The sequence below is a fragment of the Tachypleus tridentatus genome, chromosome 5 (assembly GCF_004210375.1).
Source record: "Tachypleus tridentatus isolate NWPU-2018 chromosome 5, ASM421037v1, whole genome shotgun sequence".
Lineage (NCBI taxonomy): Eukaryota > Metazoa > Arthropoda > Merostomata > Xiphosura > Limulidae > Tachypleus > Tachypleus tridentatus.
Genome location: NC_134829.1, coordinates 22,243,323 through 22,303,877, shown reverse-complemented (window position 1 = coordinate 22,303,877; position 60,555 = coordinate 22,243,323). Strand labels below are relative to the sequence as shown.

At 33.8% G+C, this 60,555-nt stretch overlaps 1 protein-coding gene across 1 annotated transcript; it reads left to right on the top strand.

Annotated features, from left to right (window-relative positions):
- The first annotated feature begins 27,246 nt into the window (after positions 1–27,246).
- tll (nuclear receptor subfamily 2 group E member tailless) lies at positions 27,247–51,059 on the top strand. The gene is made up of 9 exons (XM_076500719.1): positions 27,247–27,540; positions 36,046–36,127; positions 40,783–40,801; positions 41,053–41,194; positions 45,446–45,678; positions 47,532–47,672; positions 48,458–48,554; positions 49,221–49,370; positions 50,259–51,059. Exons 1-9 carry the CDS (start codon positions 27,501–27,503, stop codon positions 50,525–50,527), a joined length of 1,173 nt encoding a protein of 390 aa, XP_076356834.1. The 5' UTR covers positions 27,247–27,500; the 3' UTR covers positions 50,528–51,059.
- The last annotated feature ends 9,496 nt before the right edge of the window (positions 51,060–60,555 follow it).

Sequence of the window (60,555 nt, the reverse complement as noted above, 5' to 3'; positions counted from 1 at the left end):
TGGGGACGTTAGAATGATACTATTAATCCCACTATTCGTTGGTAAAAGAGTAACCCAAGAGTTGGCGGTGGGTGATGATGACTAGCTGCCTTCCCTCTTGTCTTACACTAGTAAATTAGGGACAGCTAGCGCAGATAGCCCCTCGAGTAGTTTTGCGCGAAATTCAAAAACAAACAAAAACAGAACAAAAATAATAATGGTAAAAATGTAAATGAAACACAAAAATGAAATAGGAGCAAATAGAATCACTCATATTACTTGAGTATATTAATAACATGTGCTGACGAATTCGCCTTATCTTACTTATTTATAACTTACATAGGATGCTCGAAATAATGTATTTTGTTTGAATTCTAAGTTGAGGTGTGTTTAGGGTAAAGAAAACTTACCCACTCTGTAATTCTGTTTAAGTTCTGTCTCTAAATTTTTTCAGGTCAAAAATGTGTGTCGAGTTTCTGAAAAAAAAAAAAAAAAAGTTGTAGGTGAACATATGGTTTGGCCCTTGGTGACCAAAAGGTCAGAATTAATGTATGTAACTCGAGGAAATATAGAGAGGAGTGTGAGTTATTCCTATTGCAAAGCCACATCGGTCTATCTGCTGCGTCCACCGAGGGAAATCAAACCCCTGAATTTGAATTAAACCACGTCAGACAAACATGAATTTGGCTTAAAAATTAAGTTGACTCTCGAGCATCAGCGGAAAGACGAAAGCAAGAACCACGGCATTAAAAATGCAGGACTTCAATAAAGTTAACCACGGTGGTAACCAACCTTGGTATCGCACCCCTTTATAAACACAGTTACTGTTATGCTCCCAGCTGTCATTTTCCCATGTTAAATTTTGTTTATATATTACTTAACAGTAGTGAGTTTTGTACAGTGGCTTTTAAAACTTTTTTTTTTAATTTGTATTTAATAATAAGTTGTTTAAGTTCTTACAGTTACGCTCCCTTCTCTTGGGGGTCCCCAGCTGGTACAGCGGTAAGTCTACAGATTTATAACGCTAAAATCAGGGGTTCAATTCCCCTCGGTGGACTCAGCAGATAGCCCGATGTAATTTTGCTATAAGAAAACACACATTCTCTTGAAGTGGGAGGGAGGCACCCCATAATTTGCGCAGCACTACGGTAGCGTACAACGGCCAATCTCTGTCTAAACAACTCGTAAGAGAAACTACACATATTAGTTACCATCGTAAGTCTGCTATCAATAAATTTCTAACAATATTAAAAACCGCAATATTCTGAGTAAAATGGTACCAAGGACAAAATCTGGACGGATGAATGTAGGTTCATCCGACGATCACGTTTTCCACTTTTAGGGACAGCTTGCGCAGACAGCTCCTCGCGTGTAGTTTTGCGCGATATTATGTCGTCGGTTAAACAAAAAGAAGGTTCTGTGACGATATGGACAGTTTTTTATTGAAATAGTTTGACACCTATGATTTCACTAAAAGATGAAACTCAGATTACGAGTCGAGGGTCTTAACCACCCAGCCATGCCGGGTCTGTCTATTGTTTATCGGTGCGCATCAAAATAACGAACTCATTGTTCATTTGCAGCTCCTTGGTGGTACAGTGATAACTTCGAAGGTTTATAACATTAAAATTGGATTTCGATTCTCGTGGTGGGGTGAGAATGTTTAACCTACTATGTAGCTTTACGCTCAACAACAAACAAATAAGTTCACTTGCATGAAACAGTTTTAACCGTATATTGTTACGTATTATAATTTATTTCAGACGCGTCTCCGATTTATTTGTTTGTTTTGAATTTCGCGCAAAGCTACACGAGGGCTATCTGCGCTAGCCGTCCCTAAGTTAGCAGTATAAAACTAGAGGGAAGGCAGATAGTAATCTGCCACCCACCGCCAACTCTTGGACTACTCTTTTACCAACGAATAGTGGGATGGACCGTCACGTTATAACGCCCCCATGGCTGGAAGGGCGAACATGTTTGGTTTGATGGGGATTCAAACCCGCGACCCTCAGATTACGAGTTGAGTGCCTTATTCACCTGGCACCAACTCATACCTCGTGAATTTGCTAAAGCTTATTTCAAAAAGCATGATAAAAAGTTTATCTCTCGCTCCAGTTCTTGAAACAAATCTTCCAGTCACATGTTCACCATCAAAATTGCATGAACCGTTAGAAGAAGATTCGGTCAACAAGTGGTTAAAATAACTATCATTGTCCGATGGACAACACCTTGTTTTTCACCAATTTTACATCGTGATAACTCTGCATTCGGACCAGTATCATATTTTTTCCATTTTTTTCTCTCAAACTCCTGTCGAGTTACAACGGTACATACCTTATGCATTGTCAACATATGTATTTACATGATATAACAAAATATGCAAGCTTAAGGCTGCCTGGTTAATCACATGTGTACATGTTAACGCATAAAATTATTACTGATATATATACTCGCTAAAAGCGCCATCCAAATAAATATTGAAGGAGCCGTATAACCCAAGGCTATACAAAAAATATTTTAAACTGCACTAAAATTATGAATTTAAAGAATACCTTTTGTCCACGGAGACTAAGCATTTGTTTCAGAGACTTTTATGTTTTCTTATTTTAAAGTACTTGTCAAAAGAAATACAACCAAGAGGCAGTACCCTTCGCCACAAGGCTTTGTACAGTTTTGAACAAAGTAATAGAATTCACTGTTACTGGACCGATGTAATTGTGGCATCTTTAAAACCCGTATTACTTCGAATTTAAGACGCACCTTTTTCACATTTTATCAAATTGAAAATTAGTGTGCTTCGAAGTACTATTTTTCATCTTTCAAAAGTCTCGAAAACATAATTTTCCTCGAACAACAAATATTAAAAAAAAACCTACGTTAACAAACGGATTGCACTATATTTGAAAAAGAAAGTAGCTTAGAAAGACGAAAAAAACACGTAAATTTGACGTTGTCAGCCCCTCTAGCGGTGTAGTTGAATATCACAGTTCTCAGTCTTTGTCTGATTTTTCTGTTGTTCAGGCACTATTTTATTGTATTTTTTATTTTTACTGCGTTTATCCCGAATTTTTTTAAAAAAAGTTATTTTGTGCTCCGAACATATTGGGAATTGCGCTTCCGGTAAAAAGTATACAGTTAGTGAGGCAAATGTTCGTCTTTGGCATGGTATGAAAACCAAGTTATTTTCTTGCAAGCCATCCTGAAATTGATGCCGTCATTTTAACGTATTTCAGAGAGTTACAAAATAACTGACTGCTTGTAACGAGAGAAGTCTTAATGTTAAAAGCAAAAAAAATATATATAAAAATGCAGGAAATAATGGTATTTGTTTCAAGGCTGGTTTGAGGAATTTATCAAAATAGAAGGTTTATCATTACAGCGAAGGACAACAATTAGTCAAAAATTTCTGTCAGATTTTGAAGATGCAGAAAATGGAACACAAGTTGACATTTTCTGGGACAATAGTAAATCAAACAATGAAGGTGTCTCAACTCCACAATATAAGAGTGAGTCAGAAGAAACACCAGAGTAATATTCTGATTAAATAAAGAAAACAAGAAGAAACATTATTATAATGAACATTTTAACTTTCCTATATATTTTATTATGTTTCATTTTAAATACATTATTAACATTTTTGATTCGTTAATAAACTCTTTCAAAATATATGTACTCCTTTTTAATTATCATCCAATTTTTCAAGAAAATTTCTTATTAAAAGTAGGGTGCGTCTTAAATTCGAAGTAATATGGTATTAATTTTAAATGTTAATTGTTTAACCATTATGCACCATGCAATATTGGTCGGGACATTTCTTTAATGTCATTTCCCTTCTGTTCATAACTAAAAGTGTGGACCTTGAACCCGAAACTCTAATGTGAACCAAAGAGGTTACTACTACTAAAACACGTTTGACTTGTTTTAAGTTAAATCGAGAATCTTAGAATAGATGTTTTTTGTAAGCATGTGTGTGTGTGTGTGTGTTTTCTTACAGTAAAGCCACATTAGGCTATCTGCTGAGTCCACCTAGGGGAATTTTTGTAAGTAAGGAAGTCATTGAAAAACTGAGAATTTCTGTAGGGCTGTATATGGTAACATGTTTGAAAAATTTAGCATTGTTTCGAAGATTTACATAACCACTCTGCTGGTTTCTTCGCGCAAAGATACACGTTAAGCCATATACATCCTACTAACCAAGAGGAAATGAGCCCCAGGTTTTATTGTAACTCCTTTAACAGAAAGGTTAAGTACCCTGTATCATCAACTAAGAATTTCACACTAACCAAGAGGAAATGAGCTCCAGGTTTTATTGTAACTCCTTTAACAGAAAGGTTAAGTACCCTGTATCATCAACTAAGAATTTCACACTAACCAAGAGGAAATGAGCTCCAGGTTTTATTGTAACTCCTTTAACAGAAAGGTTAAGTACCCTGTATCATCAACTAAGAATTTCACACTAACCAAGAGGAAATGAGCTCCAGGTTTTATTGTAACTCCTTTAACAGAAAGGTTAAGTACCCTGTATCATCAACTAAGAATTTCACACCATCGTAGTTTTGAACTTGTAATTGTTTTCTAATGAAAAGCCTTTTGTTTTATTTTTTGTAAATTGTTAGACTTTGATAAGTGCGGCAATGGTAACTTTGATAATTATGTATAATTGGTAACTTTTATCAGTATAATATTTTAAGTTTGAAAGCATGTTTTTTTTCAAACTATGAAATAAATGAAATTGTTTAATAAATTGAAGACTTCCGGTTAAGATTTTTGTTTTGGATATTTGCATAGAACAATACAAAAACTATTTGTGAAAGTTGTACCTAATTCTTAGCGTATAGGCTAGATATAAGGCAGAAGATAATGGATCAATAGCCCTTATCACCAACTATTGAACCATTCAAATCGAACAGCAGGATTTGACTGTCGTTCTTACAACACACCAATGGACTCAAAGCAGGGAGCGCAATTTTGCGGCAAGGTGCACAAGGCATGGACTTTGGGTTTACAATTTGGCATGTTAACCACTAGGTGACACTACGTTCAACGATTAAGTAAAGAATACAAAAGAAGAAAACAATGTGTCATTTTCCTAAATGAAAAAACAAAGGAAAAGATTAAACTGTCATTAATGATATGCTATATCTCGTGCTTACAGAAAACAACAGAAAATATTAAACAGCTATTTCTGATATGCCACAATATGTTTACAGAAAATGACGAACAAGGTTATACCATTAATTCTGTTATGCCATATTTTTCTTCTTTAATTTTAGAAAACTGAGAATCGTGTCAAAATGTTTCTACCGTCACTTCTTCTAGTGTGATCACAGAAGACAAAGAATAGCATCAAGTTTTCAATGACTTTTCTTCTGCGAATACAGAAGACAACAAATCAAATGAAATCCATACAAATATCGTGTTTTTCTACTATACTTACCGAGAACAAAGATCTATAATCAAGTGGATGTATTTATTTTGAATCAGTTTCTCCGATACTAATTTTACAATGAATCACTGTCAGACACGACACTTTTAAAACTTATAAGTGTGCATTTTTATTTATGTTGTTTACCTTTGTGGAATAATTATAGTATTTCTCTTCTTTTTGGTTTAAAGATGGTGCTACTGTGTAACCTCAATAGAGAAAGAATCAAATACACGGCAAACCAGATTGGCATAATGGTTAGCATGACGGGCTACGTATCGAGAGGTCTAAAATTCAAGCTCTCGATATATTGTTCACTATGCCCTGGGCTGTAACTTGTGAACGTGATATCAAAGTGACAGTTAGTCCTTTTTTTTATTATTTAACATGGGCTCTCGGCTGCTGCTGGCTGATGGCCTTGTCCCTATAAAGCAATTCTAAATTAGGGACAGCTGTGCTTGAATATTTCGATCACTATCCTGGCAATTTAGTTGACGTTTTACATAAAGTATCACTTAGGTTGAAAGTACCATATCAACTACACTAAGGAAATGAACTCCAAGCCATTTGTAATTTAGGAGAGACAAGAATTGTGACAATAAGAACTGAAATATCATTTTGTACTAGAATTGTTAACCTGCGTTAATTGTTACAATAATGTAAAGAATATCTTTAAACTGTAAATAAATAGTTTTGTAGTTGGTTTATTTACTGTTAAGTGCAAAACTACAAAATAACCTAACTGTTCTCTGCCCAGTGGAGGTTATCAAAACTCGCCTTATAGTTCTATAAGATCTCTGAGTTTTCGTTGAGCACATTAGTGGCCCTAAAGGATTGTGATATACATAATAACTAAGGTACAAATGTATCTTATAAACAAAAATTGATTTAGTAGTTAATGGATTTTATCAGCACGTATGGGTGATTTAATGAAATTGGCTATCTAAGTGAATAGAAATGTACTCAAAGAATAAAATAAAGGGTTGAACCAGAAGTCTCTGGATAGATAGACAAGACTATTACATTCTGGTGAGCACCAAACAAAATTGATAACCTATCAGTATTAAATTCAAGTCTACACTAAACACTTGTAGATAGATTAGATTGTCACTTCGTGTGTCAATAAATATATCTAGACAGACCAGATTTTTGCGTTAAAGTGTTCATAAGTTCTTCTTGATAGCATAGATTATCAAATGTTAATGGATATCACAGGGTATAAATGTTACTGGTATTACACAAACATTGTAACTAGGCTTAGAATCAAAACAACTTCGTACTTTATTATGAGTGGTACTACACAAACATTGTAACTAGGCTTAGAATCAAAACAACTTCGTATTATGAGTAAAAAAGAGAAAACCTCTTGGTAAAAATAACGAACATTTTATACTCTAAAAGAAGGTAACATGAACCAGTTAAATAAATGTGTGTATTAATTTAAAAATTTGATTTCAAATAATAATGCACGTTAACACGGAGGTAAGAAAAATTAAATTGTTTTCAAAATTATTTACGTGATAGACAAAATTAGCCTATAAATGCAATAAGTTGAGCACTGTTAACTGAAAAAGCAACGTTTAGTTTGGGTCATGGGTTCGAATTCTCGTCACACGAAGCATATGTTCGCCATTTCAGCCGTTGGGACGTTAGATGTGATGATCAATCCCACTATTCGTTTGTAAAAAAGTAGCCTAAGAGTTGGCGGAAGGTGGTGATGACTAGCTGCCTTCCCTTTAGTCTTACACTATTAAATTAGGGACGGCTAGCGCAAATAGCCCTCGTGTAGCTTTTCGCGAAATTTAGAAACAAACAAATCAAACTTTTAGTTTAGTTGTTACATTGAAACATAATCAAACAACTTATACAACCAAGCAGGTACATTTTGGAAACAACTGCGAAAGAACGGAAGTATAATAATAATAGGTTACTTTGCAGTCTTTTTTTTTTTTTTGAGCAAGTGACAGGAACACGAGTTGATAAGTTGTAGTGCCATCTAGTGTAGGTTCATAGAAAAACTCTTTTCTAAGATTATCAATTTATGAGAAAGTTGAAAGTTCGCTGTTGAATTGTGAAATTGAAAAGAACACTAGAAAAGCTTAATATGCCAGTTTAACATATTTTATTTACATATAGAAAACAGTGTTCGTTGAAAAACTGTGAGGACAAAGGTCAAGTTGTGAATTTATAATAGCTATGGATTAGAGAATATATTTATATGTAGTTGCAAAATGTGTTCTTTCCACGAATACACCCTACACAACATTCACTAATTGCAGTTAACTCTCAGATCCTAAACAAAGAAGCCTCACATATTTTAAAAACTATATGTAATTACAATGAAATTATTAGCTTCTCACAAACTATACATGTGCAATTCTGAATGAACTAATGAAACCACACCGCAAACTAGACGAGATATCTTCTTTTGCAGTCTTGAATTTCTTTCTTTGATCGTTCATATTAACTACTAGTGAGTATGTAAACGGCTCATAGAATATGAAAAAACACACTGTAGTTTAAATTACACTATTTGCAATAATAAGTGTAACATTTACAGTTTGAATTTTTTTTCTACAAGATTCGTTTTGTTTAGAAGAAAAATTTCAGAAACTCGAAAAGGAGAATTTATCACCTCCCATCGACAAGTGTCCGGCATGGCCAGATGGGTTAAGGCGTTCGACTCGTAATATAAAGGTCGCGGGTTCGAATCCCTGTTGCACCATACATGTTCACCCTTTCAGCCTTGGAGGCGTTATAATGTGACGGTCTATCCCACTATTCGTTGGTAAAAGGGTAGCCCAAGAGTTGGGGGTGAGTGGTGATGACCAGCTGCCTTCCCTCTAGTCTTACACTGTTAAATTAGGGACGGCTAGCACAGATAGCCCTCGTGTAGCTTTGCACGAAATTAAAAAACAAAGAAGCAAACCCATCGACAACTTTCTGTCTCTGTGAAAAAACGTCCATGGTTGTAAATGTTTCTTTTCTGTTGGTATGAACCCAGATACAAAGGACTTTATTTGTTAATCTTACCTTAACAAAAAAAAAACTATTAAGTTACCTAATCATGAGGTAATGTTCAAATTAAAAAAAGTTATTATATTTCAAAGTTTTTTTTGTGTGTGATGAGGGTGGAGAGTATGTAATTTCATTGAAATACAAAAAAAATGTTAAAGACGTGTTGTTTTGTTGCGTTTAGAGAACTGGGGCGATTGTTATCATCAGATTACTTGTTTAAGAATGACACGGAAGGTAAGTATCGCTAAAACAGTCTATAGGACAGCTGTTCCTGTGTTTACAGTTCACTTATTTGAAAATACACGATCTTAAACATTTAGTACTATGAAAGAGCATATTACTTAGCTAAGCCTTAAACCATGATATTTGAAACTGTATAGTTTCGTAAATAACAGTCATAAAAGTACCGTCTGTACTCGAGCTCAGTAACTTTGCATTGAACCAAAGTGCGCAACGGGATTCGTGATTTGGATCCCTCTCAACTGGGGCATCCTACTGATCCAGAGAACTTCGGCGATTTTAGAATGGAACTTTGCAGGGGAGACTTGGGAAGAACTCTCAACTAAGAGAAATTTTCACACAGGTTTCAGCCACCTACTGTGATATAGAATTATGACAGACCCCTACCCTGTTCATGTCCTCGACCGACGGGCTTGTCTCACTTGAGAACCAACCTGTCTTCAGATACTGCGGTGGCAAATTACAGTAGTGTCCTAAACTGCAGGGGACTCTCGGAGCAATTTCTCGCTAGGAAAAATTCTAAAGGGGAATGATGGGCGGAGTTGCTCACAAAACTTAGGATGTGGAGGAACGATAGACTTACACTGAGTTATTTAATACTAATTCAAATAAATTCTCTTATAAGAAACAGACTGGCAACCAGACAGATAGACAGAAGATTGGCTGTAAATGTAATTTGTTCGTGTGTAGAGAAGCACGTTTTACTGATACAATAGTAAATTAACCGACAGCAGTTTCAAAACTCAGTAGTATATATTGTAAAAAAACATACTACATATTTCGACAGTATCTTTGTCTTAAAAAAAAAGATGTTTTTAAAGCACGTGGTGTGTTTTATACAATACACTTCAGTTTACTTACAAGCGTCTCCCGCTGGTACAGCGTAAAGTCTACGGATGTGCAACGCTACAATCAGCGGTTCGATTCCCCTCAGTGGACTCAGTAGATAGCCCAATGTGGCATTACTATAAGAAAACATACACGCTTACAAGTCATTACTCGTTAACTTGCTACAATAAATATCATCGTCTTAACGTGTATAAATTTGTAAAGTTTACAAACTATTTGCAAAATGAACAAATTAAAAAGTAACTTGAACGTGAATCATCTAGCCAATCGCATCAAAGGAATACAGTGGTTCAAAATAATTAGGAAACTGAGATCTAAACAATATTACATCAACTATGTTGTTAAAAAAGACACTTGAGACAACACGTGAAAAACTCTTTTATTCCAACTTAACTTCTAACCAACATTTTATAAATTATTATTTGCTAACACTAAACTGTCTTTAGGGGTAATAACTTATTTTGATTAGTCATAAAAGTTCATGTCTAATTCACGTGGTGAGTGTTAATATTTTCATAATTAAACCTCTTCCTCAGTAGCACAGCGGCATGTCTACGGACTTACACTGATAGAAATCAGGTTTTAATACCCGTAGAGCACAGATAGCTCTTTGTGTAGCTTTGTGCTTAATAACAAACAACAACAACAATCACTGAAACCATAAACTCTGGTCACCGATTCAGACCAATAGGGGGAGCTGTTGATGCCCTAAGGTGATCTACTGCAGCAAAGTTTGAACTGAAACGGTGTAAAACTGGTATAGTCTGGTACACTAACCGATACAAAGCATAAAGCAGGCTATACGATCCGCTCTGTTTCAGAATTAGTGATTAATTCAGATAAACTTTTGTAGCGTGATTTTGTAGCAACAGGATTTTGATGTTTAATACAATGCCAACAGCGGGTACAAATTGATTAAAGAAGAGAAACAATCTAGAAATCAACAAAAATGGATGTTGATATAATATAAATATTATCCAAAGATGGATGTTGATATAATAGGTATTTTCAACAAATATATATTATGTTAAAATAAAAAAAAATTAATTTACAAACATTTAGTACTAATATATGTAATTAAGATGTTTTCTTAGTTTCAAACTCTCGAAAGTTCAGTGAATGAGTGCTTTTCAAACGTATCTACCGCTAACATTCTTTTCAATAGACGCTCGAGTCGCGTGACTCAGTTTCTGTTTTTGACAGGTCCGCCGCTAACAGTTTCCGAGAAAGATCGAACCATTAGTCCTGCCATTGTTTTCAACACGTGCTATGACGTCATCAGTATTATTGACTGATAGTTTGCAAGTGATGCAAACCTCTTTAAATGGATTCCGTAGAACTTGTGATTTCTAAAGGACTTCAAATCTAAGCCTAGCTCTATCATTCTTGCTAGTGTAAGACGAGTACACTTTTGAAGAGCTAGATAACATGGTGAACAGAACATTATTTGAAGTAAACACATAAGAACTGGCCTGAATACGTTTATATCTCCTCTGACTTAACCTGTTGCTTTTAAGTACAGTAATCAACTCCTGCACACTGTGCAAATAACGAATGGCAACACCTACCACTGTTGTCTGTGGCGCCATTAGGGCTGAAGATTAAACCACCCTCTGTGTTAAGTACAACTTTCAGCGCTAAGTGTTAAAGGCTTAGAGAACCTACCTTGGAAAATAATTATAATGCCTCTAGAAGTAGGCTGTTGATACTATGACTTCATGCTCTTGTTAGATAGATAAGGAATATACATTAAAAATATAGAGAAAAATCCTTATAATGTGTTAGATTATTTGTTTATTCTTCGAAACGGAACGTATTAAGTATACAGTGAAAACAATCTCTTTTTAGATATGTGTGTGTGTGTGTGTATTGATAAAGTAAGTGTATTTGTACTGTTGAGGGGCGCGGTTTGACGCTGTGGTAGAGCGCTGAATTTCAGAGCTGGTGGGCTGAGCTCTAATAATCGAATTGAATAGTTATTTCCTTAGCTTATACGATGGGTGGTATAGCGTTATTGCTGTCTTCTAATTGGCCAGGTTCGCCTCTGGTTCAGTGGTAAGTGTATGGACTTACGAAGTTAAGTCTGGGGCTTGATTCCCAGCGGTAGATAGAGTGGAAAAGCCCCATTGTGTAGCTCGGCGCTAAAAAAAAAACAACCCAGAAAAACACTGTGGTCAGTAGTTCAAAATCATAGATGGCGGAAATTAGCCTTATCACAGATACAAACAAATTTTATTGTTAAGATTTACATATTTGCATAATTGAAACTTTAAGTTCTCTATTGTTTGATTGTGTTTTATATGAATAGCATATTTAGTTGAATTGACTGTTCGTACTATGACTGCATACTCTTATTGAATAGATAAGGAAGAAAAAAGTTTTAATCATATACCTTTAAAATGTAGAGAAAAATCTCTACAATTTGTTAGAGTGTTTGTTTATTTTTTAAACGGAAGTAATAAAGCATATATAAAAACACCTGTTTGGTCATATACATTTACTTGTGTATCAAATACATTATTACTCTTATGGCCTTAAAATAAACCCATGAGCTGTAAACATTACATTTTCTATTGAATAAAACTTTCTATACCAGTGCTAAAACAAAACTTTAAGCAGTCTTCAAGTATATTTGTGAACAACGAAATAAAACAGTGTTTTGATTCAGATTTATTTGGTTTAAAGTGTGCCGTTTTGAAATTAGAAAACGTCTTTAATCTCAAAACGATTTACACTTATTCTTATGTAAATTATTTAGATGTGATTTTATTTGTTATTCTAAAATCCGCTGTTTTCTAAATTGTTTTCCTGAGGCTTTATTTTAGTTGTAAATTTTGACACAAAGTTCTTTACTACCTTCACAGAGCGAGTTATTAACTCAGGGTTTCCTTTATCTGTGATATTGTAAATCTACCAGTTGAAAAACATATATTATACATAGAAAAAAAAACTGTCTCCTCTCTGTCTCGAGTTTTTAATGTATTAAACATACTTTGAAATATTTGAAGGTATTGGTTGAAGCTAAAGTATATATTAGGGAAGTGCTTATACAATAAAATCTATAGATACTAGAAAAGCTCTTAAAGAACCGTCACAGCACTGGCGACGCCAAGATGTTGTCAACAAGCACATACAATTTTCAACATTCACATGGTAACGTCAGCTTTGTGATTTAACCAATGGGATGTTAGCTTTTGTGTTGGTCCTTGTGGTGATGTTATTCAACATAGAGAGAGGTTGTTATACGTCTATGACATCACATCACTTTGATTACAGCTTTTTTTAACTGTTTAGTACTATGCTCTCGAGGCGCCCTCACTCGGTTTAATATATAATTAAAGCTAAAGGTCAACCCCGCATCCTTTAAAGAAAGGAAGTAGATTTGAAGAGCAGGTTTATGGTAAGGATAGCGTTTCCATGAGACCAGTATGAATCGCCTTGGAATAAATGCATTCATAAGTGGCACTTTTAAAAATAATAAAAGAACGCCTTGAGGCCTGTTGTTATATATTTTATTTCTCTCTATAACAATGTTGTCCTGAGTCTGAGAAAATAGAGTCGTCAGAAAAATCTTTAAAAGTATTTAGAACTTATTAGATGAAAGAAAAAAATTAAAACTATGAAGTATATATAGATAAGTTTAATACAAGAGTTACACCTATAAGAAAATGTGAAAGAGGTTGGATACTTCATGCTGTTGTCTTAAAAAATATCATAATGTTACCATATAATTCGTTTTTGATATAAAAAACTATATCTTGAAACTAATATTTTACTTTTAAAGGTGCTGATGAAATAAAAATGTTACATATTGCGGAGTGAGTGAGACAGTCTTATTAACGACACCTATTGGTTTTAATCATATTTAATCATAAATCAGTTGACCATTAATTGTTTTCAGAGTTGTATGTCAATTAATTATAAGCGTGTGACAATGCATGAAATTAAGAATTATTTAAATCTTGAGTTTTAAAATTACGAGGTACATTTTAAACAAAATTTTTATACTGAGAATCAAAATTCTCAGTTATATTTTAAAACCCATGGAAATATTCAGATTTAACATTCTCGTATGTATAAGAATATATTTCAGTTTTGAGATTTCAGATTCTCTGGCATATCTTAAAATTTCTTCGAATCAAGGGCTTGGGATTTTTAAATATATTTCAAAAACTTCAAATCTAGGGAACTATATTTGCATCATATTTTAAAACGTGTCTAAATATCAATCTTTATATTATTTATTTTAAAACGTGTTTAAATTTTGGGATTTAAAATTCCAGATTTTATTTCAAAGCTAATTTAACTCGTGGAATTCAATTTTTTTTAAATACAGTTTAATTTTTTTTTTAAATTTAGGTTTAGTTTTCTGATATTTATTTTAAAGCCTATTTAACTATTAAGAATTCTAAATATATTTTAAGACATTCTTGAACCTTTAGATTTAGAATTCAGAACATATTTATATACGATTTAATTTCAAGATTGTCTAAATAATTTTAAATATTAAGGTTTAGGATACTGGTGTATATTTTAAACTTATATAAACGCTAGGTTATAGGGTACTGAATTGTTTTTGTAGCTTGTTTGATATTTGTCATTCAAAGTTGTAGAATTTAATATCTTCTCAAAATTAAATGTAAGATCCTAAGGTTGTACAAGCATTAGTTTTAAGAAAATTCAGTACAATTAGCCTTCCCAGTGGCTCAGCAGTATGTCTGCGGACTTAGGACACTAAGAATCGGGTATCGATACCTGTGGTGTGCAGAGCCCAGATAGCTCATGATGGAGCTTTGTGTTTAATTCAAACAACAATAATACAATTTAAAAACATGAGATTTTTGTAACTTAAAATATTTTAAAACCTTTTTAAGTGTTGAGATTTAGATTATATGTAGTATTTTAAAAATCTATTTAGGTTTTGGTACTTTTATTTCAATATTTACTTTGAAACCTAGTTTCGTTTTGAATTTACTTACTGATTAAAACTATTATTTCATTACAAGATACAGCTTTATAAATTTTTTTAGTGTAAAAGCTATAACTTATAATAAACTAGTGTATTACACTTGTTTAAGTATAGGCGTTTAGGATAAAGATGAATTGTTTTAATCTTGGAACTTATAATTATAATACATAGTTTGAACATTTATATTTATAACCCTAAACGTGTTTAATGCATCGTATTTATGAATCAGAAGTGTATTTTCAACTTACTCAAATCCTTTGATTTATGATTCTAACACATTAAGTCTTTACGAACATTGAAATATAGAACACTGTATATGACATAAATGATTTTTTATCTGTCTCATTTATTAAATTTTTGAGTACATTTATGACATTTGAAACAGCAATTTGGGGATAGCAAAGATATACGTATATACATATGTATTTTAATTCCTTCATTGGGTGAACGGCAAGCTAATAAACTTACAACATTAAAACTCGGGGTTCGGTTTTCACTGAAGAATAGAGCCCCGTATAATTTATCGTGCATTTTTGAGCTATTATAAATAGACCAAATATATTTTTAATCAGTAAGAATTAACTTCTCTGAATCTTTACTCACTTAAAAATGTTAAAATTGCTTTCTTAGAACAGTCATAGCGCGAAAAAATTACAAAAATTACTTATAGGATATCATAAATAATGCAGTTAAGTTCTACTATTGAAACTATTGTCATTAGATGACATTTAATCAAATCAATCTACGAGGCGTTTAGCTTGGTGAAGAGTGGAATAATTATAATGAATTATACTTAACTTCAATTCGTGTTGTTAATACGTATTAGCAAGCACTTCAACTTTGAATAATACTAGCAACCAATCATTCTTCATAAAAACAATAATCAAGCATTCTGGAAATATCTACGTGGACAGTTATAATCATTCTGCATGGACCATGGCAATCCTGAGTTTATATCAGTGGTGGGAAAATCCTGTTTTTCAGTAAACTGACTTTTAATTTTCCCATGCCTACAGTACCTTCGTCAATACTGTTCTTTTTAGAGAAACCGATTGAGCCGAGGACGAAATAATTAAACAGACAGATCCTATTTTTGACTCTTGAACAAAGCAGTCCTCAATCGTCGGGCTTCCACGTGAACGGTCGGGTTCACCATCAACAAATTGGTCCCGACCTTTCCACCGTGTTTTGGGCGCTATATTATGTGTATAATCATGCTTCGATAACTTTCTTTAAAGACCTTCACCAACAAAGTAGTTGTGGTTTCCAAGCTGTTTGTTTGATGTAGGTTTTGTTCCGATCATATCTATACAAAGGTTGTTTGTGTATGCATACTCACACACACACATACTAATATGTATAAATAGTTCGAAAATAAAAAATTAACAATTTATTCAACTCTGAAATTAACATGAAGGCATAGCGACAGCATTTAATATAAAGACCAAAAACACAAAATAAGATATTTGTGGCACAGTAAAAGGTAAAATATTTATTATCGGTTATGGACACTAGCCTTGATGATGGTTTTTATGTGTTTGTTTTCCATTTTTGCCCAAAGCTACACGAGGGCTATCTGCACTAGCCATCCCTAATTTAGCAGTGTAGACTAGAGGGAAGGCAGCTAGTCATTACCACCCACAGCTAACTCTTAGGATACTTTTTTGCCAACGAATAGAGGGATTAACTATCACTCATAACGCCCCACGGCTGAAAGGGCGTGCGTGTTTGTTGTGACGAAGATTCTAACCCCGACTCTCGAATTATTAGCAGAGCGCCCTAACCACCTGGTCATGCCGGGTCCCTGATGATTTGTAACTGTGCTAGCGAAACTAGTTGACCATAATCAATAATAAAGACTTTTACTTTTAAGTTATTTGGTAGCTCATTTCCATTGTTCATATGACAGTATTAAATGAATCCACAAGCCAACAAAGTATCGTTAATAATATTTCATACAACAAATTAACTATACAAATAGAGATGCATTATTTGAGATGGTAAAACTGGGCTTCACCAGAATTTGAACAATCAATTACATCTACAAGGGAATGTCTGACATTCTGTTACACAGTTCTCAACTCTGATTTGATGGAAAACACTTGTGATCTGTTGCTTGAATTCTTCAGTGGTTACGAGTTTGTTTTTAGACATTCTCCAATATTATCTGAAATAAAGACAAAAATTTTTAAATTGATATAAAGAAGTTATGTGACTTAAAAAATGAGTACATTTTTGGGCCACTCTATATAAATCCACAATGTACCTGAAAAACAATTAGCAGTATTTAATAGTAAAACTGAAGAACTAAAGTTCAAACTTAAAAGCACTAACAATTAACACTAACGGTTAATATTTAGTAGCAATGACCAAACATCTAAGCACGCCATCTACATTCCTACACTCAATTACACAACCCCCTTCAAACATTTAGTGGCAATGTCCAGCTGCTGAAATTTGAAAGCGAAAAATGTAATACGATTTTCGTAAAATTACACACTGGACAGATAAAACAATCGAGGGAATTCGTAATTAATAGTAGCAAAAATACAATAGAAAAAATAATTATCGCCTCTTAATAACGTATACTTAGTTTTAAGATTAAAGGGTAGAAACACAAAACTCAAAATGAGAAATATTGCTATAAAATTAAAAAAACAAAAGATATAAAATAATAAGATATGCTGTAGAACTAATAAAATATAACTTTAAAGTAAAATAACACAGTTAATATAACAAGTAAGCACTGGAGGGCGTAAATGATGCAGTAAAAATCCTTATTCCTTTTAAACATTTTCGTATGATACTTAGCAGGATATATATGGTAGCAATTATAAGAATAGGTAACATAAGAAGTAATTAAAGCAAGAAATGACCGATATTGGTAACGCCTGGAAGTAAAGCAATTATCTGCAGACGTCAGTAGTGAGCATCTAATTACTGTGTCCCATGCATGGAAGAACAAGCATGTTTGAATCAACAAGTTAAGCTTCCAAATCAACTGATCATCTGTTTATAAAGTTTTGTAATAAACACTAATAAGTACCCTGGCATAATAAAGGGAGTAGTGTCACTATAGAGTGAGTTGACACTGACGATATCAATCCGCAATAAAACTTAAGCACAGGACTCGGCAGAAACACATCCGTGAGTTTCGAAAGGGTTCGTGCTCTTTGGAGATGTATATCACGGACATAGAAGCACTGGGGCTACTTCTAACAATACCACTGGTTTCAGAGGTGCCTATATTTATATGTCATGGCATTGTAATAAGCACAAAAAACGTTTCGACCTCTAGTAGAGATTCAGCTTCAGGTTAACATTAGTGTATTTCTGGCCCAAAAATGGCAAGTCATACTATGGGTTGAAACATTGTTTATTTGTTGTTTAGGAAAAAATAAAAATAAGAAACTGATATAAATGGGATCGAATCCTTTACCTCCTGCATACAAAGGCTAAAGCCAAAGTACTTTTATCACATGTGCAACATTAGTAAATGGAATATATATATATATATATATGTGTTTTAATTAGATAAATACTTTTAATAATGCTGTTGTTCTATTACGTATTTGAAAATGAAAAAAAAAAAAACTACTAGTGAGATTAAGCAGTTGTTTATTTAGATTTATAGTGAAAAAGTGTAAAAATTTGTAATGACTTTGAACGAAATATACCTAAGCACACAATACTTTTTGTGTTAATACCCAGTCACTCGCCGCAATTACGGGTGGGCGGGGAGCAAACAAATAGGGGTCGCAAATTAGCTAAAATCGTAACTACAATTACAGAAAAATAAGTGCAGGAGGCTCGATTACTTTTTAGGAGGCTGGGAGCATCTTTTATACTTACGCCATTGTCCTTGTCTTTTTTGGATAATTGTCAATTTTTACTGTCCCCTTAAATATATTAACAAAACGTCCGTCCATCAACAAATGAAACAGTGCGACACTTTATTTACTCAACGGGTAAGCTCGTTCTCGTTGTATGAAATGTATTTAAATTTTAGGCCTAATTGTTGATTTTTGTATTTAGATAGATAGAAATGTACGATAGTAATACAACAGATAAATTTTTAAATTATGGTATCAAAAAGTGTGAAAATCAACTGTCTCGTATGTTTTCTTCTTGTAAATTTATTGTGTGTTATTTGTGTTTAAGTCACACTTGTACATCATCTGAAGTCTGTATTTATTTTAGCTGTAAAGCATTGAAAAGAAATGAAATTGTGACAGGAAAATTTGTATGAAATGTATTTAAATTTAAGCCTAATTGTAAATTTTTAGGCGCCTGTTGGAATATTTACTGAGACGTAATGGTAATATGTTATTTATAACCCATTGGTAAGATAAAGAATTAACTAAACGTGTTTCCTTGTGTGCATGTTTATGTTACTGAAGTAACTGTTTTTAAAGTTAATTTTATAAGCGTCGTAGTTTTTGCACTCGTATAGAACAATATTCATTAAACATTGTCCGCTTTTTCACTTACGAAAGTAAAAGTACCATTGTACAAATAGCCAAGCAGAATATCGAACTTTCATATGAGCTAGCATGCATAAGCGCAAGACTTGCTGACACTCATTGTCCTTTCGATTACATAAATTCAGTATGATCTTCATACAACATTAGGGTTAGACACTTATCAACGTTCAACTATGAAAGCTTAACAGTTTTAACGCATAAATATTCAACAGTGAAAACTCAATAAATTTTGCAGCAGACATCCAATAATCAAAGCGTAATAATAGTTGGAGGAAAATGTTAAAAATGAAACATAGAAATATTCAGTGATAAATATTCAACAGTGAAATTCTTGAAACTTTGTAATTATAAAAGTATAACAATTAAAACTTAGTAGAAAAAATTGTTACATATTATAATTTGTCTCGGTTTAATCTCCATGATATGTACGTTACGTATTACGATTTAAAAAAAACCGGAAACGTGAAGTTGAATTTAGAAGTTAATTAAATGTCCATATGTATCAAATCATCACATTTGCCAACAAGACTGATACATACAATTTTCTTTCTCTACACAAATATATTTTAATATGAAAACATAATTTATAATAACAGCTTTACAAATAGTTATTATATATATACAGAAAAACTTTACAAAGTCAAAAACAATATTCAGTCTTCTACCTGGTTTAGAACCGAATATTTTATCGACAGTCCAGGTCCACGACGAGCGAATCAATTTTACGTTGATAGTAAATACATTCACTCTATTCTAATTTGGCCTAACGCGGTTTATAAGTTTATTTTTCACAGAAGAAAACAGGTATCTAATGTTCTCATGGAAATACTCATGTCCAAAGTTAATTCTATGAAATTTAACTGTTTATAATGTTCGAAATCTATAAACATTCCTGGTCAAAATCTGTAGTTTTCTTGTTAATAAGTGTTAATCACAATTACAGTTTCGGACGCTTATAGTATATTAACTGTAGCTGACCAAACAATATTCTAAAACTGTCTCTCGGTGTCCATTTATAAACTGTAAGGCGACTTTCTCGAAATTTCGCTTGGTAACAATGTTCGAAGATACCCGAGCGCTTTCGTAAAACATGCGTTGTTGATTCTTACGTTCAAGAATCTTCTACAAATTTAGAGAACAGACGGGACTTGCGCAATAAACATTTAACAATATAAGTTACATACATTTCTAAAAAAAATATATTAAACTCAAACAAACATACACATTTAAATAATATTAAACCCGTTACACACATGATATTGAACATAGTAGATTTAGCAAGCATCAGTTGTAAGGATTTGTTTATATATAACAATGAACATTTAACTAAAATAATATTAAGTAGAATCTATTTCAAAATAATTTATTTATTAGCAGAAAACAATCAAAAATAAAACTATTTATTTACTCTTCCGTTCACTTCTAATTTAAGATTATAAGATACAAACGTTCCAAATATTTTTAAACCAAAGCGAGTTTACTGAACTTTTATCTTACTAGAGATAAATTCCAAGATAATAAAATAGTGTATAGTTGATTTGTGTATATATGAACAGCTAATGGTCTATATTTAAGTTTGTTTATTTTAATCCAAAGGGCTATGCACTTGTGCGTTGCGATGATCGAATCCAGAATTTTAACGTTACAAACCCCGAAGCTTCTTACTGAACCCCTGGAGGACAAACACCAAATTATGGTAGAAACCTAATTATCTTCTTACCCTTTGGCTCAAATGTAACAAACCGACAAGTGTCTCAGATGTAAGTTTGAGGGTTTACAACGCTGTAAACCACGCTTCAAATCTCGAGGTAGGCGCAGATATGGCATTAAATAGATTTTGGTTACTAACAAATAAACAGAACAAAAATAACAAGGAACTTTATTGTTACTTATATGCTGATTGTTAAACATAAATAAATTGATGAATGAAAGTTCTCATATGTTTAGAAATTGAGTTATAAGATATAAATATAATGACCTATTATGGACTATTTTGCTGAAGTATTTGGTAATAAGACGTAAGGGAAACTGTGTTGATTAACTAGTGTGGGTTTATTAAAATACTGGGGTTACACTTTTAACCGTAGTCGATTTACGAAAATCTGTTTGTTTAACCATCTGTCTGTCCGCTTGTTTGCTTATTTTTTAATGGGCGAGTTTGTTCAATTTTTACCTGGTAATATTTTTGCTCATCATGTACAATGACCACCTGCATGGACATCGTTCAATTCACCGTTGTTATGTGTGACATTTACACATAATAAAATATGAACTAACGTTCCCATGGTTATGAAAACATCTCTTTAATTACGTCTGTGTGAATTTGTTAACGGGAGAAGGAAGTTAAGGCTTTACAGACTTAAGTTCATTCATTTCCTGTATATCAAAACAAGCCACACCTGGACAAGCCGTAAGTACCACTGCGTATTACGTGACGTATCTACGCGTGCAGTAGCTTATTGTTGTTTGATGGATCGTCCTGCACATCCTACGTTAATTGGTGATGACAAAAACTGAAGTCAGGAGTTCGCTCTTCCATAGAAAACTGCATGAGTTATGATTCACTAAACACGAACTTCAAGTTGATAATATACTAGGGATGCGTTTAATATGGCCAGAAAAATAAAATTGCGTATTTCCGTTGTATAGGACTACAAAGCTGCAGCAGAAATGCTTCGTCTTTATTAATTTATTGATGGCGTGTTTAATGTCTTTGAAACAGATTTTTAAACGTTGTGCTGATCTAAGCCAATATTACGCTACCTATTTGTTTAATATATCCACAACCTTACAAAATATTAATATATGTTTCAGAACAAGTGTTTTCACTAATATTCTATCTTGGCTTCTTCATGTTATTACCGTCAACCGAATTTTAAAAAATATATATTGTAAAAATATTACACTGGCTGATTTATTAATTATGTTGTTTCGGATATTCGCGCAAAGCTGTTCAAGAGCTTTTGACGTTAATTGTCCTTAATTGTCTACAGATAGAACAGAGGAATGCCAAATAGTCAATAGCACCCATTGTTAAATTCTGGGATATTCTAATCGAATAGTGGGATTTGACCGCGATTCTTATAAATGCTTAAAGCAGGGAGCAGAATTCAGCAGCAACGGATGTGAGCCACGAGCCCTTAGATTCACAATTTGGCACGAAACTACTAAGCCACGCTTGGTCCACTGAGTTATTACACATTACGTTAGAAATTAAATCTACTGGACAATAGTTTACCAGAACGATAACAATACATAAAGGTTAGTATTTTAAACTTTAGTACATCAGTACAGCGTGTGAGTAATTCTGCAAACAACAACAACAAATATATATGTTAATGCTATGAAAACAATTATATATATATTTTTTTACCCATTAAGTAGCTCCAAAAAATAAACAAGAAAGACAGCGGAAGAATTCAATAATAATTTATTGTGGAGTCCCGTATGGCCAGATTGTTAGGGCACTCGACTCATAATCTGAGGATCGCAGGTTCAATTCTCAGTCAAATCAAAGGTGTTTTCCCGTTCAGCCATGGGAGCGCCATAATGTGACGGTGAATGCCACCAATCCGTTGGTAAAAGAGTAGCCCAAGAGTTGACAGTGGGTAGTGAGGACTAGCTGCCTTCCCTCTAGTCTTACACTGCTAAGTTAGGGACGGCTAGTGCAGATAGCCCTTGTGTAGCTTTGCGCGAAATTCAGAAAATGAAAAATTTATTGTAGAAACGTTTTTGGTAATGCTAACGTTTTCCCCAAAAAAAATTATTTTTCTTTTAATTATTTTTATTTTAGTTTCTCATTGACATATTTGAAAGAAAAACGTTAGTTTCACGTAATTTAATAAAATATGTGATGCGAGTTAAATTAATTATTTTGTTGTTTTCCTTAAGTTCGCGGGCCCTAAAACCACAACGTGCTCTTGGTAAGAAAGAGGTACGTGTATAATTTGTCCCAAATTTCTTGCCCATCTTCTTTCCTTTCCGTGAAGTCAGCGGGACAGGAAGATGTCAGCAGGGGTCATTATGCTTGGCATCACCCATCACAATATGAGTTACGAACTTGGGATTTCGCTTTAAGAGCCAGGCCTAATAGGCTTAAGAATGCACTAGTGATGCATGAAGGTAAGTGAAACTTAAAGACCACCAACCAACCCCAGGACTCTTGACAGCTATCATAAGTGTCTAGAAATCCGTGGGAAAATGAAGAGAAATTGTTCAAATCATCAAACAGACTTCAGTGATGGACACAAGTGTCTTCAGTATACACACCCATTAGTTTAATAGTATAGTTATGTATACATTCATTTATTATTATGACCTATTAGACTCTTATACTTTGGATACAATGATTTATCACTGAGATGTAGATGTACATATACGTACAAGTTACACAATGTGTATTTTTTTATCCTCGTTTACCTATATAAGTATCTATTGTTTTCTATGATTTATTTCACACTTGCATATTAGATATTATTTATCATATACATACATAGAATAGATGTGTTAACTTACCAGACACATTCACATCAGATATTTAAATACGTATACATGTTTTGCATGTTTAATATGATTAATTACCACACATGTACATAATGGATAACATGATTTTTCATACATATGTATGTTGACTATCATATATTATACACAAGTATTTGTTGGCTATAATAGTTTATGATGCATGAAACGTAGGTGTATAACGTATCATATACATATAAGTTGGAACATGTATTTTCAATATGTTAATAATTATAGTTAAAAATATTTTTCGTGTACTTCCAATTTCTAATTTATGACAATTTATGTAAAATAACACTATGAATCATACACATGCTGTTCGATATTAGAATTTATCATTCATTGTGTTTCATGATTTCTCACACAGAAGTACATTGGAGTGTATGATTTATCGTGCAGGTTATAGATTGTGTTGTTTTTTTCTTCTGATTTATAATTGCTACGCATGATCAGTGTCACGATTTATGGTCGAAACAAAGTTTCAAATTTAGTGGGTGTTTTAACTAACAAATTCATGTACATATAAAATGCCAGGCTTGAAACAGAAAAGATTGGAAGACTATAGAATTTAAGCTTTACGCGACAGTTATTCATTCACTGAATCTTTTAGAAGATGTCAAAGGGACATTGTGGTCGAAAGATATGAGCAGGAGAAAGCCACTCGGAATACTGATCCTACTGGCTTACAGCTTTCAAATCCGGTGTTGTTCCCTTTACAGGTCGTACTTAACCCTTGCCACAGCCTAATTACACACAAGACAGATCTATTCAAAAGTAACTCTACTCTTGTGAGACAAACAGTCGGTTGGAACGACTTATTTCTCAACGACTAGGTTTGCACCTACCGCGAGAGAAAAGAGGATTTTTGTCAACCCCAGATCCAAACTTTCCGATACTTTTAGCGTAAATATAGCTCAGAGAGTTCCAATAGTTTATTTAAACAAAGTATTTTACTTTTCGATTCCTTTTCCCACGATCAGAGTTAAGTGTTAACCAGAAGAGGTAATAGAATAGAAACTGGTAAAATCAGTTCAGGAGAATTAATATCTTCTTTCTCGGGGCCTGCTCTATATTCAAATTTGGCACGTGGCTGACTTCATGACGCATCTAGTGTAAGATAAAGCTTTAAACTTTTTTTTTTTCCTGACTTTACACACCCGCCGAGAGGGGATGATTAGAAATTATCTTATCACTATTATTTACATGTGTTTCACAAATAGAAGCTTTGAATGTATCTTAAATTAACCACTAGGATTACGTTATTGATCAACGAAGTCACACTGCAGCACGCATAGAATATGTCGTAGCGAGAAAAGAGCCGGGCAAAAGTTTCATTCAAAACATTCATTAATGAGCTTTGATTAAACTGTTAGCATTATTTCTGGACACCCCATATAAAAATCTCCTTACCAAAAGAGGCATTTACGGAAGAGCTTCTGTTGAAAAGAACAAATAATGTAAAAGAACAACAGTATTCATAAGTGAATTCGTAACTATATCTAATAAAAATAAACAATAGTTAGAGATTATTCTTTGTTATGGATTCAATTTGGCATCCTCCGCTATTAAATGAAATGATCTTTGGCAAATTTAACGATTCAGAAAAATCAATGATCATCGCAAGCTTAAGAAACTTTAAGAAAGTAAAACGATAATCAGTTAGAAACGTGATTAGTGATTAGTTCTCCCTTCTGCAAACCGAAAATATTATTTTGCAACTTGAAGACAGACTGACACATGGAATAGAAGAAAACGATGTTAAAGATAAGCGGATACACACATGGAATAGAAGAAAACGATGTTAAAGATAAGCGGATACACACATGGAATAGAAGAAAACAATGTTAAAGATAAGCGGATACACACATGGAATAGAAGATAAGCGGATACATCTATGAGAGTAACATATCTTATCATTTGGCATAACTTTTTATGAGATACAAAAATAAAATATTCGAATATCAGTTTTGGTTTTCAAGAATGTGTAGTAATTTCTAAAACATAAATAACTGAAATAATGAGTTATTTCGTATAGCTACACAAACATTGAAATATAAGATAAGAAAAATCTAAATAGGTTTGAGAACCATGGAATGTGGGGAAACTAAGTGATATTTCGAGTCATGTTGATCTACCACAGATGATCTACTGTCATGTTTGAGAAAAATGGTCAACAGTACTATAATTTATAACTTTAAAACGCATAATAAATATACATACTCGTGCGCTTATGATCAACATCTTAAGTTAGATGTTTTGAAACTAGATTACCAATATTATAAATAATTCGCTAGTTGAAAGATGACCAATATATTTATCATATTGCTATAAGAAAACAATATCCAGGATCCTATACAATAAAGTTATTATGAGAGATGCTAAGTCATGAGCGTAAATTATAAACAAAACAAACATCACTGTCTTTTCCAATAGTAATGAGTAAACACCTTATAATCCGAATGCTTTCTAAAATATTGACCGTTCTTTTTCAGGGTCAAATTTAGAATCATGTAAATGATTTTGATAAGATAATTTCTAAGCATCTCCTCTCAGCAGGTATGGATAGTGAGGAGCAATAGAAAAGTTTAAAAGTTTCTCTTACCCTAGCCGTGTCATGAAGTCAGTCATGTATCAAATATGAATATCGAGTAGGCCCAGAGAAAAAAGATATTAAATATTCTGAACTGATTTTACCAATTTGGCTCTGAAGAAGAAAGGTCTATCTTTGGAAATGCCACGGTTATAGGGTTTTATTCATTTCAATCAAGACTTCTTCAATCTACGAGTTTTCTAATACTATGAATTTTCCAGTAGTAAAGCATGAATTGTTTTCTGAGTCACGTGGCTGGTTATAATAAAAGATCACTAGTCTCTTGGCTACTTAGGTTGGAGGTCATGGCCAATAATCTAAGTCACGAGCATATTGGTAAAAATATAATTTAGCACTTTAAGTCACGTCACGTTTATCAGCAAAGTCAAGTGTTCTGTGCAATATGACTTTTGTTAGCGCTAACCAGTATTCTGTGCCAGACGTCTTTTATCAGCAATACAGTATTCTGTGCCAAGATGTGACTTTTATCAGCAATGCCCAGCATCTATGTCGATTTTGTTAGCGCTGAGTAGTATCGTATATCGTGTGAACTTTGTCAGCGCTAATCAAAATTCTAAATCTTGTGACTTTGGTAAGTGCTAACTAGTGTCTCGAGCTATCCATCAATACTCAGTGAACTATATCATCGATGACTGAAATAGATTTTTAGTAATATGTTCTCAATTCAAACGTGTAATGCTAAAAAATTTATACGAGTAATTTATTTAAAGTTTTTTGTGCAGTAGTTGTACAGTTTTATATTATTCTGTGTGTAACAAAATTAACAAACCTGTTTGAATAATAATGTGTGAAGAAGTTTAGCTTGTTACTCTTCGTGCAAAAAAAAAAGGCAAACAATTAACTACACTAACTGCTATCCTATAACATCAACTGGGTTATAGTGGCGTTGATTTTTTCCCAATTATTCTGACAAACTGCCCGCATAGATCAAGACGGGAAACCACACATCAAATATTCATCGATAAACCATGGGACTACGGTGGGCAGGTCTCAACTTACAGAGCATAAGCCTCCATTGTTCTGATCCAACCAATGGCAGATCTCTACGGCGTGGCTTTGGCACGAGCAGACCCCCCCCCTCTCCTGCCAATCTATGAGTGCATCTGCTTACTTGATGAACTCCGAAATCAGAGATTCCCTCTGAGGTCACTCAACCAGACAGAGATCCTGAAATCATAACCTACCGACGTCATTTGTTAAACACTCTTTCCGTGGTCATGCAAAGGGCAGCACACTAAAAATCGGGTCGATTCACTGCTTGCTCTTCTCAGACCGGTGTCCATTGCTTCTTTGTTTTCTCGCTATTTACACTCACATGTTATAATAGCAGATGCTGTGAGGTCAATTTCATTTGATACGCCTTTGGACACACTGTTTTTGCGGAACTTTTTCAAACTCATTTTAGTGATGACTTCGTCAGTGACAACAAAGCCTCCAGGAACATCAAGTAGGTTGAAACACATTCGTGTTAATTTTTCTAAACTCTTAATAATTATGATAATAATTATTATGATAGATCTTGTTCTTTTCAGCATGTTCGTGATTGTGTTTTCTTTGTTAAAAGGACGTTTCACTGAGACGTTCGTTATAACTGAATGAGTTATTGCTTGTAATTCCAATTATACGGATAGTATATAAAATCTAGCATGAGTAAATAATAACAATAATACCTAAAGAAGACATACCCGTATTCTATCAAAACATGTACTATGTTCTCCCAAAATAAATTACTCACTATACTTATAAATCGTTGTTTCCAACTTATTATTATATTAGTATAATACGCTCCCATACTCAAGTACGAAAAGTAAAACCCCTATCTTATATAGGTTATTGAAGAAGGACATAAGTGGGTTATCTACAGAATTTTAAGCTAAAGTCAAACCCCCATTAAAAATACGGAACTGCAAATCCATTAATGTAGAATCTATAGTATTTAAATGTTTCAAACAAAGTCCTCCTACGGCTCTCAACAGAGAGTCGCACCTAATTTTGAACAGAGAGCTTAGATGGAAGGCGATTAGTCAATAGTGTCCACCTTGTCTGACATTTAATGTGACTTGATCGTCTTTTCTTGTGCTTACCTAAGGCTTCAAAGTACGGAGCGCATGTCTGTGGTAACGGATGGCAAAGGAACACGAAACATAAACCCTCAGATCCACAACTCTGTTATTTTAATCACCTGACCACGCCCGACACAAACTGTAGAAGTAAGCGCAAATATTGTACAATTCTCGAAATCTGTAAATAAAACGAATGGAACTTAATGTATTTCAGAGAGAAAAAAAAACAAAACATTCAGTATAATTGTTGAAAAAGGAAAAAAAGATTCTTAGACCTCAATTCAGAATAATGAAATGTTTTAACATTTCCACCAGAGGACAATTTTATCTTCTATAGCTTATTTGTTTATTTGTTTATAGGTAAGCACAAAGTTACATAACGGGCTATATGTACTCTGCCCACCAAGGGTATCGAAACCCGGTTTCTAGAGATGTAAGTCTGAAAGCATATCTTTGTGCCAATGGGGGCATTCTTTTTTTGTTAAGCACAAAACAACACAACTAGATATCTGTGCTGTGCCAACCACAGGTATCGGAACACTGTTTCTATCGCTCTAAGTCAGCAGACTCGCCGCTGTACAACGGACGGAGGCTGTTCAGTAGTTTAAATAGATCATGTTACATTTTAGAAACTTCACTTCTCGCTCTTTTTCTCTGTCTGTCTGTTCGTCTTTCAGTGTAAAAACGAGTAAGGAAGTATTATTCTGCAAACCTCCCAAATGTGTTACATATATAGTATATTCAGAATAATATGAACACGATAGACGATTTCTTTTAGAAGCTAATTTTTACAAACACGCCCATCTTCGTTTCGAACAGTGGTAAGAGTTATCGTAATGAACTGTTCATCTTATCATGTATAATGACTTTTTTGGGCCTGGCATGGCCAAGCGCGTAAGGCGTGCGACTCGTAATCCGAGGGTCGCGGGTTCGCGCCCGCGTCGCGCCAAACATGCTCGCCCTCACAGCCGTGGGGGCGTTATAATGTGACGGTCAATCCCACTATTCTTTGGTACAAGAGTAGCCCAAGAGGTGGCGGTGGGTGGTGATGACTAGCTGCCTTCCCTCTAGTCTTACACTACTAAATTAGGGACGGCTAGCACAGATAGCCTCGAGTAGCTTTGTGCGAAATTCCAAAAACAAAACAAAACATAATGACTTTTCACATACATTCCATTATCAGTATAATTTCCTTCCCAGAAAATACACAAAATGCTTAAGTACCTTGTAAGTATAATTATATTAATATAATAACTAATGTTACCATATTAACTACCAGCATAATCATAAGGTCTTCAATTAATATTTAAATTACAGTAAGTTACTGAGATGACTGTTATGCTGGCAATGAATATTAGCAGTCTCGTTATTGAGAAGATATTCTAACAAATACTGTCACATATTAACCAAAGTTATTGTTTACTGACGAGGCTTAGGCACAATTACGAAGCTAAGACATTTGTTTTTAAAAATAGGTTTTTAGAAAAAATGTCTCCTTTCAGCAAAAAGTTTACCTGATTTACGGACTTGTGTATATGAGCTTAAACGGAATCTGATTAGTGTGTTATGGCTGAACAATATATATTACAGAATTGAGGAAACAAAAACAACTCTACGTTTCATAAATATTTAGTGTGTTATGGCTGAACAATATATATTACAGAATTGAGGAAACAAAAACAACTCTACGTTTCATAAACAGTTAGTGTGTTATGGCTGAACAATATATATTACAGAATTGAGGAAACAAAAACAACTCTACGTTTCATAAACAGTTAGTGTGTTATGGCTGAACAATATATATTACAGAATTGAGGAAACAAAAACAACTCTACGTTTCATAAATATTTAGTGTGTTATGGCTGAACAATATATATTACAGAATTGAGGAAACAAAAACAACTCTACGTTTCATAAACATTTAGTGTGTTATGGCTGAACAATATATATTACAGAATTGAGAAACAAAAACAACTCTACGTTTCATAAACATTTAGTGTGTTATGGCTGAACAATATATACTACAGAATTGAGGAAACAAAAACAACTCTACGTTTCATAAACATTTAGTGTGTTATGGCTGAACAATATATACTACATAATTGAGGAAACAAAAACAACTCTACGTTTCATAAACATTTAGTGTGTTATGGCTGAACAATATATACTACAGAATTGAGGAAACAAAAACAACTCTACGTTTCATAAACATTTAGTGTCTTATGGCTGAACAATATATATTACAGAATTGAGGAAACAAAAACAACTCTACGTTTCATAAACATTTAGTGTGTTATGGCTGAACAATATATATTACAGAATTGAGGAAAACAAAAACAATTGTACGTTTTATAAACATTTAGTGTCTTATGACTGAAGAAGTATATATTACAGAATTGAGGACAACAAAAACAATTGCATGTTTTATAAACATTTCATTTCTGACGATCAGAATTTCGTCAATAAAAGGTTTCTTTAGTCACAGACTTTTACCAGCAAAACCGTTGTTGTTATAAAAACAAACTCCTTGTGTAAGTGAGAGCTGTCTTTGTTTAACTCAATTCTGAAATTACAGTTTTACCAAGTACTGACGGTTTCAAGTTTTAATTATTTATAACATGTTATATTAGAGGATATAAAATTGTTGAATGATAAATTACTTAAAAATTTAAACCTTGGTTTAATATATATATGTGTGTGTGTGACATTCAGTTTTGCAATATCTTCGGCATAAAAATATAAGAGAATTGGGATCGATTTCTATTGTATTTTCACAATGTAAACTAGCATTAATTTACAAATGTTGTATATGAAACATTTCAGAATGGCATTTTACACTAGATGATACGCATCCATAACTCATATATATATGTTTAATATTCCAACTGGACTGTAAGTAATCGATTAAAATACAATGTTAAACTAATGGTGAAGTGGATTTTTATGAAATGTTGATATATATATATATATATATCAAAAGTGGTGTGTGTATATATATATATATATATAATATATATACACATTTGTATACAACAGCAATAATATCTAGCCACCCTGTTCAACGTACCATTTCTACAAACACCAAAGTACATAGAACCACTATCACTCAGCCACCCTGATCAATTCATCACATCTATTAATCACATAAAGTACTTTATACCACTGTCACATTTTGCCACCCTGATCAATTCATCACATTTATTAACCACATTATGTACTTTATATCACTGTTACATTTTGCCACCCTGATCAATTCATCACATTTATTAACCACATTATGTACTTTATATCACTGTCACATTTTGCCACCCTGATCAATTCATCACATCTATTAACCACATTTATGTGCTTTTATCACTGTCACTGATCAGTTTCACATTTTGCCACCCTGATCAGTTCATCACACGTCTTTATTAACCACATTATGTGCTTTATATCACTATATCACTGTCACGTTTTGCCACCCTGATCAGTTCATCACGTTTATTAACCACATTATGTGCTTTATATCACTGTTACGTTTTGCCACCCTGATCAGTTCATCACATTTATTAATCACATTATGTACTTTATATCACTGTCACATTTTGCCACCCTGATCAATTCATCACATCTATTAACCACATTATGTACTTTATATCACTGTCACATTTTGCCACCCTGATCAATTCATCACATCTATTAACCACATTATGTACTTTATATCACTGTCACATTTTGCCACTCTATTCAATTCACTGCTTCTTTATATATGTAATCACCACCTAGTTACACTAATAAGCTCACAATTTTTTAACCAGAAAGATATACATTTTAGTACCATCTAGCCACTCTTTTCGACTCACCATTTCTATAACCATAAATACGTGCATTGTAAGTACCTCCTAGATATCTTATTCATCTCGCTCCTTTTATGGATGCTAAGATACATCGCTTAGCAACTAGATAGCCGTTTCTTAATTAAACTTGTTGTTTTATTATACAGATTTACTGTATTATATTGAAAGGTGATTTTCAATAACTTAATCTCAAAGTGTCGGTTTACAAGAACAGATATACTGGGATGGGTCGAATACACGATACATTTTTTTGTATTCTTGGTTATTTAGCCTGATCAAATCCTATATGTAGCCACATAATTCAATCATGCAGACCGTATCGACGCTAATACAACCATTATACAAAATTACACCGGAACGTCGGCTCGTGGTTCTTAAGTCAAGCGTAACACGCGCCACGCGCCGAGATTTAATTACTACTGGGCAGATGATCCACCTTTACCTCTAGAGAATGACAAAATGACCATCAGGTACACGGTGAGCAATAGTGTTTTGCGAGGATAGCTTTACGCACGTGCGTTATGGACAATCTGAAGCGCATGTGAGGCGAGCTATAAAAAGCACCTGGTTGAAATACCACATGTTTCTGTTTAGGGTGCCAATTTCAAGTTTTTGTCGTCAACAACTTCCGTGATGATGTCAGCTACTTTATCACAGTCCCTTTTATTGCGAACCAACATTGGCAAAAGTTTCCGCACTGTTAACAAGCACATCCTCTAATTTCCTTGACATGCATATCCAAAAGTTAACCCCTACCTCTCATTAGCTCCAACAATCATGTTCAAGCATCCCTCCCCCCTCAAATATGGTACTTAGATAGGTTAGAGCCTTAGGGAACGGATGTCAAGAAAACTTTTACGTCTTGTTTTAACATATTTGGAATATTGATGAAGCTTGTTAGGTGCATTTGAGGGGATTCTCTTAGCTGAAAACCAAGGTAGTATGTATTAAAATATTAACACAGTTATAACGTGGAGGACCTGTGTCCTTACCGCGACGAAATTCTTAACAAGGCAGACAAAAGAAGTCGGTATTATAGAGTTTGTTTGTTTTTTAATTTCGCGCAAAGCTACTCGAGGGTTATCTGCGATAGCCGTCCCTAATTTAGCAGTGTAAGACTAGAGGAAAGACAGCTAGTCACTACCGCCAACTCTTGGGCTACTCTTTTACCAACGAATAGTGGGATTGAATGTAACATTATAACGCCCCCACGGATAAAAGGCGGGTATGTTTGGTGAGACGGGGATGCGAACCCGCGACCCTCAGATTACGGGTCGCACGTCTTAACCCACCTGGCCATGCAGGGTCTGGTAATATAGAGAAATAAACAAATAAAACGACGGAAAAGTAAAAGGCCTATGTAGTTGTGAATATAATTAAAACGGTTATTGATTAGGGTTATTTATTTTTATAACACATAAAAAAACCTCAATTGTTTTGGAAATTCTAATATTTGCTCAATAAAAAACAAACAACTATTTACGTCATTTTGGTTACGGTTTTAAATTTCTCTTATTGCTTCGTATTTATTCGTACAACACACGTGGGCTAAAACCTCAGCACGTTTTTCACAAGATTAAGCTATAAATAAACGGCTGCCATGTAAATATACACTTTTGCTTTTATCAAGCTCCCTGGTGACTCACCAGTAAGTTTCAGGATTATAGCGTTTAAATTCGGGGTTCTATCCCCACGGTAAGTACAGCGTGGGTATCAACAATCTAAAGCTTTGTGTTCAACAACAGATACATGAAAACAGTATTGAAAACGGCCATCGCATTCACATTATTAGAATTTATCAAGCTGCATGTGAAATACAGCTTAATAAATTGTAATAATGTACAATAGTGTTAGAAAAACAACAACAAAGTGACAGTATTTATCTACATTGTGGGTTAAAAATGTTACCAGTTTTTCTGAAACTTACAACTATGCAATAAATCTTGTGTGGTCAGTGAAAAACACCATCACTTATTTTACATACGTATTGTTTGATAGTAGTTTAATGACATTTCCTTAGCTGGAGTATTATATTTCAGTGTTAGGATTATTCTGTAAAACAAAAAATTGATATATAACTACATATTTTTATCTCACTTTTAAATTTATTTCTGCAGGTTTGCTTCTTAAAACATTGCACAGAAGCCAACTAGATACAGAATAAAAAGGTTTTATATATATATCCTAGAAACATTACATCAAGGGCCCGGCATGACCAAGTGTTTTAAGGCGTGCGACTCGTAATCTGAGGGTCGCGGGTTCGCATCCCCGTCGCGCCAAACATGCTCGTCCATTCAGCCATGGGGGCGTTGTAATGTTACGATCAATCCCACTATTCGTTGGTAAAAGAGTAGCCCAAGAGTTGGCGGTGGGTGGTGATGACTAGCTGCCTTCCCTCTAGTCTTACACTGCTAAATTAGGGACGGCTAGCACAGATAGTCCTCGAGTAACTTTGTGCGAATTTCAAAAATAAACAAACAAACATTACATTAAAAATACAAAACTAATAAAAAGAAATGCTATATTTTTCAGAGTTATCAATTATAACGAATTTGCGTCTGTCAAACTACTAAAACGCTTATCTGAAACTTATCACAGCCGTAACTCCAGTTCCATACAGAGGGTTGATGTTTTAAAAACAGTTTTGAATATGCAGTTCATCAAGTCACGTGAAAACCACATTCGATATAAAGTTACGGTGTGAAAGCATGCATCATAACTACATTTTGACCCTGTTAGGTTTTGCGTCGGTAGTGTGATGTTAGAGGAAATTAATCGCTTTTACACAGGGGCTGGTGTGTAACAGCCCCTTCTGATACAAAACATACGTACAATCAAACCATAAATATCTATTCAGACCTGAGGTTTAGAATTTCCAAGACGGGAATGTTTCTTGCACTTAGCGACATGGTAAAACAATTCAGAAATAGGTCTGTAACAAGTAACACTTCAACCGAGGTAAGCAAAATGCAGCTTTCTGTAACAGGTGAGAACCTATGAGCACAAAGGGTAAGTGAAAAACTCTTCCATTCACACCAGATATCAGTACGAAACGCAACAAAAAGAATCTTTGTCTGTAAAGTGACACAAGTCACATGATACACGAGCTGCTTCCACCACAAATTCGTTCAAATGTTTCACATCACAAGCATCTGGAAGATGATACGGAAATTAATGTTATTTCGTACGAATACATGCCTTTCAAGTCTCCCGATGTAGTGCCGTGTATTCGAACTGTTGGAATTGGCGCCGAATAATCGTAATCCTTATACATTAAACGGATTAGATAACGTACGCAGAGATGTGTGATTATCTTAGACCTGACAATCTTACGGCGGATCCTTTCGAAACGGAAACTACATTACAGAGCTATTGTTAAAGATTATGGTTGTCAGACAGAGCATGACTGAAGGAGGTAAAATGAACTGTAATGATGTGGTGAGTCTACAAAAGTGTTTCAACACGACGAACTGGAACTTTGTTGTCCATTTGCGTCACATAATGTTTTATTTAGCTTTACAGTCATTAGCATTTAGAACTACAAAGCATTTAATCTGGAGCATAGCGGACTTATAAGGCTAACTGCAATGGCTCAACAAAACAACCGTTTTTTAAGTAGCGATATGAAGCTAAACTCTTAAGATAATTATATTTATCATTTAATTAATACAGGTGATATTTTAGCATGTAAATCTGAAACACAATATCTAATAAACACATGACTTTGTATACGTATAAATCGATAATATTGTGGTTTCATAGATAAAAATAACTAAAAAATAAAACCGATATTTAAATCTATATCATGGAGTTTATACCCCATTTAAAAATTATGGTACTATTTATTTATCTGTTTGTTTGTTTTTTTTTATTTTTAGCAATTTTCAGTATCAGAATATACCCGAAACAATGGCACATAGGAAAATGAAAATCAATTAATAATTTTCATAATAACAATTTTGAGACAAAGATATTGAAAGCAAAATAATAATAACACGGTTATTTTCTAAAAAAATAAATTTCTAGTAATCATAAATAATTTATTTCCAGGTCGAATTTTACTGGACATTCCATGTAAAGTATGTCATGACCACTCCTCTGGAAAACACTATGGAATTTTTGCATGTGACGGGTAAGATATTTTATGAAAGTGCTTAGTTGGTTAATTTTATTCTCAATACCATAACTAAAGCACTAAAATATCTATAATAATAACAAAACTAAGTTTTGTGCGCGTATTCTATTTCATCGAATGTGAACAAAAGGCAGATGTAAATATGCTTTATTGGACATTTTGTACAACAATATATTAAAATATATTAGTTTATCTCTTCATCGTATATAGGCCATACTTAATTAATGTTAGGCCTAGGACAATTGGACTTATGAATTTCGGGTTCTGCGATTAGAATTATTTTGTATTCATCTATCATCAGATAGTTAATTAATAAAAATTAAGTTTCAGTTTTTTTAATCGGGAGAGTAATTGAGTAAAAACAAGGACTGCTGAAGTTTGCGAATATGAATTAACAATTATTTTAATTTTGGAAATGCAGACTTGTGCTTCACAAAAACTTGGTTTTAATAACCCTACGTGGACTCAGTGAAAGATTCTGAATATTTAAAACTTTTCATTAAAACTATATACGTTTCAAAATCATGTTCACTTCAGCTGGGAAGTAACTTTGTGACACTTTATCCAGTTATAATCGTGAAAAGAGATTTCACCAAAAATTGTTAGTTTTTTGTAATTATCGTTACGATGTCTATGGAGAACTTTAGGTTTTAATTTTATGGAAACCCGCAAATCTAGTGAGATTGTTAGGTGTTGAATTTCGCGCAAAGCTTCACGAGCACATTTATTACCAACCACCCGTCAACTGTTAGCCTATTCTATTACCAACGAAAAGTGAGATTAATCGTGGCATTATAATGCACACATGGCTGAAAGGGTAAGCATGCTTGGTTGGACGGGATTCGAACCCCCGACACTCAGATTGCGAGTCAAGCTCCCTAATAACCTGTATATGCCTGAGCCAATCTAGGTAGAATTGTTTCGTATTAACATTATGTTATCTGCATTTTTAAAGGCTTAACAAATTCATAAAATATGATTCAAATTCCTTAATATTAATATTACTTGAAGCTCAATACATTGGTTTATGTTAGAAGTTAGAATGTTAAAACTGTGAACTTCATTTGGACTCTCGAAACTCACCATATTTATTAACATGCCTGATTTTTTTTCGAGAGCAATACTTCATGTTAATTATTTTAATAGAACTCTGGGAAAACAATCACCTAATTTAATATAAATTCAAAAAACGCTTGATATTAAAATATGAACAATAAGACGTAGCCTAATTATCAAATATGCCTGACGAGTTACAGCACCCTCCACACCATATCACACCTAATAAATTACGTCAGCCTCCACACAATATATAAAATCTAATAAATTATCTTAACTCCCCACACACTACCTCATACTTGATAAATTACACCAGCCCCCTCACACGCACAGACTCGTATTATAATCCACCAATTTAATTATTTCAACTTCCACACACCGTATCAAACCGAAATAAATTATAGCAACTACCCCCCCCCACACACACTGTAACACACCTATTAAACTACTTTAACCTCTACACACCGTATCAAACCTATATAAATTATAACAACTACCCCCACACACGCACCGTAACGCACCTATTAAACTGGCTTTACCTCTACACACCGTATCAAACCTATATAAATTATAACAACTACCCCACACACACACCGTAACACACCTATTAAACTACTTTACCTCTACACACCGTATCAAACCTATATAAATTATAACAACTACCCCACACACACACCGTAACACACCTATTAAACTACTTTAACCTCTACACACCGTATCAAACCTAATAAGTTATATCAAACCCCTCCACAGAAATACACCTAATAAATTACATCACCCCCCTCACACACACCATATGTGGCCTAATTGATTCCGTTTTCAATTTTACAACACATCTCGACAATGACACGCTTCGCCAGGACAAAAGCTTCACGAACGGTTTTGGCTTTTCGCTGTAGTTAGAGCGTCTTCAACACTGCAACGGTTCTCTCTCTCTTTCTCTCTAACAGGGGGAACAAGAGTGTTTGGTGACAAAAACAAGAAACCGCTGGTGGCTGTCGATTGCACGCAGTAGTAATCATGCTAAGACGTAAAACCAGTTTGCTCTTTTCCACCCCTCTATCCTCTTCAACATATGCCCTACCCTGGGGATTCTGATGGGATATAATGTCTAAGTGTAATGTAGCAGTAGAGGGACCATTCACGTACTGGATATTGATTCTTACTTTTATATATGTCGACCAATCAAATGGTGACACTAGGCTAAAATCCGGGTGGCTATGGCGAGCAGCTGTGGTTGGATGTGCTCAGTTTAGAATTTTTTGTTAACTAATTCGTACTTAGGACGATTCGAAATTCGTGAAGCCTTCTCCACTGTACATTTGAAAAGACATATTAAGCCCAGTCGACTGTTATGGTTATAAGAAGTTTATCTGTTATTAACATTTGTTCATGCTATACAGTGATTGTTTTTGCTTGTGTAAGTTTACTTGAAAAACAATTAGGCTACACAAAAATGAATTTAAATTGTCTTGTGAGATTGGAGAAAAAATTTTCATTTGAACGTTATCAAAAGAAAGGACGAAGGAAATCTAATAAAGCAAAATTTTGTCAAAGCTTTGTTATCTGTCTATGTTTCAGGTTAATACATAACCATACTTATAAATACGTACAATAGTACAAATTAAAATCACTATTTTAAGAGGCCCTTAATGGAGAAAATTGAGATTGTAAACTCTTCACGAGATTAAACAAAGTTGAGATTGCATGTTTTTTTTAGAGTTTTTTATGCAAAACTACTATGAGTTATGTGCGCTAGTTGACCCTAGTTTTGAGATGATTGAGTAAATGGAGGACATCTGGTCACAATAATCCACCATCAACGCGCGGTTTATTCTAATTGAACAGTAGGGTTTGACTCTTCCAACGCGCCTACTGCCTCAAAATACGGAACGTGTTTGTGTGTGTGTGTGTGTACCACTAAACTCAGACGCACGGTCCAACACGTTGACAACTTGGCTGCATTCGGTCTATCAGCAATGTTAGGTAAAAAAAGTACAGAAAGCAAATTTATTATGGGATTGAACCAAGAAATATAATCGATTATGGTTTGACTTGGCTATCTTTTTCACTTTAAGCTAACTTCTGAGTTTGATAAATATCAGATTATGTTACGATTCTCTCTTCTTTGTTTCACATAAAGGTATGATACTTCATTTAGTCAGATATGGAGAAAACAGCTGCTGAATTAAATTCTTTTTCCACCTGAAAACGGGATAAAATCCTTTGAGACACACAAAGAATCATTCGCTGATTCAGTTTTGCTCAGCTGACAGTGACATAATGCATACAAATCTGCCTGTGGTGGGCAGAACACAGATAGTCCTTTGTGTAGCTTTGTGCGTAACTCCAAACAAACAAAATATAAAAGTCTATTAAGTATGATGGGCCAGTTTCTGACATAGCTCCTTTCTTATCCATTGTGGTACCATATGAATCTGTTACACGTTAGGGACGAGATACCGATATAGATTATTTTCATACCTGGCGTGGTTACACTATATGTCTGTTAAGTGTGCGGAGCCAGTCTGTGACTTAGCTCCTTTCTTACCTACTGTAGTACGTTATACGTCTGATAAATATGCGGAGCCAGTCTGTGACTTAGCTCCTTTCTTATCTGACTCCGGTTAAAAATACATCTGTCAAATATGTGGTGCTTGTGTCTGACATTTCCTCTCGTTGACACATATTTGGCAATTTCTTATTTATTTCCATTTAAGCGACTAATATTATAATGAATTAAAACGGTGTACGAAATAGTGATACATAGTATGACTTGACATAAAATATCTGAAACATTGTTATAAACAATAAATTGAAACAAATAAGCAAAGGAAGTGATGTAACAGATTTTTGGATGTTGTACAATATTGTAGTGTTAGAAAGCTGATCTGATGGCGTATCTTTTGCTTCACGATTTACTTATCACAAAAAAATCTCGAACTGATGACTCTGCCAGAAGCAATTTTAATTGAATAGAGGGCAGTTTGTGGAACTGTTAAAATATGTGTTGTTGTAATGCCGTACCGAAACTTTGTATCAAGAAATTTATAATCGAAATTATTTTGTATGTTGTAAAAAATAATAAAATGTCGTTATTTATGGTGATTTAGGTTGCATTTTACTCACCAGTGAACTTAAATTTATATGTTGTCTTTAGCTGTCCTTTACTCAGTAGAGTAAGCCTAATGTTTTAAAAGATGATAGAATATGTACCATTGATTTTACTGATTTAGTTTTATGAATTATTCAGCAGTCAAGCTGTATAAGATATTAAAAATATACATTTATTTATATACGAATATCCTATATAAACATAAATTTACTATGGTGGGTGAAACACAGCTTAAACACCATACACATAACACGCAGTTCTGTACTACAAGAAGTCTTGTCGTTTTTTTTTTAATTTATCACTGATATGGGTTGTATGGGCTTCATGTTTGTTCTTAATACCTTAAAAGTTCTGTATATTATGTTACCTGCTTGTTTTTAGTTCAAACCAATGTTTTTGCTCTAAAGGATACGTTAACGTTGAGTGTAACATCTCTTTATCTAAATGCAATTAAAATGTGTTCTTATTTCTTCTCTTCTAGGTGTGCAGGATTTTTCAAGGTGAGTTCAAAGCTTTTTCGTACAGTTTTAATATATTTTAATACCCACTCATTTTAAATGTAACGAAACATTTAACAAATTAAATAAAGTTCACGCATTATTTGATTTTACATGCGCCATTTTGTTAGTCAAACTATAAAGCTTGAACTGTAAAAAAAAAATCGTATTACAATCAAATTGCGTTATGATGAACTACACATCAAATTTAATATCTATCGCTCCATAATAAAGTAATAACCTTTTCTTCCCAGCGATCGATTAGGCGAAATAGACAATATGTTTGTAAAGCACGTGGTGCTGGTGCTAACAACTGTCCGGTTGACAAAACTCACAGAAACCAGTGTCGAGCTTGTAGACTTCGTCGGTGTCTAGAGGCTGGGATGAATAAAGATGGTAAGAGTGAATTTTGTTAATGTTTATTATGTCTTTGTTTGTCTAACAGTACAAACTGTAGTAGTTTAGATTAGCAGTTTTGTCAGCAAATAATAGTTTCATGTGTATATTGTGATGAGTTTATTTATTTCTACGAGTTTTATTCTTTTCTTTCTTGTTTTTTTTTTTTTTTACATTTCGTATCCGAAACGAAACTGGTACATATACGTGAAAAATAAGAAACAGTTAGCATGGTTTTAACACCGACAGCTGGCGTAACAATTAGCATGGTTTTAACACCGACAGCTGGCGTAACAATTAGCATGGTTTTAACACCAACAGCTAGCGTAACAATTAGCATGGTTTTAACACCGACAGCTGGCGTAACAATTAGCATGGTTTTAACACCAACAGCTAGCGTAACAATTAGCATCGTTTTAACACCTACAGCTGGCGTAACAATTAGCATGGTTTTAACACCAACAGCTAGCGTAACAATTAGCATGGTTTTAAAACCGACAGCTGGCGTAACAATTAGCATGGTTTTAACACCAACAGCTAGCGTAACAATTAGCATGGTTTTAACACCGACAGCTGGCGTAACAATTAGCATGGTTTTAACACCAACAGCTAGCGTAACAATTAACATGGTTTTAACACCAATAGCTAGCGTAACAATTAGCATGGTTTTAACACCGAGAGCTGGCGTATTAATTAGCATGGTTTTAACACCGACAGCTGGCGTAACAATGACAACCACAAGGTTTAACGTTTGTGATAAAAATCACATGAGACTACAGTTGTTGTTCTTGTGTTCTTATTAGCTGTCCGTTATCAAATCAGATGTGTGTAAAACTAGTGTTTCAGGCTTATCTTTTGTCTTCCACGAATCATAACCTAAGAGACCTTTTAAAAATCACGCAAACATCTGCATTCTAACGAATTTTGATCACAAACGTTTAGGGAGAGCCGTATTTTAACAAACTGATTTTAAAAGGTTTTTTTTTGTTCTTTTAATAATCAAAATATTTGAAACGTATGTGAGCTTGGGTGGATATGCGGAAACACAAAGCGCATGCGCGAATGTAACTTATTATTTACGCCTGACCGCTAGGCGAAGCCAGGTGCGAAAAATAGTCTCATCACGTGCGATATTATATATATGTATATAAACCGAAATGTGTTATATAGGCCAATGAATCGGTTAGTCCAGTTAAACCTGAATAACTTCTGGCTTATATATAGTAAGAACGGTCACGAGGTCTCTTACAAGCATACTTTTAAATTCTACGGTTATTGTGTGGTTACTATCGGTTCCTTGGCTCATGAGATATTAATTATTAATATATTAATTTTAATCGGAAAATGTTGTCTAAAATTAACACAATTAATTTAAAACATAAAATTCATATGCGATTATCGAATACAATGTTAAAATTTCAGAGCTTACTTAAAAAAACCTAAACATTTTTGTTATTGTTGCTAAGCCCAAAGCTGCTACATAATGAGCTATCTGTGTTGTGCACATCACGGGTACCGAACACACAAATTTGGTATTATTAACTTTCAAACGTATCGTTGAACCACAGGGAGAGAAATAAAAAATAAAATTTTGAAGAATAAAATTTAAAGCCAAAAAAATTTTTTTAAACAAAGAAACATAGGAAGATTCATCAATGAACTTGTTCATCCATAAAGCAACCTAAGTGTTAATAATCTTTACATTAAAAAACAACGACACGAATCATTTAGTAAAGGTGTTTTTAAATATTATCTTTTATTGTTGTTATCTGAAATATTTCAAAAAGGAATTTGGGGAAAATTAGCATAAAATTAGAACAAAGTTATATACGGCCTAAAACGATTTATTTATAATTGTAATTAACTTTATTTTACCAAATAGTTCATGATTACTCCATATCTATAAAAGTCCATCATTATTTCCACAACAGGCTTTGACTTTTAAATAACAAAGTAAATTTTCCATCTAAGTGAAAGTAATATTCTGGACAGATACGTGGATATACTGATGGGTAGATGAATCTGTTGTTAAGTGGGCAAATAGACAAGGTGCGAAGGCTTCTAATATACAGCCCCTCTCTAGTGATTCATTGGTAAACCTGTGGGCTTATAACAACACCCAAGGTGGATTCGGCACAGATGCTCCATTGTGTATCTTTGCGTTAAAAGCGACAAAGCAGGTTGACAATAAAATCAGAAATATGGTTACTTACAACGCTAAAAATCGAATTTCGATGCCCATAATAGACAGACGATAGATGGCCATTTTCTTAAGCACAAAGCTGCACATTATCCTGAACTTAATGGCAGTTTGGATTTTGTATTTATGACAAAGCCACTAAGTCTTTCTACCACCATCTTTAATTTTCAACTACTGATCAGAGAGAAAGCATTCAACCAGCACACCATCGTACAACCCTATTTCCATGCAAATTAATTGACAGTTACTTTTATGACGCTTTCACTGCTTAAAATTCTGCAAATATTTTATGTTATCACATGAATACGAAAAAACCAGCACGTCAGCTTCGAAATCCAGAACTCCACCATCAGATCAGCCCATATTCTATTAAAATTATAACGTTTTAGTTAATTTCTTTTATTTTGAAGTTAATTAAAATCCACTTAATTGGAAAAATCTTAATTAAAAATAAAACTCATAATGCTTTTGAAATACCAGCTGACGTATCTGTTCAAATCATGGGGGTGGGTGGAAAAACTCCATAGATATGATACGTGGAAGAAGATCCGAACAACGACTTCCCTTACGTCACTCTCGAGGGTTACTAAACGTGTATGCCACGTTTAGTTGAGAATACTAAATGATTGAAAGGTATGCACGTGAGAGGTGATACCTGGGAGTAAGATCCAAATGTCAACTTCATTATGTGACTTCTTGGAGCTCTTGCATATCTAACTTGGATGTGACCGTTAGAAAAATAAATGTTGGGGTGAAAAATTGTATTAATTTTTAAAATTAAAGATGTAAAAATTAAATTCAAGCACAATTCTAATCTTTTTTGTCATAATCATGTTGATAAAAAAAACATGGTGTATCATTAGGGATGAAATAAATGTATACAAACAGCTGAATTTCTTTATATAAATAATTAATTTAGGTAAATTACGTAAAACAAGTTATCAACCTATGTATCGTGATAGGTAAACATTCAAACTTAAGATTATTTTTTGAATTTCGCGCAAAGCTACTCGAGGGCTATCTGCGCTAGCCGTCCCTAATTTAGCAGTGTTAGACAACTCTTGGGCTACTCTTTTACCAACGAATATTGGGATTGACCGTCACATTATAACGCCCCCACGGCTGAAAGAGCGAGCATGTTTGGTGTGACGGGGGTTCGAATCCGCGACCCTAAGATTACGAGTCGAACGCCTTAACCCACCTGACCATGCCGGACCCGTTGAAACTTGAATAACATAGGCCAGCGTGTTCATCCCTTAGTTCGTTTTATACAGATTAATAATTTCAATTAATTAGCATAAATGAGTGCACTAGCGTGTACTTTCTTTTTATGTTGATTAGATAATTAAACTGAGTAGCACAGGTTATAACATCAACTATTTTATTCTTTCTACATTAATGATAGATTTAAGTTATTAGTACATATTATTGTATCGATGTCTGTATCCTCTTTGTGTGGATTTCATTTTGGAATTTTGATCTCTTTTAGCCCTTCTTAGTCCTAATGTATTAAACACATAACTACAAGAACATTTAAAATAATTTTAATAGTTTTTTGCTGCTAAAGATAAATAAATAAAAGTATTAATTTTGACTACAAAATTTAATGAAATTATCTAGTGTCCAATTTTTAACTTCTAACGGAGCCCCAAGCAGTAATATATAGAAGAACAACAAGAACAGTCAATGAAACTGTTTTTATCGTGGTTGTTAACCCTCGTGACAAAATTCTAACCTCGTGTCTCATTTGCAAATCTCGTGATACAATTGTAACCTTATATGTCGTACTTATTCTTTGGAACTCATTCAGTTTTTCGAAATGAACATAACGAAATTCTACCACTCTTTCTTCTGAGACTGTACCTACATTTAAACTTCTGGTTATTTTGTTAATTGAGTTGTCATTTTCGTGTAAGTATTAGTAAGCCTAACTTATTTTATGTTGGTAAACTATTCAAATAGAACAGCTATTTATTGGTTATTTCAGTACATTTTATAAAGAACAAAATATAAACGTTTATATTAGTCAAAATGCATCTATTTTCTCACAGCTGTTCAGCATGAGCGTGGACCTCGAAACTCCACTATCAGGCGGCAGGTTGCCATGTATTTTAAGGAAACAGCTGGTACGGAGCTGATGTCCACCCCACCGTTCAGTAGCCACCCAGCTTTTACCAGTCTCATAACGGTAGCTTCCGATGCCCCGGGCCCTACTGCAATCACTACAACAGCACCATCTTCATTTTCCTTAAGAACACCTCCAATAATACACCCAGTGCCAAAAGTACGTAGCGTAAAATTACTGTTATTTCTCTGTTTTCCTATGGTATATCTGATGGCAAGAGTTCAATCAGCTAGGATTAAGTTGCGTTATGGGCATTGACAGTATATGATTGGTCATTTATATAAAGAACTAGAATACAAAATCCAAAACCCGAGCGCTGTCGAAAGTTGTACCTTTCTTCAACAGGGACAAATTGGGAAATAAGAGACGTCCTAGAGTTGATTAAAAAAGAGAAAATGGTTTCAACCTTCAGATAGTTTCAACAATAGGTTTTTCAAGTTGTAAATCCAGATCATCCGGTTAGGGTTCTCTCTTATGGAGACTTGATCGTGTTCGAATTGCCAAAATCTCAAAACATTGATATGATGTAAACTTCCAACGTTAAACTTATGTTTCTTCACAAATTCAATTTTCGTATCCGACGTGATGAAAAATGATATCTTTTACTAACTCCATTTCAAGCTAGACTATCATAACTCGAATGTTTTGGATTTTAGATGGGTCCAATTTTTCTTTAAAATCTAAACACTTACAATCCCACAGAGATTGATCCTAATTCCAATACAGTGACAAGGAACGAGTGCCATAAGGTTCTTTTAAACTGATACTTTACTAAAATTGTAGATAAAAGAACGTTTCAGACCACTCTCAATAAACTTACTAAATCTGTTGATAAATTCTTTGTACAACGTTTATTGGTGTATCATTCTCACGTATTGAAATTTCGCGATTTCTTTGCGTACACACATAATCTTTAAAAATCAGTGGAGTACCGATGTTTTTTATAAAACCTCCTACATTGGAACAAGTAGCAGTCAGTTGGTTCCAATTTTCATACAAGTATCTACGATGCCAACCAGTGGTCGTGTTTCAAGTGTTTGATTATTAATTCTGTTTTGAAATGAGAGAATTCCTCATTTCTATTGGCTGTAACAGAAAGTATATTTCCATTCCACTTTCCTCTAACACTGAAAAACCACGACTTAAGTTCTTAAGTTTCATGTATTACAGTATTTGTATTGTATACGGTATATATATGTGTTTAAACTTGTAAGTTCAGTTGAAATTTACATTTGTTTGTCGTTACTCGTAAGAGATTTGGTATATGGAACAATGTTTATAATTTTAGTCTTAAGACAATAAGCTTAAAAGTTCACTTGGTATAAAAACAGTATTTATATATATTTTAGATCTTACGTTTTGTTAATACAAACTAAGTATAATCTGTATTCATGATGTTGTTATATGTTGTTAGTATAAACTACATTAACGATATTGTTTTACGACGCTAGTATAAAATATTAACGTTATATTTATATGTTGGTAATGTAAACTAAATTAGTGTACTATTAAATATTTTTAGCATAAACTATATTAATCATACCATTACATGTTGTTATAATAAACTAAGTTAATGATATTGTTAGTATATGTACTACATTAAAGATGGTATTATATGTTGTTAGTATAAGCTACATTAATGAAATCTATTCTGGTGTATGTAATTGCTTAGTTCTTGATACTGATTGGCCCTTATTATAAACTCCAGGTTCATTCAGTTTAATTGTAGAAATATAATTCGATACATAGCAGTAGGTCAGCTTGGTTTAAAATGATAAGAAACACGAAACTTTAATTCACTAGTAAGGTAAATAGAGTTCAAAAGTTATGTTTTTGTATATTCTGTTTCGTGAAAAAGCTTCTATCCATAGTTTACTACTGGTAATAAATTCGATTGATATTGCGTGATTTACTCATAGTAATTAACAAAATATATTCTTTTAAGTATGAAATAAGCACAGTATATTGATATTTCTTGTTTTTTATACACATATGTCTCTTTTTTCATTTAGTATCCGAACAAACTTAACATCGGACACGCTTTTTTTAATAACCCAGATGTTGTTTGCGAATCAGCGGCGAGAATTTTGTTTCTTAATGTTCGTTGGCTGAAGACAGTTCCTGCTTTCACTGGACTACCAATCAGAGACCAGGTAGGCGGAGCTTATTTCAAGGCGTTCACAAGTGGTTGAGTGTATGTTCTAGAAACTATTGTCATACAAACTATCACAGGAACACAAAAAATTATAATTGGACTAATTATTTGGGAAAAATTAGTTTCCAGAGCTCAATTCTCGAAAACTTTGTACTTTATTCTAAATTTAAAGCTTGTAACTGTTTCTTAAAACTAAACCTGTCTGTCACCCAACTCTGTTTATATTTTATGTATAAATCATTTTATTACAACAATAACAAAAAGGTGCCAAGTAAAATGAAAATGGAAGTTTCTAAACACAATTTCATTATTGTTGAATTATATTTATTGTAGTTATTGAAGTTTGAATTAATTGCAAGAACGTACGAGCGAAAATAAGGGAAACACATGTTAATAATATACCAGACACATGGTGTCTACAAAACTCATTGCCAAGTCTCATCAGGCCGGTTGAGATGTGACAAACATACTAAAGTTTGAGACGCTACACATATCGACAGTTTCAAGAACAACGACTGTTACGGCGCAAAGTTTAAGCAACGGTAAAGGGAAAGTGGTAATTAGGGGCTCGCGAGGGACCAAATATTTATTTACATACGTACTGTATTAATTAGAATCCTTTTGATTATCTAGCTTGTAGCAATATGGCTACATTATCACTAATAACGTTGTGTTCGACATTCACCTATAAAATGTACTGATCTAATCACTAAAACTATACCGCTGTTTCAGGTGTTAATATTTTTACTTGGTTTTTATGAAATGACCTTTGTTTTATTTTAGCTGCTTCTGTTTGAGGAGGGCTGGCGTGAGCTGTTTCTTCTCGATGCTGCGCAGTTTCTGCTACCCCTAGAAGTCGGACCATTACTAGCGGCTGGAGGTAAAGTTGAAGGTTTTTACTCTAATTTAAAATCATTAATGGTTTGTATCTTTGACTATTCGTTCATTGTGAAACAGACAAGGGCTGAAGGCAACGTATTAGTGACGAACATCTTCGACTTTCAGTGAAGTTAACCAAAAAAACACAGACTGGTTAACATAAAGCAAAATAAAAAAATAATTTATACATGATTTAACTGGATCGTTAAATTTGTGTGTGCGAATTTCATAAAATATTTTTTGGTTTAAACATGCCGTATAATTGAAAGATCTAGATTCCTAATGAAACAGATTACTTCAAATTATTACGGTTTAGCGGCTTATTTCCTTATAAAACATGTATATTTTACGATCACTATAACTACTGTATGTACAGGACTATAAAAATAATACGATATTACCATCCTGTTTCTGGTTAACCACTGTATATACAGGACTATAGAAAATTATGCGATATTACCATCCAACAGGAACTGTTGTCTACGTTTTTATATACTTTAATTTTCTAAAATATTTGTTAATGAGTGATTATTAGATGAAGTTGTTTAATTGTCCCTTATAATGTACTTTCACTCTCTCCAGAAGGACTTGGGCGTCTTTTTCTGTATGTATCCATATTATTATGGGTTTGAATATACGATATCAAACTGTTATTCCTTCTTCTCAGGTTTAGGTAACGAGCCTGCAACTTCTGTAAAGGTGATGAACTTAATGACCGAGATTCGTAGTTTCCAGGAAATCATAGCCAAACTGAAACACTTGAATGTTGACCCTACCGAGTACGCATGTCTGAAGGCAATCGTATTATTTAAGACAGGTTAGTATCAGCCAATCAGTTTTGTAGCTCGTACAAACAAATTTATTGACTTAGGGTGTCAGTCGGCTCATGATATCGTATCTAGTTTCAAGCATTTGTTTGTTTTAAAGTACAATCAAAGTACAACATTTACTGTACGATGATACAATTAAAATATCTTATACCTGGGACCAAATAGTCTAAAATAAGGTCATGCGGCTTAATGGACTACAAGATGACCTAAAAAGGTCAAATGTTGTTCTGTACTTTATTCTAATTACATTTTAACGCCCATACCAGAACACGTTTAACTTCAAGTGGGTTTCTTGTCATCATAATTAATGGACAGCAATTACGGATCAAATGTGGATTTTTGTGATCAAACAGGATCAGGAAGCAGAAGAACATTGAGTTATAAATAAGGAGAAGCAAAAACGTAACATTTATCTCTCTTTCAACTGGCCCGACATGGCCAGGTGGGTCAAGGCACTCGACTCGTAATTCGAGGGTCGCGAGCTCAAAACCCCGGTCGCACCAAACATGCTCGCCCTTTCTGCTGTGTGGGGGGGGGGGGTATAATATGACGATCAATCCCACTATTCGTTGGTTAAAGAGTAGCCCAAGAGTTGACAGTGGGTGGTAATGACTAGCTGCCTTCCCTCTAGTCATACACTGCTAAATTAGGGTCGACTAGCGCAGATAGCCCTCGTGTAGCTTTGCGCGAAATTAAAAAATAAAACAAACTCTTTCGACCTACCTTTTTATTTTTTGTTTCAGATAATTCATTTACAACTAATACTTCAACGACCTGGTTGAGGAATTTGCATGGTAATTTTCATTAATTTTCTGAAACTTTAAGTAATATGCACACAGATGAAAGTATTTATTTATTTTCCATTTTTAATCCAGATTTTCAGTCAGGAGGAGCTGAGATCCGTGGCTTGCGAGATATTCACATGGTGGCGTCACTTCAGGACCAGGCTCAGATGACTCTTGGAAAGTACGTTCAGACGGCGTACCCGTCCCAACCATTTCGTTTCGGCAAGCTGTTGCTCACGTTACCGTCTCTTCGGTCTGTGTCCGCTAAGACTATAGAGGATTTGTTCTTCCGAAAAACCATCGGAAGTATACCTTTAGAACGGTTGCTATGCGACATGTACAAGAGCAACGATTTCTGACCACTGGTAACGTGCCTGCGTTACGAACTAATTCTAATAAAAACTATTAACTTGTAGACTCAGAATCATTTCGCAAGTCATCAGACTCAGTTACGCGATTTAACGATATCTTTTGGCCTGAGAAAAGAGAAAACACGAAGTAATTATAAACAGAACTCTGAAAACTGGAGTTGCTTAAACACGCGTTTCAGGAACGTACATTTAGGAGAACTTGATTTCAAATAATATTTAAACCTGTATTATTGTTTAAATTGTATGAAAAATTATATATTTTCCGTGGAAAGTAAAAGAGAAATGAAAATGCATATTTTTGGTTTCTTAAAGTATTTGAGGATCAAAGGCTATAAGTTTTAACTGGTTAATTGTTCGACAAAGAGATAGCGTATAAATATTTTCTATTCTATATAATATGTATGTTGGACATTAAATGTATATACACACACACACCAGGAAGCCTTCTTTAAATTTTAATTTTTTGGCATGATAATATACTATTTTGCAAAATGTTTTCACGTGTTTTGTCCTGATGTAAATAGGTGATGTAAATGAATAAATATTATATGAGATTTGAGTGTTTTAGTAGTGTGGTTGCACTTACAAAACAAAACACGTTTACACAGTTGCATTTTCTCTCAGCATCTTGCTAGATGTATATGTTATTATATGAGATTTGAGTGTTTTAGTAGTGTGGTTGCACTTACAAAACAAAACACGTTTACACAGTTGCATTTTCTCTCAGCATCTTGCTAGATGTATATGTTATTATATGAGATTTGAGTGTTTTAGTAGTGTGGTTGCACTTACAAAACAAAACACGTTTACACAGTTGCATTTTCTCTCAGCATCTTGCTAGATGTATATGTTATTATATGAGATTTGAGTGTTTTAGTAGTGTGGTTGCACTTACAAAACAAAACACGTTTACACAGTTGCATTTTCTCTCAGCATCTTGCTAGATGTATATGTTATTATATGAGATTTGAGTGTTTTAGTAGTGTGGTTGCACTTACAAAACAAAACACGTTTACACAGTTGCATTTTCCCTCAGCATCTTGCTAGATGTATATGTTATTATATGAGATTTGAGTGTTTTAGTAGTGTGGTTGCACTTACAAAACAAAACACGTTTACACAGTTGCATTTTCTCTCAGCATCTTGCTAGATGTATATGTTATTATATGAGATTTGAGTGTTTTAGTAGTGTGGTTGCACTTACAAAACAAAACACGTTTACACAGTTGCATTTTCTCTCAGCATCTTGCTAGATGTATATGTTATTATATGAGATTTGAGTGTTTTAGTAGTGTGGTTGCACTTACAAAACAAAACACGTTTACACAGTTGCATTTTCCCTCAGCATCTTGCTAGATGTATATGTTATTATATGAGATTTGAGTGTTTTAGTAGTGTGGTTGCACTTACAAAACAAAACACATTTACACAGTTGCATTTTCTCTCAGCATCTTGCTAGATGTATATGTTAAACATAAAAATATTAATACACATCTGTAGAATTGGTTTTTACGGAACCTCCTGTTATATGTAAAAAGTTGAACGGATGTTGCATATTTAGAAAGTTTTTTTTTCTTCTCACAGTCGTGCTAGATGTTGTATGTTAAACTTGGTACAAAAATACTGATATTTTTACGTAAATCTCGTGTTATGTTCGAAACACTTAAAGAACAATAATGATTTGCAAAGTTACTTTTATGTAATATCGTGTAAAATGTAAAAAACTTCAAGGAACAACACTGTTTTATAGGGTTATTTTTTTCTCACAATCTACTGGTAGATACATAAAACTTAAGATAACAAAACTGATTTACATGTTTATTTTCTGACAATCTACAGGTTGTTTTGTAAAACAAACTTTAGATAACAATACTGATTTACAGGGTTACTTTTCTCACAGTCTACTGGTATATATGTAAAACAAACTTAAGATAACAATACTGATTTACAGGGTTATTTTTCTCACAGTCTACTGGTATATATGTAAAACAAACTTAAGATAACAATACTGATTTACAGGGTTATTTTTCTGACAATATACTGGTACATGCCCCTTACTAAGACAGCGATAAGTTCATGGATTCACAACGCTAAAATCAAGGGCCTGATTACCCTTGGTGGACACTGCAGATAGCCCTATGTGGTTTTTCTATAAGAAAAACACAAAACACACAAACTACTGGTAGATATGTAAAACAACATTAGGATAACAATACTGACTTACAGAGTTATTTTTATGTATGTGACAGATATATATATGTATACTTATACTAAACTTGAGAAAAATGTAATAACATATAAGGTTAGTTTAATATCAGTCGTATACATAGATATAACTAATTATTTATTAAACTGCAAACTGTTTGTTTCCTTTTTATTTTGTCTTGACGGGATTTTTTTTTTACCTACAACCAAGACCGTTTATCGTAAATATAAAATCAGTGAATCTTCCAAATATATATTTAATTCTTTAAAACAAGTTGTTATTACAAGGAACTAGTTGTTAACGCAATCAACTTTTAAAACTTTATTCTGTCAGTGAAATTGTAGCTACGTTAAAAACTTCTGCTGGACACTATACTGATAAAAGTTTGTAACTAAATGTGAATCATTGCATCTTATTACTGTTTATCGTATTTTCAATCATATATATATATAAATAAATACATCTTAATGAAGTTAAATAGTAAAATAATAAGGAAGGACTGTGTTAAAAACAGCAAATCCAAATATCTGACTAATTATATTAGTTTGTTATTTTATATGTTATTTGTATCCCCACTGCAACGTGGGTCCTACTTCCGCAGTCACCTCCAAAACCTAGGGTACATTTTGTAATCCCACATTGTAGCTTGTAGCATGGGATCTTTTGTTTAATTTGTTTTTGTTTCGGCTTGTTTTTTGAGTTAAAATAACAAACTAATATATATACATACAATCGGTTGAAGCTAACAAGAAATATTGTTGCTAAAATGATAATAATTGATGGTATCACATCTCGTGATTTTCACATTTACCAATATAGAGCAGGACGTATGCTAGTGATTTTCACATTTACCAATATAGAGCAGGACGTATGCTCGTGATTTTCACATTTACCAATATAGAGCAGGACGTATGCTAGTGATTTTCACATTTACCAATATAGAGCAGGACGTATGCTCGTGATTTTCACATTTACCAATATAGAGCAGGACGTATGCTCGTGATTTTCACATTTACCAATATAGAGCAGGACGTATGCTCGTGCATTTCAAATATTTCTGCGCCCACCGTCATTATATCGAGTCGAACGAAGCAAAAATCTATATTTTCTTGTTGTTACTGAAATTATATCAGTTGATGTTATCATATCATAAAGAGTTCCATTTCGATGTTAACATGAAAGCATATCACGTAAATTTTCATATAGGTATTAACATGAAAGTGATTCATCTTAACACGCGACATAAATTTCTTCCCAGTATACTAGCTTGAAACTGATACTTATCAGCATATCACACAAATTTTCACAACGATATAACACGAAGCTGAATCATTTTAGAGCATCACAAAGTTTCATAGGATTATGACATGAAACTGATTTATATTAAAAGTGGCGATTATATATAATTATCTAAATATACGTTTTCATGCTATTACCAATACAAACTGATTTACATTTATGTATATATTGTTTTACCACGTATTTCTGATATTGATCTATGTTAACCCACCGAACACATATTTAACTGTTATTAAATCTTACTCGGGTTAACACATAAACTACATGATTTCCTCAGTGACATATGCGAAGAAACCTAGGCTTAGGAAGTAGGGTATTATATTTCTTGGAGTCACGAATTTTCTCCATTAAAATGCAAATAACCCCCTTGGCAATATCTGGTTGAAACTTTATCTAAATGTGGCATACACTTTTTGATCCGCATAGCACTAACTGCTTTAAGAATACAAAATCCTATGTTATTCAGTATGTGTTATAGTTCCTTCGTGTCAGTGACTTCTTAATATCAACTTTTAAATACAGTTCATACGAATATTTTGAGTATGCACATACGAGCGCAGGCACTGTGACCAAAGAGGATATAAGCAGTTGCCCAAATAGTTTTTATAAGTGTTACCGTATTGGTATTTTGAATTGTTTTTGAATTTCGCGTAAAGTTACACGAGGGCTATCTGCGCTAGCTGTCCCTAATTTAGCAGAGTAGGACTAGAGGGAAGGCAGCTAGTCATCACCACCCACCGCATAAACATGGGCTACTCTTTACCAACGAATAGTGGGATTGACCGTCACATTATACACCCCCACGGCTGGGAGGGCGAGCATGTTTAGCGCGACGCGGGCGCGAACCCGCGACCCTCGGATTACGAGTCGCACGCCTTACGCGCTAGGCCATGCCGGGCCGGCAGCTAGTCATCACCACCCACCGCCAGATCTTGGACTACTCTTTTACCAACGAATAGTGGGATTGATCATGACATTATAACGCTCCCACGGCTGAAAGAGCTAGGGTGTTTAATGTGACGGGGTTTGAACACGCGATCTTCAATTACGAGTCGAGTGCCTTATCCACGTGGCCATGTCGGGCCATATGGTTTGTATTGTTTACAAGAAACAACACGTGGTTATGTTAGTTTTTTCGTTTCCATTGTTTTACATCGTTTTATTACTGTAAATAAAATGATACCGGTTTCGGTAAACAGCAGTAAGTACCTTTCAGTTCGACGTCTTAATAGTACCGTGTTTCTCCGATAATAAGACCTACCCATAAAATAAGACCTAGTGTGATTTTTGGGAATAGTTTTAATATAAGCCCTACCCTTAAAATAAGCTCTAGTTAAGAGTGGCAGGAAGAGGAAAGAAATAAAAAAAATTAATTATTAATTAGTTTAATAGTTAGTTAATTAGTTTGTTTAAGTATTAATCAGTTAGTTTAATAGTTTAATAATAGTTTATTTTAAATGGTTAGTTTAATAATTTTACTTTGTAACTTCATTTTTTTTAATATATCAAAATAAGACATCCCCCGAAAATAAGCCCTAGAGTCATATTTTAGAGTGAAAATTAATATAAGCCCTGTCTTATTTTCGGAGAAACACGGTATGTAGTTTGTATTGTTTACAGGAAACAACACATGGTTGTTGTTTGTTTTTCGTTTCCGTAGATTAACACCATTTTATTACTGTTAATAATGAGGTATGGGTTTCGCTACTCAATATCTGATAACTTTCAGTCTCAGGAGTATACGGTTTGTTATGTTTACATGAAACAAGTGACTACTGATTATATATTTTAGTTTTTAATATATGACTTTAACTTATGACTGTTAAACTCAGCTGAATTCGTAATTCACATTCCCACATGAAAGGAGACAAGAGCGACAATCAAGTTCCAGTGTTATGTCAGATAAAAATATTCCAAGATTTGGCGGTGAATGCTGCTTTCAAGATACCTTTTATTTAATTTATCAGTTCAGAATTAATTATTGTTATGGGTAGAAAACCTTTGTGTAGTTATACGTGTAATAAAAAACAATCAAACCACTATAAAAAATAATTTTTGATATATGTTCTGTCGTAAACACGTAATTTTATCTTATTCGCTAATTGGCTGCTTGTAAGTAAATCACGTCTGTAATTGGTTGAGAAATACTTCTTTAATAAAGATTTCTACTGACAGATTTATACTAAAGACACGCCTACGTCGTTTTCCTGTATTAAGCCTTCTCCATGCGACAGTATCTCACGTGAAGGTTCCCAGTTGACATTTCAGCAAGATGCTTATTCAAAACATCTATCATGGCTGCTAGAAACGACTAAAAGTGTTCTCATAAATATCAAGTTGAAGATGAAAGTTTTTGATAACTTATTAACATACTACGATAAGCTATCGGTGCTGCGCTCTCCTGGGTATCGAAACCCAGTTTTTAGCGCCGCAAGCCTGGGCTTACTGATGTTTCACTATGCCTAATCCTAAGCGATTTGTTATGTATAAATGCAGTACATTTACCACACAGTCCTTTATATATATATATTCGTTTTGAAAGAGTTTCGTATTGGAGCCCATTTCCACCATCACATCAAAGAAAGTGAAGGAAATGGGGGGGTCATTGATAAACGATATCAATAAAATAAGATTAGGGTGTGAAAAGGAAAATCACATCAATCACAAGAATTACAATATAAGAAAGAATTACGTTTCGATTTGGAGCTTTTACGTATCAGTGACACAATCCTTTTATCCAGATACGGAACTCTGGCATATTGTGACACAACTGAAACATCAAAAATACCACAGAAATTAGCAACACAAATAAGAAAATAAACTATAAAATAATAAATGACAGGAATGTTTAATGGTTTAACTGTTTCGTATAAAATAACGGTGAAAATAACAGCAACATAAAACCAAACACAATAACTGTCATATAAATGTTTTGTTTTTGAATTTCGCGCAAAGCTGCTCGAGGGATATCTGCGCTAGCCGTCCCTAATTTAGCAGTGTAAGACTAGAGGGAAGGCAGCTAGTCATCACCACCCACTACCAACTCTTGGGATACTCTTTTACCAAAGAATTGTGGGATTTATCTTCACATCATAACGCCTCCACGGATGAAAAGGCGAGCATATTTGGTGCGACGGGGATGCGAAGCCGCTACCCCCAGATTATGAGTCGCACGCCTTAACCCACCTGGCTATGCCGGGCCAACTGTAATACAAAAGAAGCATTTACGGCCAGATAAGGAGTTCTGACATGTCAGTGTCATAATCTTGATACTGAACCATGGCATATCGGTGACACCTTGATACTGAACCATGGCATATCGTTGACACGTTGTAAATCCGTAGACTTACTGCTGTTCTGGCGGGAGGTAACAGTAAATAAATCTACCATAACTACAACGATTACAAATATCTCATACGTTTAATAACCAAAATTTAACTATGAAAATAGCAACAATAAAAAACAACAACAACACCACATTTACAAATAGCGTCTCGATACAGAATTCTGTTTTCCATAGTGTATAATATTCTAAGTTCAGTGGACCGAATGTGGCCCAGTGATTAGCGTGCCAGACTATGGATTAATATACGCATGTGTCCCGTTACCGAAAAAAGAGAAAGAAAAAACGCGCTCCTCACTTTAGACCGTGGATATGATTATATGAGTGATGGTGAAATCCCACTGTCTTGTCAGAACAACAAAAAATATATTAATTTAAAAGTATGAATGGCTTACGCAGAGAGCCTTTGGTAATGTAGCACAGATATCTAGAAACGAAACAAATTTAATTTCATCTTCTTTAATATGCTCGACTGAAGAGTCACCTCATCCCCGTCGCGCCAAACTTGCTCGCCCTTTCAGCCGTGGGGGCGTTATAATGTGACGGTTAATCCCATTATTCGTTGGTAAAAGAGTAGCCCAAGAGTTGGCGGTGGGTGGTGATGACTAGCTGCCTTCCCTCTAGTCTTACACTGCTAAATTAGAGACGGATAGCGCAGATAGCCCTCGAGTAGCTTTGCGCGAAATTAAAATAAAACAAAAAACAATTCTATACGGAATATAATTGTTATAGCTTGCCATTCAGTGAAACAGTTTGCTTCTATAGAAAATATAATCGTTTTAGCTTGTCAATGAGTAGCAATGGTTTGCTTCTATAGGGAATATGATTGTTTTAGCTTGTCAATGAGTAGCAATGGTTTGCTTATATAGGGAATTTGATTGTTTTAGCTTGTCGCTTGTCATTGAGTTACAGCTTTAAGAATAACTGACTGAACGAAGCTTTTTGTTTAATTTTATGTTTCGCAGATTCCAAAGTTTAAACTTTGCCATGAAAAGTATATTTATTGACTAATAAATACATCGAACTGCCACAGTATTATGAGTTATGATCTTATTTTACTGACTAATGTCTCTAAGTATTTCTGGAAAGTGTGTATTATTGCTTTTATTTCCACAAACGTGTGTATTGCATTTGTTTTTGTTGTTTTTTTAGTTGTATTTTTACGCTTTGTTCCTAATCCGTATGGAATTATTCTCGTAAGATATCTTAAAAAACAGCTCTTAGAAATTTCCCTTCGGAAAACAGAAATTTCATGTTAATTTTTTTCTTCGGTAAATATCATTGAAGGGTGTTAAAAAATAAAACCATCTAGACATCATCTGTTAATGTAGCGACAGCGTTTCACACCAAAAGCTACGTTTGATTTTTGGTTTAGCGCAAACCTGCTCAATGGACTTCCAACACCGTGTTCGCCAAGATGGACTCATCCTCGAATTTTTAGCGTTATGGTTCCTCAAGCTAAACAATGACCACCCTGGGAATAAATTGTACCATGCGTTATTTAATATTATATCCGTTGTAGCGTTTTACAGGAATCAATGAAATTATTTTGTTTTCTCCATAAAGTGACGAGAGGTTAAGTAGTGATAACAAATTAGTAGGCCTAGTTTTTGTTTTATGAAGGGTACAACAGCAACTTCAAAATTTTTCGTTGTTACCAAATGCAACTTTAACAAAATTTCATACTTTTGCTTTTAATCACAAGAAGTTAATTGCTACTTTTATAAGTTCAAAATTGTTTTCGATAAATATGTAATTCATTAATATTAAATCAGAAAAAAACGGCGTTTTGAGACGCAATGAAAGATAAAATATTTACTGCAGGTTAACGGGAACAGTAAACTAATACTGGTGTCACTAACCCTGATAATGGTAATTTTGTTTCTAAAGCTACTCAACTGTAACCTACAATAAAGATTTTACCTTTCGTTGTGCCAAAAAACAACAACAATGTTTTTTTATGTTGTTTACTTTTAATACAGTAGCACAATGTACTTGAAAAGAAACTGTGTAATTCATTAATTAAAAGTGAAGGAAGTAAGATTAAATTTGTCGTGATCACCGATAAATAAAAAAATACAGTTTTATTTTTATTATTATGTTTGTGTTGTGTCTGATATTGTTTTCTGTAACAAAAGCCCGAAAAAAAGAAAATAAAGTTTGTTTGTTTTTGAATTTCGCACAAAGCTACACCAGCTATCTTCGCTAGCCGTCGCTAATTTAGCAGTGTAAGACTAGAGGGAAGGCAGCTAGTCATCACCACCCACCACCAACTCTTGGGCTACTCTTTTACCAACGAATAGTGGGATTGACCGTCACATTACAACGCACCCACGGCTGAAAGGGCGAGCATATTTGGTGCGACCGGGGTTGAACGCCTTAACGCGCTTGGCCATGCCGGGCCCTACCCTATAGAAGCAAACTATTGTTACTGATTGAGAAACTAAAACATTTATATTTTTTGCTAAGCAAACTCTTATTGTTCAAATTAAAACCTTTTTTGTCAGTATCGTATAAAGTATAGACTTCTATAGCCCATCAGTATGAAAATACCATGTTTTTTGGTAGCGTTGATTAGATTAAGGCAGCATCGTATTTAGTTTTTTTAACAGCCTATATTAGTTTAGTAATACCTTATTTTTTCTTAGAACTTTATAAAGATAAAACTATCCATGATCTATAATACATAAAAAAATTCTTTGGTAACTTGCCAACAACCTATGAAAGGTAAACCTTTCAATCTTCTCTGATCAATCATGGTGCTATGGTATTTTGGCAATATCCTATTAAGATAAAACTCCAAACCATCCATATATAATTATAGTAAATCAAAAACTAAGATATTTAGCAACATTGTTTAATTACGAATCCTGCTTAACTTAAGACTAAAGCAACAGCACAAACTGTTAATACTGCTAATAAATAAATTCAAATAACTTTTGGTTGGCACGAGCTCAGTCCAACTGATAAATTCTGGTTTTGAACTAATGATCTTCCAAGAAGTAAATTATGGCGGACATGAAATAGATCTTGCATACCTTCTGAACTTGAAATCCATAATGGACTTCCTTTAAAATATGGATAATAAAAATTGAATTTAGACATGTTTTAGGACTTTTAGCTTTATTAATTCAACAACTTCGGCATTTTATAGCATATCAGAAAGCC

What these genes read in the sequence shown, in the direction of transcription:
- tll (XM_076500719.1), top strand. Translation starts at nt 27,501, where the DNA reads ATGACTTCGTCAGTGACAACAAAGCCTCCAGGAACATCAA. An exon ending in AAAGCCTCCAGGAACATCAA is followed by an intron (nt 27,541 to 36,045) that starts GTAGGTTGAAAC and finishes ATTTATTTCCAG; the next exon opens with GTCGAATTTTACTGGACATT. An exon ending in GACTACCAATCAGAGACCAG is followed by an intron (nt 47,673 to 48,457) that starts GTAGGCGGAGCT and finishes GTTTTATTTTAG; the next exon opens with CTGCTTCTGTTTGAGGAGGG.